We start from the raw sequence: 72,089 nt of genomic DNA on the forward strand, positions 1-72,089 counted from the left end.
ATGTCGTAAGGGGGGGTGGTTATCTCTTTCACCAAAAAACGGCCATTTTTGATTGAACAATAAAGGCCTCCAAATGTTATTTTATTCACTTCCCGTGGAGGAGAAACACTTTTTAAGGCCGCAGAGAGAGTAAATTGGCCATTTTCATTCACGTTTACCCATTTCTCAAATCTTGTGTTTAGGGCCCCTGGAAGCTTGAAAATCACTTTAAACATCTCATTTTATCTCTAAAAGTGATTATCCACGTACAATGTTCATTGTAGTTCAAAGAGGCAAAATTTGAAAACGGACCATTTTTTTAGTTTCTGAAGCATGTCGTAAGGGGGTGGTTATCTCTTTCGTCAAAAATCGGGCGTTTTGCTTGAACAATAAATGCCTACAAATTTTATTTTATTCACTTCCCGTGGAGGAGAAACACTTTTTATGGCCTCAGAGTGAGTAAATTGGCCATTTTCATTCACTTTTACCCATTTCTCAAATCTTGTGTTTAGGGCCCCTGGAAGCTTGAAAATCACTTTAAACATCTAATTTTATCTCTAAAAGTGATTATCCACGTACAAATGTGAATTGTCGTTCAAAGACGCAACATTTGAAAATGGACCATTTTTTTCGTTTCTGAAGCATGTCGTAAGGGGGGGTGCTTATCTCTTTCGTCAAAAATCGGGCGATTTCGCTTGAACAATAAAGGCCTACAAATGTTATTTAATTCACTTCCCGTGGAGGAGAAACACTTTTTAAGGCCGCAGAGTGAGTAAATTGGCCATTTTCATTCACTTTTACCCATTCCTCAAATCTCGTGTTTCAGGCCCCTGGAAGCATGAAAATCACTTTAAACATCTCAATTTATCTTTAAACATGATTTTCCATGTACAAATGTGAATTGTAGTTCAAAGAGGCACCATTTGAAAACGGACCATTTTTTTAGTTTCTGAAGCATGTCGTAAGGGGGGGTGGTTATCTCTTTCGTCAAATATCGGGCGATTTCGCTTGAAAAATAAAGGCCTACAAATGTTATTTAATTCACTTCCCGTGGAGGAGAAACACTTTTTAAGGCCTCAGAGTGAGTAAATTGGCCATTTTCATTCACTTTTACCCATTTCTCAAATCTTGTGTTTAGGGCCCCTGGAAGCTTTAAAATCACTTTAAACATCTAATTTTATCTCTAAAAGTGATTATCCACATACAAATGTGAATTGTCGTTCAAAGACGCGACATTTGAAAATGGACAATTTTTTCGTTTCTGAAGCATGTCGTAAGGGGGGGTGGTTATCTCTTTCACCAAAAAACAGGTGTTTTTGATTGAACAATAAAGGCCTCCAAATGTTATTTAATTCACTTCCCGTGGAGGAGAAACCCTTTTTAAGGCCTCAGAGTGAGTAAATTGGCCATTTTCATTCACTTTTACCCATTTCTCAAATCTTGTGTTTAGGGCCCCTGGAAGCTTGAAAATCACTTTAAACATCTAATTTTATCTCTAAAAGTGATTATCCACGTACAAATGTGAATTGTCGTTTAAAGACGCAACATTTGAAAATGGACCATTTTTTTCGTTTCTGAAGCATGTCGTAAGGGGGGGTGGTTATCTCTTTCACCAAAAAACAGGCGTTTTTGATTGAACAATAAAGGCCTCGAAATATTATTTTATTCACTTCCCGTGGAGGAGAAACACTTTTTAAGGCCTCTGAATGAGTAAATTGGCCATTTTCATTCACTTTTAGCCATTCCTCAAATCTTGTGTTTAAGGCCCCTGGAAGCATGAAAATCACTTTAAACATCTCAATTTATCTTTAAAAGTGATTTTCCACGTACAAATGTGAATTGTAGTTCAAAGAGGCGACATTTGAAAACGGACCATTTTTTTAGTTTCTGAAGCATGTCGTAAGGGGGGGTGGTTATCTCTTTCATCAAAAATCGGGCGTTTTTGATTGAACAATAAAGGCCTACAAATGTTATTTAATTCACTTTCTAGGGTGGAGAAAAACTTTTTAAGGCCTCAGAGTGAATAAATTGGCCATTTTCATTCACATTTACCCATTCCTCAAATCTTGTGTTTAGGGCCCCTGGAAGCTTGAAAATCACTTTAAACATCTAATTTCATCTCTAAAAGTGATTATCCACGTACAAATGTGAATTGTAGTTCAAAGACGCAACATTTGAAAATGGACCATTTTTTTTCGTTTCTGATGCATGTCGTAAGGGGGGGTGGTTATCTCTTTCACCAAAAAACGGGCATTTTTGATTGAACAATAAAGGCCTCCAAATGTTATTTTATTCACTTCCCGTGGAGGAGAAACACTTTTTAAGGCCGCAGAAAGAGTAAATTGGCCAATTTCATTCACGTTTACCCATTTCTCAAATCTTGTGTTTAGGGCCCCTGGAAGCTTGAAAATCACTTTAAACATCTCAATTTATCTTTAAACATGATTTTCCATGTACAAATGTGAATTGTAGTTCAAAGAGGCAACATTTGAAAACGGACCATTTTTTTAGTTTCTCAAGCATGTCGTAAGGGGGGGTGGTTATCTCTTTCGTCAAAAATCGGGCGTTTTCGCTTAAACAATAAAGGACTACAAATGTTATTTAATTCACTTCCCGTGGAGGAGAAACACTTTTTAAGGCCTCAGAGTGAGTAAATTGGCCATTTTCATTCACTTTTACCCATTTCTCAAATCTTGTGTTTAGGGCCCCTGGAAGCTTGAAAATCCCTTTAAACATCTCAATTTATCTTTAAACATGATTTTCCATGTACAAATGTGAATTGTAGTTCAGAGAGGCAACATTTGAAAACGGACCATTTTTTTAGTTTCTGAAGCATGTCGTAAGGGGGGGTGGTTATCTCTTTCGTCAAAAATCGGGCGTTTTCGCTTGAACAATAAAGGCCTACAAATGTTATTTAATTCACTTCCCGTGGAGGAGAAACACTTTTTAAGGCCTCAGAATGAGTAAATTGGCCATTTTCATTCACTTTTAGCCATTCCTCAAATCTCGTGTTTAAGGCCCCTGGAAGCATGAAAATCACTTTAAACATCTCAATTCATCTTTAAAAGTGATTTTCCACGTACAAATGTGAATTGTAGTTCAAAGAGGCGACATTTGAAAACGGACCATTTTTTTTTTGTTTCTGAAGCATGTCGTTAGGGGGGGTGGTTATCTCTTTCATCAAAAATCTGGCGTTTTTGATTGAACAATAAAGGCCTACAAATGTTATTTAATTCACTTTCTGGGGTGGAGAAAAACTTTTTAAGGCCTCAGAGTGAATAAATTGGCCATTTTCATTCACATTTACCCATTCCTCAAATCTTGTGTTTAGGGCCCCTGGAAGCTTGAAAATCACTTTAAACATCTAATTTCATCTCTAAAAGTGATTATCCACATACAAATGTGAATTGTAGTTCAAAGACGAAACATTTGAAAATGGACCATTTTTTTCGTTTCTGACGCATGTCGTAAGGGGGGGTGGTTATCTCTTTCACCAAAAAACGGGCATTTTTGATTGAACAATAAAGGCCTCCAAATGTTATTTTATTCACTTCCCGTGGAGGAGAAACACTTTTTAAGGCCGCAGAGAGAGTAAATTGGCCATTTTCATTCACGTTTACCCATTTCTCAAATCTTGTGTTTAGGGCCGCTGGAAGCTTGAAAATCACTTTAAACATCTCATTTTATCTCTAAAAGTGATTATCCACGTACAATGTTAATTGTAGTTCAAAGAGGCAACATTTGAAAACGGACCATTTTTTTAGTTTCTGAAGCATGTCGTAAGGGGGGGTGGTTATCTCTTTCGTCAAAAATCGGGCGATTTCGCTTGAACAATAAAGGCCTACAAATGTTATTTAATTCACTTCACGTGGAGGAGAAACACTTTTTAAGGCCTCAGAGTGAGTAAATTGGCCATTTTCATTCACTTTTACCCATTTCTCAAATCTTGTGTTTAGGGCCCCTGGAAGCTTGAAAATCACTTTAAACATCTAATTTCATCTCTAAAAGTGATTATCCACGTACAAATGTGAATTGTAGTTCAAAGACGAAACATTTGAAAATGGACCATTTTTTTCGTTTCTGACGCATGTCGTAAGGGGGGGTGGTTATCTCTTTCACCAAAAAACAGGCGTTTTTGATTGAACAATAAAGGCCTCGAAATATTATTTTATTCACTTCCCGTGGAGGAGAAACACTTTTTAAGGCCTCTGAATGAGTAAATTGGCCATTTTCATTCACTTTTAGCCATTCCTCAAATCTTGTGTTTAAGGCCCCTGGAAGCATGAAAATCACTTTAAACATCTCAATTTATCTTTAAAAGTGATTTTCCACGTACAAATGTGAATTGTAGTTCAAAGAGGCGACATTTGAAAACGGACCATTTTTTTAGTTTCTGAAGCATGTCGTAAGGGGGGGTGGTTATCTCTTTCATCAAAAATCGGGCGTTTTTGATTGAACAATAAAGGCCTACAAATGTTATTTAATTCACTTTCTAGGGTGGAGAAAAACTTTTTAAGGCCTCAGAGTGAATAAATTGGCCATTTTCATTCACATTTACCCATTCCTCAAATCTTGTGTTTAGGGCCCCTGGAAGCTTGAAAATCACTTTAAACATCTAATTTCATCTCTAAAAGTGATTATCCACGTACAAATGTGAATTCTAGTTCAAAGACGCAACATTTGAAAATGGACCATTTTTTTTCGTTTCTGACGCATGTCGTAAGGGGGGGTGGTTATCTCTTTCACCAAAAAACTGGCATTTTTGATTGAACAATAAAGGCCTCGAAATATTATTTTATTCACTTCCCGTGGAGGAGAAACACTTTTTATGGCCTCAGAGTGAGTAAATTGGCCATTTTCATTCACTTTTACCCATTTCTCAAATCTTGTGTTTAGGGCCCCTGGAAGCTTGAAAATCACTTTAAACATCTAATGTTATCTCTAAAAGTGATTATCCACGTACAAATGTGAATTGTCGTTCAAAGACGCAACATTTGAAAATGGACCATTTTTTTCGTTTCTGAAGCATGTCGTAAGGGGGGGTGCTTATCTCTTTCACAAAAAAACAGGCGTTTTTGATTGAACAATAAAGGCCTGGAAATAATATTTTATTCACTTCCCGTGGAGGAGAAACACTTTTTAAGGCCGCAGAGTGAGTAAATTGGCCATTTTCATTCACTTTTACCCATTCCTCAAATCTCGTGTTTCAGGCCCCTGGAAGCATGAAAATCACTTTAAACATCTCAATTTATCTTTAAACATGATTTTCCATGTACAAATGTGAATTGTAGTTCAAAGAGGCAACATTTGAAACCGGACCATTTTTTTAGTTTCTGAAGCATGTCGTAAGGGGGGGTGGTTATCTCTTTCGTCAAAAATCGGGCGTTTTCGCTTGAACAATAAATGCCTACAAATGTTATTTAATTCACTTCCCATGGAGGAGAAACACTTTTTAAGGCCTCAGAGTGAGTAAATTGGCCATTTTCATTCACTTTTACCCATTTCTCAAATCTTGTGTTTAGGGCCCCTGGAAGCTTGAAAATCACTTTAAACATCTCAATTTATCTTTAAACATGATTTTCCATGTACAAATGTGAATTGTAGTTCAAAGAGGCAACATTTGAAAACGGACCATTTTTTTAGTTTCTGAAGCATGTCGTAAGGGGGGGTGGTTATCTCTTTCGTCAAAAATCGGGCGATTTCGCTTGAACAATAAAGGCCTACAAATGTTATTTAATTCACTTCCCGTGGAGGAGAAACACTTTTTAAGGCCTCAGAGTGAGTAAATTGGCCATTTTCATTCACTTTTACCCATTTCTCAAATCTTGTGTTTAGGGCCCCTGGAAGCTTGAAAATCACTTTAAACATCTAATTTCATCTCTAAAAGTGATTATCCACATACAAATGTGAATTGTCGTTCAAAGACGCGACATTTGAAAATGGACAATTTTTTTCGTTTCTGAAGCATGTCGTAAGGGGGGGTGGTTATCTCTTTCACCAAAAAACAGGTGTTTTTGATTGAACAATAAAGGCCTCCAAATGTTATTTAATTCACTTCCCGTGGAGGAGAAACACTTTTTAAGGCCTCAGAGTGAGTAAATTGGCCATTTTCATTCACTTTTACCCATTTCTCAAATCTTGTGTTTAGGGCCCCTGGAAGCTTGAAAATCACTTTAAACATCTAATTTTATCTCTAAAAGTGATTATCCACGTACAAATGTGAATTGTCGTTTAAAGACGCAACATTTGAAAATGGACAATTTTTTTCGTTTCTGAAGCATGTCGTAAGGGAGGGTGGTTATCTCTTTCACCAAAAAACAGGTGTTTTTGATTGAACAATAAAGGCCTCCAAATGTTATTTAATTCACTTCCCGTGGAGGAGAAACACTTTTTAAGGCCTCAGAGTGAGTAAATTGGCCATTTTCATTCACTTTTACCCATTTCTCAAATCTTGTGTTTAGGGCCCCTGGAAGCTTGAAAATCACTTTAAACATCTCATTTTATCTCTAAAAGTGATTATCCACGTACAATGTTAATTGTAGTTCAAAGAGGCAAAATTTGAAAACGGACCATTTTTTTAGTTTCTGAAGCATGTCGTAAGGGGGGTGGTTATCTCTTTCGTCAAAAATCGGGCGTTTTGCTTGAACAATAAATGCCTACAAATTTTATTTTATTCACTTCCCGTGGAGGAGAAACACTTTTTATGGCCTCAGAGTGAGTAAATTGGCCATTTTCATTCACTTTTACCCATTTCTCAAATCTTGTGTTTTGGGCCCCTGGAAGCTTGAAAATCACTTTAAACATCTAATTTTATCTCTAAAAGTGATTATCCACGTACAAATGTGAATTGTCGTTCAAAGACGCAACATTTGAAAACGGACCATTTTTTTCGTTTCTGAAGCATGTCGTAAGGGGGGGTGGTTATCTCTTTCGTCAAAAATCGGGCGTTTTCGCTTGAACAATAAATGCCTACAAATGTTATTTAATTCACTTCCCATGGAGGAGAAACACTTTTTAATGCCTCAGAGTGAGTAAATTGGCCATTTTCATTCACTTTTACCCATTTCTCAAATCTTGTGTTTAGGGCCCCTGGAAGCTTGAAAATCACTTTAAACATCTCAATTTATCTTTAAACATGATTTTCCATGTACAAATGTGAATTGTAGTTCAAAGAGGCAACATTTCAAAACGGACCATTTTTTTAGTTTCTGAAGCATGTCGTAAGGGGGGGTGGTTATCTCTTTCGTCAAAAATCGGGCGATTTTGCTTGAACAATAAAGGCCTACAAATGTTATTTAATTCACTTCCCGTGGAGGAGAAACACTTTTTAAGGCCTCAGAGTGAGTAAATTGGCCATTTTCATTCACTTTTACCCATTTCTCAAATCTTGTGTTTAGGGCCCCTGGAAGCTTGAAAATCACTTTAAACATCTAATTTTATCTCTAAAAGTGATTATCCACGTACAAATGTGAATTGTCGTTTAAAGACGCAACATTTGAAAATGGACCATTTTTTTCGTTTCTGAAGCATGTCGTAAGGGGGGGTGGTTATCTCTTTCACCAAAAAACAGGCGTTTTTGATTGAACAATAAAGGCCTCGAAATATTATTTTATTCACTTCCCGTGGAGGAGAAACACTTTTTAAGGCCTCAGAATGAGTAAATTGGCCATTTTCATTCACTTTTAGCCATTCCTCAAATCTCGTGTTTAAGGCCCCTGGAAGCATGAAAATCACTTTAAACATCTCAATTTATCTTTAAAAGTGATTTTCCACGTACAAATGTGAATTGTAGTTCAAAGAGGCGACATTTGAAAACGGACCATTTTTTTAGTTTCTGAAGCATGTCGTAAGGGGGGGTGGTTATCTCTTTCATCAAAAATCCGGCATTTTTGGTTGAACAATAAAGGCCTACAAATGTTATTTAATTCACTTTCTAGGGTGGAGAAAAACTTTTTAAGGCCTCAGAGTGAATAAATTGGCCATTTTCATTCACATTTACCCATTCCTCAAATCTTGTGTTTAGGGCCCCTGGAAGCTTGAAAATCACTTTAAACATCTAATTTCATCTCTAAAAGTGATTATCCACGTACAAATGTGAATTGTAGTTCAAAGACGCAACATTTAAAAATGGACCATTTTTTTTCGTGTCTGACGCATGTCATAAGGGGGGGTGGTTATCTCTTTCACCAAAAAACGGGCATTTTTGATTGAACAATAAAGGCCTCCAAATGTTATTTTATTCACTTCCGGTGGAGGAGAAACACTTTTTAAGGCCGCAGAAAGAGTAAATTGGCCAATTTCATTCACGTTTACCCATTTCTCAAATCTTGTGTTTAGGGCCCCTGGAAGCTTGAAAAGCACTTTAAACATCTCAATTTATCTTTAAACATGATTTTCCATGTACAAATGTGAATTGTAGTTCAAAGAGGCAACATTTGAAAACGGACCATTTTTTTAGTTTCTCAAGCATGTCGTAAGGGGGGGTGGTTATCTCTTTCGTCAAAAATCGGGCGTTTTCGCTTAAACAATAAAGGACTACAAATGTTATTTAATTCACTTCCCGTGGAGGAGAAACACTTTTTAAGGCCTCAGAGTGAGTAAATTGGCCATTTTCATTCACTTTTACCCATTTCTCAAATCTTGTGTTTAGGGCCCCTGGAAGCTTGAAAATCACTTTAAACATCTCAATTTATCTTTAAACATGATTTTCCATGTACAAATGTGAATTGTAGTTCAGAGAGGCAACATTTGAAAACGGACCATTTTTTTAGTTTCTGAAGCATGTCGTAAGGGGGGCTGGTTATCTCTTTCGTCAAAAATCGGGCGTTTTCGCTTGAACAATAAAGGCCTACAAATGTTATTTAATTCACTTCCCGTGGAGGAGAAACACTTTTTAAGGCCTCAGAATGAGTAAATTGGCCATTTTCATTCACTTTTAGCCATTCCTCAAATCTCGTGTTTAAGGCCCCTGGAAGCATGAAAATCACTTTAAACATCTCAATTCATCTTTAAAAGTGATTTTCCACGTACAAATGTGAATTGTAGTTCAAAGAGGCGACATTTGAAAACGGACCATTTTTTGTTGTTTCTGAAGCATGTCGTAAGGGGGGGTGGTTATCTCTTTCATCAAAAATCGGGCGTTTTTGGTTGAACAATAAAGGCCTACAAATGTTATTTAATTCACTTTCTAGGGTGGAGAAAAACTTTTTAAGGCCTCAGAGTGAATAAATTGGCCATTTTCATTCACATTTACCCATTCCTCAAATCTTGTGTTTAGGGCCCCTGGAAGCTTGAAAATCACTTTAAACATCTAATTTCATCTCTAAAAGTGATTATCCATGTACAAATGTGAATTGTAGTTCAAAGACGAAACATTTGAAAATGGACCATTTTTTTCGTTTCTGACGCATGTCGTAAGGGGGGGTGGTTATCTCTTTCACCAAAAAACGGGCATTTTTGATTGAACAATAAAGGCCTCCAAATGTTATTTTATTCACTTCCCGTGGAGGAGAAACACTTTTTAAGGCCGCAGAGAGAGTAAATTGGCCATTTTCATTCACGTTTACCCATTTCTCAAATCTTGTGTTTAGGGCCCCTGGAAGCTTGAAAATCACTTTAAACATCTCATTTTATCTCTAAAAGTGATTATCCACTCACAATGTTAATTGTAGTTCAAAGAGGCAAAATTTGAAAACGGACCATTTTTTTAGTTTCTGAAGCATGTCGTAAGGGGGGTGGTTATCTCTTTCGTCAAAAATCGGGCGTTTTGCTTGAACAATAAATGCCTACAAATTTTATTTTATTCACTTCCCGTGGAGGAGAAACACTTTTTATGGCCTCAGAGTGAATAAATTGGCCATTTTCATTCACTTTTACCCATTTCTCAAATCTTGTGTTTAGGGCCCCTGGAAGCTTGAAAATCACTTTAAACATCTAATTTTATCTCTAAAAGTGATTATCCACGTACAAATGTGAATTGTCGTTCAAAGACGCAACATTTGAAAATGGACCATTTTTTTCGTTTCTGAAGCATGTCGTAAGGGGGGGTGCTTATCTCTTTCACAAAAAAACAGGCGTTTTTGATTGAACAATAAAGGCCTGGAAATATTATTTTATTCACTTCCCGTGGAGGAGAAACACTTTTTAAGGCCGCAGAGTGAGTAAATTGGCCATTTTCATTCACTTTTACCCATTCCTCAAATCTCGTGTTTCAGGCCCCTGGAAGCATGAAAATCACTTTAAACATCTCAATTTATCTTTAAACATGATTTTCCATGTACAAATGTGAATTGTAGTTCAAAGAGGCAACATTTGAAAACGGACCATTTTTTTAGTTTCTGAAGCATGTCGTAAGGGGGGGTGGTTATCTCTTTCGTCAAAAATCGGGCATTTTTTTCGCTTGAACAATAAATGCCTACAAATGTTATTTAATTCACTTCCCATGGAGGAGAAACACTTTTTAAGGCCTCAGAGTGAGTAAATTGGCCATTTTCATTCACTTTTACCCATTTCTCAAATCTTGTGTTTAGGGCCCCTGGAAGCTTGAAAATCACTTTAAACATCTCAATTTATCTTTAAACATGATTTTCCATGTACAAATGTGAATTGTAGTTCAAAGAGGCAACATTTGAAAACGGACCATTTTTTTAGTTTCTGAAGCATGTCGTAAGGGGGGGTGGTTATCTCTTTCGTCAAAAATCGGGCGATTTCGCTTAAACAATAAAGGCCTACAAATGTTATTTAATTCACTTCCCGTGGAGGAGAAACACTTTTTAAGGCCTCAGAGTGAGTAAATTGGCCATTTTCATTCACTTTTACCCATTTCTCAAATCTTGTGTTTAGGGCCCCTGGAAGCTTGAAAATCACTTTAAACATCTAATTTTATCTCTAAAAGTGATTATCCACATACAAATGTGTATTGTCGTTCAAAGACGCGACATTTGAAAATGGACAATTTTTTTCGTTTCTGAAGCATGTCGTAAGGGGGGGTGGTTATCTCTTTCACCAAAAAACAGGCGTTTTTGATTGAACAATAAAGGCCTCGAAATATTATTTTATTCACTTCCCATGGAGGAGAAGCACTTTTTAAGGCCGCAGAGTGAATAATTGGCCATTTTCATTCACTTTTAGCCATTCCTCAAATCTCGTGTTTAAGGCCCCTGGAAGCATGAAAATCACTTTAAACATCTCAATTTATCTTTAAAAGTGATTTTCCACGTACAAATGTGAATTGTAGTTCAAAGAGGCGACATTTGAAAACGGACCATTTTTTTAGTTTCTGAAGCATGTCGTAAGGGGGGGTGGTTATCTCTTTCATCAAAAATCGGGCGTTTTTGATTGAACAATAAAGGCCTACAAATGTTATTTAATTCACTTTCTAGGGTGGAGAAAAACTTTTTAAGGCCTCAGAGTGAATAAATTGGCCATTTTCATTCACATTTACCCATTCCTCAAATCTTGTGTTTAGGGGCCCTGGAAGCTTGAAAATCACTTTAAACATCTAATTTCATCTCTAAAAGTGATTATCCACGTACAAATGTGAATTGTAGTTCAAAGACGCAACATTTGAAAATGGACCATTTTTTTTCGTTTCTGAAGCATGTCGTAAGGGGGGGTGGTTATCTCTTTCATCAAAAATCGGGCGTTTTTGGTTGAACAATAAAGGCCTCCAAATGTTATTTTATTCACTTCCCGTGGAGGAGAAACACTTTTTAAGGCCGCAGAGAGAGTAAATTGGCCATTTTCATTCACGTTTACCCATTTCTCAAATCTTGTGTTTAGGGCCCCTGGAAGCTTGAAAATCACTTTAAACATCTCATTTTATCTCTAAAAGTGATTATCCACTCACAATGTTAATTGTAGTTCAAAGAGGCAAAATTTGAAAACGGACCATTTTTTTAGTTTCTGAAGCATGTCGTAAGGGGGGTGGTTATCTCTTTCGTCAAAAATCGGGCGTTTTGCTTGAACAATAAATGCCTACAAATTTTATTTTATTCACTTCCCGTGGAGGAGAAACACTTTTTATGGCCTCAGAGTGAATAAATTGGCCATTTTCATTCACTTTTACCCATTTCTCAAATCTTGTGTTTAGGGCCCCTGGAAGCTTGAAAATCACTTTAAACATCTAATTTTATCTCTAAAAGTGATTATCCACGTACAAATAAGAATTGTCGTTCAAAGACGCAACATTTGAAAATGGACCATTTTTTTCGTTTCTCAAGTATGTCGTAAGGGGGGGTGCTTATCTCTTTCACAAAAAAACAGGCGTTTTTGATTGAACAATAAAGGCCTGGAAATATTATTTTATTCACTTCCCGTGGAGGAGAAACACTTTTTAAGGCCGCAGAGTGAGTAAATTGGCCATTTTCATTCACTTTTACCCATTCCTCAAATCTCGTGTTTCAGGCCCCTGGAAGCATGAAAATCACTTTAAACATCTCAATTTATCTTTAAACATGATTTTCCATGTACAAATGTGAATTGTAGTTCAAAGAGGCAACATTTGAAAACGGACCATTTTTTTAGTTTCTGAAGCATGTCGTAAGGGGGGGGTGGTTATCTCTTTCGTCAAAAATCGGGCGTTTTTTTCGCTTGAACAATAAATGCCTACAAATGTTATTTAATTCACTTCCCATGGAGGAGAAACACTTTTTAAGGCCTCAGAGTGAGTAAATTGGCCATTTTCATTCACTTTTACCCATTTCTCAAATCTTGTGTTTAGGGCCCCTGGAAGCTTGAAAATCACTTTAAACATCTCAATTTATCTTTAAACATGATTTTCCATGTACAAATGTGAATTGTAGTTCAAAGAGGCAACATTTGAAAACGGACCATTTTTTTAGTTTCTGAAGCATGTCGTAAGGGGGGGTGGTTATCTCTTTCGTCAAAAATCGGGCGATTTCGCTTAAACAATAAAGGCCTACAAATGTTATTTAATTCACTTCCCGTGGAGGAGAAACACTTTTTAAGGCCTCAGAGTGATTAAATTGGCCATTTTCATTCACTTTTACCCATTTCTCAAATCTTGTGTTTAGGGCCCCTGGAAGCTTGAAAATCACTTTAAACATCTAATTTTATCTCTAAAAGTGATTATCCACATACAAATGTGTATTGTCATTCAAAGACGCGACATTTGAAAATGGACAATTTTTTTCGTTTCTGAAGCATGTCGTAAGGGGGGGTGGTTATCTCTTTCACCAAAAAACAGGCGTTTTTGATTGAACAATAAAGGCCTCGAAATATTATTTTATTCACTTCCCGTGGAGGAGAAGCACTTTTTAAGGCCGCAGAGTGAGTAAATTGGCCATTTTCATTCACTTTTAGCCATTCCTCAAATCTCGTGTTTAAGGCCCCTGGAAGCATGAAAATCACTTTAAACATCTCAATTTATCTTTAAAAGTGATTTTCCACGTGCAAATGTGAATTGTAGTTCAAAGAGGCGACATTTGAAAACGGACCATTTTTTTAGTTTCTAAAGCATGTCGTAAGGGGGGGGTGGTTATCTCTTTCATCAAAAATCGGGCGTTTTTGATTGAACAATAAAGGCCTACAAATGTTATTTAATTCACTTTCTAGGGTGGAGAAAAACTTTTTAAGGCCTCAGAGTGAATAAATTGGCCATTTTCATTCACATTTACCCATTCCTCAAATCTTGTGTTTAGGGCCCCTGGAAGCTTGAAAATCACTTTAAACATCTAATTTCATCTCTAAAAGTGATTATCCACGTACAAATGTGAATTCTAGTTCAAAGACGCAACATTTGAAAATGGACCATTTTTTTTCGTTTCTGACGCATGTCGTAAGGGGGGGTGGTTATCTCTTTCACCAAAAAACTGGCATTTTTGATTGAACAATAAAGGCCTCGAAATATTATTTTATTCACTTCCCGTGGAGGAGAAACACTTTTTATGGCCTCAGAGTGAGTAAATTGGCCATTTTCATTCACTTTTACCCATTTCTCAAATCTTGTGTTTAGGGCCCCTGGAAGCTTGAAAATCACTTTAAACATCTAATGTTATCTCTAAAAGTGATTATCCACGTACAAATGTGAATTGTCGTTCAAAGACGCAACATTTGAAAATGGACCATTTTTTTCGTTTCTGAAGCATGTCGTAAGGGGGGGTGCTTATCTCTTTCACAAAAAAACAGGCGTTTTTGATTGAACAATAAAGGCCTGGAAATAATATTTTATTCACTTCCCGTGGAGGAGAAACACTTTTTAAGGCCGCAGAGTGAGTAAATTGGCCATTTTCATTCACTTTTACCCATTCCTCAAATCTCGTGTTTCAGGCCCCTGGAAGCATGAAAATCACTTTAAACATCTCAATTTATCTTTAAACATGATTTTCCATGTACAAATGTGAATTGTAGTTCAAAGAGGCAACATTTGAAACCGGACCATTTTTTTAGTTTCTGAAGCATGTCGTAAGGGGGGGTGGTTATCTCTTTCGTCAAAAATCGGGCGTTTTCGCTTGAACAATAAATGCCTACAAATGTTATTTAATTCACTTCCCATGGAGGAGAAACACTTTTTAAGGCCTCAGAGTGAGTAAATTGGCCATTTTCATTCACTTTTACCCATTTCTCAAATCTTGTGTTTAGGGCCCCTGGAAGCTTGAAAATCACTTTAAACATCTAATTTTATCTCTAAAAGTGATTATCCACATACAAATGTGAATTGTCGTTCAAAGACGCGACATTTGAAAATGGACAATTTTTTTCGTTTCTGAAGCATGTCGTAAGGGGGGGTGGTTATCTCTTTCACCAAAAAACAGGTGTTTTTGATTGAACAATAAAGGCCTCCAAATGTTATTTAATTCACTTCCCGTGGAGGAGAAACACTTTTTAAGGCCTCAGAGTGAGTAAATTGGCCATTTTCATTCACTTTTACCCATTTCTCAAATCTTGTGTTTAGGGCCCCTGGAAGCTTGAAAATCACTTTAAACATCTAATTTTATCTCTAAAAGTGATTATCCACGTACAAATGTGAATTGTCGTTTAAAGACGCAACATTTGAAAATGGACAATTTTTTTCGTTTCTGAAGCATGTCGTAAGGGAGGGTGGTTATCTCTTTCACCAAAAAACAGGTGTTTTTGATTGAACAATAAAGGCCTCCAAATGTTATTTAATTCACTTCCCGTGGAGGAGAAACACTTTTTAAGGCCTCAGAGTGAGTAAATTGGCCATTTTCATTCACTTTTACCCATTTCTCAAATCTTGTGTTTAGGGCCCCTGGAAGCTTGAAAATCACTTTAAACATCTCATTTTATCTCTAAAAGTGATTATCCACGTACAATGTTAATTGTAGTTCAAAGAGGCAAAATTTGAAAACGGACCATTTTTTTAGTTTCTGAAGCATGTCGTAAGGGGGGTGGTTATCTCTTTCGTCAAAAATCGGGCGTTTTGCTTGAACAATAAATGCCTACAAATTTTATTTTATTCACTTCCCGTGGAGGAGAAACACTTTTTATGGCCTCAGAGTGAGTAAATTGGCCATTTTCATTCACTTTTACCCATTTCTCAAATCTTGTGTTTTGGGCCCCTGGAAGCTTGAAAATCACTTTAAACATCTAATTTTATCTCTAAAAGTGATTATCCACGTACAAATGTGAATTGTCGTTCAAAGACGCAACATTTGAAAATGGACCATTTTTTTCGTTTCTGAAGCATGTCGTAAGGGGGGGTGCTTATCTCTTTCACAAAAAAACAGGCGTTTTTGATTGAACAATAAAGGCCTGGAAATATTATTTTATTCACTTCCCGTGGAGGAGAAACACTTTTTAAGGCCGCAGAGTGAGTAAATTGGCCATTTTCATTCACTTTTACCCTTTCCTCAAATCTCGTGTTTCAGGCCCCTGGAAGCATGAAAATCACTTTAAACATCTCAATTTATCTTTAAACATGATTTTCCATGTACAAATGTGAATTGTAGTTCAAAGAGGCAACATTTGAAAACGGACCATTTTTTTAGTTTCTGAAGCATGTCGTAAGGGGGGGTGGTTATCTCTTTCGTCAAAAATCGGGCGATTTCGCTTGAACAATAAAGGCCTACAAATGTTATTTAATTCACTTCACGTGGAGGAGAAACCCTTTTTAAGGCCTCAGAGTGAGTAAATTGGCCATTTTCATTCACTTTTACCCATTTCTCAAATCTTGTGTTTAGGGCCCCTGGAAGCTTGAAAATCACTTTAAACATCTAATTTCATCTCTAAAAGTGATTATCCACGTACAAATGTGAATTGTAGTTCAAAGACGAAACATTTGAAAATGGACCATTTTTTTCGTTTCTGACGCATGTCGTAAGGGGGGGTGGTTATCTCTTTCACCAAAAAACAGGCGTTTTTGATTGAACAATAAAGGCCTCGAAATATTATTTTATTCACTTCCCGTGGAGGAGAAACACTTTTTAAGGCCTCTGAATGAGTAAATTGGCCATTTTCATTCACTTTTAGCCATTCCTCAAATCTTGTGTTTAAGGCCCCTGGAAGCATGAAAATCACTTTAAACATCTCAATTTATCTTTAAAAGTGATTTTCCACGTACAAATGTGAATTGTAGTTCAAAGAGGCGACATTTGAAAACGGACCATTTTTTTAGTTTCTGAAGCATGTCGTAAGGGGGGGTGGTTATCTCTTTCATCAAAAATCGGGCGTTTTTGATTGAACAATAAAGGCCTACAAATGTTATTTAATTCACTTTCTAGGGTGGAGAAAAACTTTTTAAGGCCTCAGAGTGAATAAATTGGCCATTTTCATTCACATTTACCCATTCCTCAAATCTTGTGTTTAGGGCCCCTGGAAGCTTGAAAATCACTTTAAACATCTAATTTCATCTCTAAAAGTGATTATCCACGTACAAATGTGAATTCTAGTTCAAAGACGCAACATTTGAAAATGGACCATTTTTTTTCGTTTCTGACGCATGTCGTAAGGGGGGGTGGTTATCTCTTTCACCAAAAAACTGGCATTTTTGATTGAACAATAAAGGCCTCGAAATATTATTTTATTCACTTCCCGTGGAGGAGAAACACTTTTTATGGCCTCAGAGTGAGTAAATTGGCCATTTTCATTCACTTTTACCCATTTCTCAAATCTTGTGTTTAGGGCCCCTGGAAGCTTGAAAATCACTTTAAACATCTAATGTTATCTCTAAAAGTGATTATCCACGTACAAATGTGAATTGTCGTTCAAAGACGCAACATTTGAAAATGGACCATTTTTTTCGTTTCTGAAGCATGTCGTAAGGGGGGGTGCTTATCTCTTTCACAAAAAAACAGGCGTTTTTGATTGAACAATAAAGGCCTGGAAATAATATTTTATTCACTTCCCGTGGAGGAGAAACACTTTTTAAGGCCGCAGAGTGAGTAAATTGGCCATTTTCATTCACTTTTACCCATTCCTCAAATCTCGTGTTTCAGGCCCCTGGAAGCATGAAAATCACTTTAAACATCTCAATTTATCTTTAAACATGATTTTCCATGTACAAATGTGAATTGTAGTTCAAAGAGGCAACATTTGAAACCGGACCATTTTTTTAGTTTCTGAAGCATGTCGTAAGGGGGGGTGGTTATCTCTTTCGTCAAAAATCGGGCGTTTTCGCTTGAACAATAAATGCCTACAAATGTTATTTAATTCACTTCCCATGGAGGAGAAACACTTTTTAAGGCCTCAGAGTGAGTAAATTGGCCATTTTCATTCACTTTTACCCATTTCTCAAATCTTGTGTTTAGGGCCCCTGGAAGCTTGAAAATCACTTTAAACATCTCAATTTATCTTTAAACATGATTTTCCATGTACAAATGTGAATTGTAGTTCAAAGAGGCAACATTTGAAAACGGACCATTTTTTTAGTTTCTGAAGCATGTCGTAAGGGGGGGTGGTTATCTCTTTCGTCAAAAATCGGGCGATTTCGCTTGAACAATAAAGGCCTACAAATGTTATTTAATTCACTTCCCGTGGAGGAGAAACACTTTTTAAGGCCTCAGAGTGAGTAAATTGGCCATTTTCATTCACTTTTACCCATTTCTCAAATCTTGTGTTTAGGGCCCCTGGAAGCTTGAAAATCACTTTAAACATCTAATTTTATCTCTAAAAGTGATTATCCACATACAAATGTGAATTGTCGTTCAAAGACGCGACATTTGAAAATGGACAATTTTTTTCGTTTCTGAAGCATGTCGTAAGGGGGGGTGGTTATCTCTTTCACCAAAAAACAGGTGTTTTTGATTGAACAATAAAGGCCTCCAAATGTTATTTAATTCACTTCCCGTGGAGGAGAAACACTTTTTAAGGCCTCAGAGTGAGTAAATTGGCCATTTTCATTCACTTTTACCCATTTCTCAAATCTTGTGTTTAGGGCCCCTGGAAGCTTGAAAATCACTTTAAACATCTAATTTTATCTCTAAAAGTGATTATCCACGTACAAATGTGAATTGTCGTTTAAAGACGCAACATTTGAAAATGGACAATTTTTTTCGTTTCTGAAGCATGTCGTAAGGGAGGGTGGTTATCTCTTTCACCAAAAAACAGGTGTTTTTGATTGAACAATAAAGGCCTCCAAATGTTATTTAATTCACTTCCCGTGGAGGAGAAACACTTTTTAAGGCCTCAGAGTGAGTAAATTGGCCATTTTCATTCACTTTTACCCATTTCTCAAATCTTGTGTTTAGGGCCCCTGGAAGCTTGAAAATCACTTTAAACATCTCATTTTATCTCTAAAAGTGATTATCCACGTACAATGTTAATTGTAGTTCAAAGAGGCAAAATTTGAAAACGGACCATTTTTTTAGTTTCTGAAGCATGTCGTAAGGGGGGTGGTTATCTCTTTCGTCAAAAATCGGGCGTTTTGCTTGAACAATAAATGCCTACAAATTTTATTTTATTCACTTCCCGTGGAGGAGAAACACTTTTTATGGCCTCAGAGTGAGTAAATTGGCCATTTTCATTCACTTTTACCCATTTCTCAAATCTTGTGTTTTGGGCCCCTGGAAGCTTGAAAATCACTTTAAACATCTAATTTTATCTCTAAAAGTGATTATCCACGTACAAATGTGAATTGTCGTTCAAAGACGCAACATTTGAAAACGGACCATTTTTTTCGTTTCTGAAGCATGTCGTAAGGGGGGGTGGTTATCTCTTTCGTCAAAAATCGGGCGTTTTCGCTTGAACAATAAATGCCTACAAATGTTATTTAATTCACTTCCCATGGAGGAGAAACACTTTTTAATGCCTCAGAGTGAGTAAATTGGCCATTTTCATTCACTTTTACCCATTTCTCAAATCTTGTGTTTAGGGCCCCTGGAAGCTTGAAAATCACTTTAAACATCTCAATTTATCTTTAAACATGATTTTCCATGTACAAATGTGAATTGTAGTTCAAAGAGGCAACATTTCAAAACGGACCATTTTTTTAGTTTCTGAAGCATGTCGTAAGGGGGGGTGGTTATCTCTTTCGTCAAAAATCGGGCGATTTTGCTTGAACAATAAAGGCCTACAAATGTTATTTAATTCACTTCCCGTGGAGGAGAAACACTTTTTAAGGCCTCAGAGTGAGTAAATTGGCCATTTTCATTCACTTTTACCCATTTCTCAAATCTTGTGTTTAGGGCCCCTGGAAGCTTGAAAATCACTTTAAACATCTAATTTTATCTCTAAAAGTGATTATCCACGTACAAATGTGAATTGTCGTTTAAAGACGCAACATTTGAAAATGGACCATTTTTTTCGTTTCTGAAGCATGTCGTAAGGGGGGGTGGTTATCTCTTTCACCAAAAAACAGGCGTTTTTGATTGAACAATAAAGGCCTCGAAATATTATTTTATTCACTTCCCGTGGAGGAGAAACACTTTTTAAGGCCTCAGAATGAGTAAATTGGCCATTTTCATTCACTTTTAGCCATTCCTCAAATCTCGTGTTTAAGGCCCCTGGAAGCATGAAAATCACTTTAAACATCTCAATTTATCTTTAAAAGTGATTTTCCACGTACAAATGTGAATTGTAGTTCAAAGAGGCGACATTTGAAAACGGACCATTTTTTTAGTTTCTGAAGCATGTCGTAAGGGGGGGTGGTTATCTCTTTCATCAAAAATCCGGCGTTTTTGGTTGAACAATAAAGGCCTACAAATGTTATTTAATTCACTTTCTAGGGTGGAGAAAAACTTTTTAAGGCCTCAGAGTGAATAAATTGGCCATTTTCATTCACATTTACCCATTCCTCAAATCTTGTGTTTAGGGCCCCTGGAAGCTTGAAAATCACTTTAAACATCTAATTTCATCTCTAAAAGTGATTATCCACGTACAAATGTGAATTGTAGTTCAAAGACGCAACATTTAAAAATGGACCATTTTTTTTCGTGTCTGACGCATGTCATAAGGGGGGGTGGTTATCTCTTTCACCAAAAAACGGGCATTTTTGATTGAACAATAAAGGCCTCCAAATGTTATTTTATTCACTTCCGGTGGAGGAGAAACACTTTTTAAGGCCGCAGAAAGAGTAAATTGGCCAATTTCATTCACGTTTACCCATTTCTCAAATCTTGTGTTTAGGGCCCCTGGAAGCTTGAAAAGCACTTTAAACATCTCAATTTATCTTTAAACATGATTTTCCATGTACAAATGTGAATTGTAGTTCAAAGAGGCAACATTTGAAAACGGACCATTTTTTTAGTTTCTCAAGCATGTCGTAAGGGGGGGTGGTTATCTCTTTCGTCAAAAATCGGGCGTTTTCGCTTAAACAATAAAGGACTACAAATGTTATTTAATTCACTTCCCGTGGAGGAGAAACACTTTTTAAGGCCTCAGAGTGAGTAAATTGGCCATTTTCATTCACTTTTACCCATTTCTCAAATCTTGTGTTTAGGGCCCCTGGAAGCTTGAAAATCACTTTAAACATCTCAATTTATCTTTAAACATGATTTTCCATGTACAAATGTGAATTGTAGTTCAGAGAGGCAACATTTGAAAACGGACCATTTTTTTAGTTTCTGAAGCATGTCGTAAGGGGGGCTGGTTATCTCTTTCGTCAAAAATCGGGCGTTTTCGCTTGAACAATAAAGGCCTACAAATGTTATTTAATTCACTTCCCGTGGAGGAGAAACACTTTTTAAGGCCTCAGAATGAGTAAATTGGCCATTTTCATTCACTTTTAGCCATTCCTCAAATCTCGTGTTTAAGGCCCCTGGAAGCATGAAAATCACTTTAAACATCTCAATTCATCTTTAAAAGTGATTTTCCACGTACAAATGTGAATTGTAGTTCAAAGAGGCGACATTTGAAAACGGACCATTTTTTTTTGTTTCTGAAGCATGTCGTAAGGGGGGGTGGTTATCTCTTTCATCAAAAATCGGGCGTTTTTGGTTGAACAATAAAGGCCTACAAATGTTATTTAATTCACTTTCTAGGGTGGAGAAAAACTTTTTAAGGCCTCAGAGTGAATAAATTGGCCATTTTCATTCACATTTACCCATTCCTCAAATCTTGTGTTTAGGGCCCCTGGAAGCTTGAAAATCACTTTAAACATCTAATTTCATCTCTAAAAGTGATTATCCATGTACAAATGTGAATTGTAGTTCAAAGACGAAACATTTGAAAATGGACCATTTTTTTCGTTTCTGACGCATGTCGTAAGGGGGGGTGGTTATCTCTTTCACCAAAAAACGGGCATTTTTGATTGAACAATAAAGGCCTCCAAATGTTATTTTATTCACTTCCCGTGGAGGAGAAACACTTTTTAAGGCCGCAGAGAGAGTAAATTGGCCATTTTCATTCACGTTTACCCATTTCTCAAATCTTGTGTTTAGGGCCCCTGGAAGCTTGAAAATCACTTTAAACATCTCATTTTATCTCTAAAAGTGATTATCCACTCACAATGTTAATTGTAGTTCAAAGAGGCAAAATTTGAAAACGGACCATTTTTTTAGTTTCTGAAGCATGTCGTAAGGGGGGTGGTTATCTCTTTCGTCAAAAATCGGGCGTTTTGCTTGAACAATAAATGCCTACAAATTTTATTTTATTCACTTCCCGTGGAGGAGAAACACTTTTTATGGCCTCAGAGTGAATAAATTGGCCATTTTCATTCACTTTTACCCATTTCTCAAATCTTGTGTTTAGGGCCCCTGGAAGCTTGAAAATCACTTTAAACATCTAATTTTATCTCTAAAAGTGATTATCCACGTACAAATGTGAATTGTCGTTCAAAGACGCAACATTTGAAAATGGACCATTTTTTTCGTTTCTGAAGCATGTCGTAAGGGGGGGTGCTTATCTCTTTCACAAAAAAACAGGCGTTTTTGATTGAACAATAAAGGCCTGGAAATATTATTTTATTCACTTCCCGTGGAGGAGAAACACTTTTTAAGGCCGCAGAGTGAGTAAATTGGCCATTTTCATTCACTTTTACCCATTCCTCAAATCTCGTGTTTCAGGCCCCTGGAAGCATGAAAATCACTTTAAACATCTCAATTTATCTTTAAACATGATTTTCCATGTACAAATGTGAATTGTAGTTCAAAGAGGCAACATTTGAAAACGGACCATTTTTTTAGTTTCTGAAGCATGTCGTAAGGGGGGGTGGTTATCTCTTTCGTCAAAAATCGGGCATTTTTTTCGCTTGAACAATAAATGCCTACAAATGTTATTTAATTCACTTCCCATGGAGGAGAAACACTTTTTAAGGCCTCAGAGTGAGTAAATTGGCCATTTTCATTCACTTTTACCCATTTCTCAAATCTTGTGTTTAGGGCCCCTGGAAGCTTGAAAATCACTTTAAACATCTCAATTTATCTTTAAACATGATTTTCCATGTACAAATGTGAATTGTAGTTCAAAGAGGCAACATTTGAAAACGGACCATTTTTTTAGTTTCTGAAGCATGTCGTAAGGGGGGGTGGTTATCTCTTTCGTCAAAAATCGGGCGATTTCGCTTAAACAATAAAGGCCTACAAATGTTATTTAATTCACTTCCCGTGGAGGAGAAACACTTTTTAAGGCCTCAGAGTGAGTAAATTGGCCATTTTCATTCACTTTTACCCATTTCTCAAATCTTGTGTTTAGGGCCCCTGGAAGCTTGAAAATCACTTTAAACATCTAATTTTATCTCTAAAAGTGATTATCCACATACAAATGTGTATTGTCGTTCAAAGACGCGACATTTGAAAATGGACAATTTTTTTCGTTTCTGAAGCATGTCGTAAGGGGGGGTGGTTATCTCTTTCACCAAAAAACAGGCGTTTTTGATTGAACAATAAAGGCCTCGAAATATTATTTTATTCACTTCCCATGGAGGAGAAGCACTTTTTAAGGCCGCAGAGTGAGTAAATTGGCCATTTTCATTCACTTTTAGCCATTCCTCAAATCTCGTGTTTAAGGCCCCTGGAAGCATGAAAATCACTTTAAACATCTCAATTTATCTTTAAAAGTGATTTTCCACGTACAAATGTGAATTGTAGTTCAAAGAGGCGACATTTGAAAACGGACCATTTTTTTAGTTTCTGAAGCATGTCGTAAGGGGGGGTGGTTATCTCTTTCATCAAAAATCGGGCGTTTTTGATTGAACAATAAAGGCCTACAAATGTTATTTAATTCACTTTCTAGGGTGGAGAAAAACTTTTTAAGGCCTCAGAGTGAATAAATTGGCCATTTTCATTCACATTTACCCATTCCTCAAATCTTGTGTTTAGGGGCCCTGGAAGCTTGAAAATCACTTTAAACATCTAATTTCATCTCTAAAAGTGATTATCCACGTACAAATGTGAATTGTAGTTCAAAGACGCAACATTTGAAAATGGACCATTTTTTTTCGTTTCTGAAGCATGTCGTAAGGGGGGGTGGTTATCTCTTTCATCAAAAATCGGGCGTTTTTGGTTGAACAATAAAGGCCTCCAAATGTTATTTTATTCACTTCCCGTGGAGGAGAAACACTTTTTAAGGCCGCAGAGAGAGTAAATTGGCCATTTTCATTCACGTTTACCCATTTCTCAAATCTTGTGTTTAGGGCCCCTGGAAGCTTGAAAATCACTTTAAACATCTCATTTTATCTCTAAAAGTGATTATCCACTCACAATGTTAATTGTAGTTCAAAGAGGCAAAATTTGAAAACGGACCATTTTTTTAGTTTCTGAAGCATGTCGTAAGGGGGGTGGTTATCTCTTTCGTCAAAAATCGGGCGTTTTGCTTGAACAATAAATGCCTACAAATTTTATTTTATTCACTTCCCGTGGAGGAGAAACACTTTTTATGGCCTCAGAGTGAATAAATTGGCCATTTTCATTCACTTTTACCCATTTCTCAAATCTTGTGTTTAGGGCCCCTGGAAGCTTGAAAATCACTTTAAACATCTAATTTTATCTCTAAAAGTGATTATCCACGTACAAATAAGAATTGTCGTTCAAAGACGCAACATTTGAAAATGGACCATTTTTTTCGTTTCTCAAGTATGTCGTAAGGGGGGGTGCTTATCTCTTTCACAAAAAAACAGGCGTTTTTGATTGAACAATAAAGGCCTGGAAATATTATTTTATTCACTTCCCGTGGAGGAGAAACACTTTTTAAGGCCGCAGAGTGAGTAAATTGGCCATTTTCATTCACTTTTACCCATTCCTCAAATCTCGTGTTTCAGGCCCCTGGAAGCATGAAAATCACTTTAAACATCTCAATTTATCTTTAAACATGATTTTCCATGTACAAATGTGAATTGTAGTTCAAAGAGGCAACATTTGAAAACGGACCATTTTTTTAGTTTCTGAAGCATGTCGTAAGGGGGGGGTGGTTATCTCTTTCGTCAAAAATCGGGCGTTTTTTTCGCTTGAACAATAAATGCCTACAAATGTTATTTAATTCACTTCCCATGGAGGAGAAACACTTTTTAAGGCCTCAGAGTGAGTAAATTGGCCATTTTCATTCACTTTTACCCATTTCTCAAATCTTGTGTTTAGGGCCCCTGGAAGCTTGAAAATCACTTTAAACATCTCAATTTATCTTTAAACATGATTTTCCATGTACAAATGTGAATTGTAGTTCAAAGAGGCAACATTTGAAAACGGACCATTTTTTTAGTTTCTGAAGCATGTCGTAAGGGGGGGTGGTTATCTCTTTCGTCAAAAATCGGGCGATTTCGCTTAAACAATAAAGGCCTACAAATGTTATTTAATTCACTTCCCGTGGAGGAGAAACACTTTTTAAGGCCTCAGAGTGATTAAATTGGCCATTTTCATTCACTTTTACCCATTTCTCAAATCTTGTGTTTAGGGCCCCTGGAAGCTTGAAAATCACTTTAAACATCTAATTTTATCTCTAAAAGTGATTATCCACATACAAATGTGTATTGTCGTTCAAAGACGCGACATTTGAAAATGGACAATTTTTTTCGTTTCTGAAGCATGTCGTAAGGGGGGGTGGTTATCTCTTTCACCAAAAAACAGGCGTTTTTGATTGAACAATAAAGGCCTCGAAATATTATTTTATTCACTTCCCGTGGAGGAGAAGCACTTTTTAAGGCCGCAGAGTGAGTAAATTGGCCATTTTCATTCACTTTTAGCCATTCCTCAAATCTCGTGTTTAAGGCCCCTGGAAGCATGAAAATCACTTTAAACATCTCAATTTATCTTTAAAAGTGATTTTCCACGTGCAAATGTGAATTGTAGTTCAAAGAGGCGACATTTGAAAACGGACCATTTTTTTAGTTTCTAAAGCATGTCGTAAGGGGGGGGTGGTTATCTCTTTCATCAAAAATCGGGCGTTTTTGATTGAACAATAAAGGCCTACAAATGTTATTTAATTCACTTTCTAGGGTGGAGAAAAACTTTTTAAGGCCTCAGAGTGAATAAATTGGCCATTTTCATTCACATTTACCCATTCCTCAAATCTTGTGTTTAGGGCCCCTGGAAGCTTGAAAATCACTTTAAACATCTAATTTCATCTCTAAAAGTGATTATCCACGTACAAATGTGAATTCTAGTTCAAAGACGCAACATTTGAAAATGGACCATTTTTTTTCGTTTCTGACGCATGTCGTAAGGGGGGGTGGTTATCTCTTTCACCAAAAAACTGGCATTTTTGATTGAACAATAAAGGCCTCGAAATATTATTTTATTCACTTCCCGTGGAGGAGAAACACTTTTTATGGCCTCAGAGTGAGTAAATTGGCCATTTTCATTCACTTTTACCCATTTCTCAAATCTTGTGTTTAGGGCCCCTGGAAGCTTGAAAATCACTTTAAACATCTAATGTTATCTCTAAAAGTGATTATCCACGTACAAATGTGAATTGTCGTTCAAAGACGCAACATTTGAAAATGGACCATTTTTTTCGTTTCTGAAGCATGTCGTAAGGGGGGGTGCTTATCTCTTTCACAAAAAAACAGGCGTTTTTGATTGAACAATAAAGGCCTGGAAATAATATTTTATTCACTTCCCGTGGAGGAGAAACACTTTTTAAGGCCGCAGAGTGAGTAAATTGGCCATTTTCATTCACTTTTACCCATTCCTCAAATCTCGTGTTTCAGGCCCCTGGAAGCATGAAAATCACTTTAAACATCTCAATTTATCTTTAAACATGATTTTCCATGTACAAATGTGAATTGTAGTTCAAAGAGGCAACATTTGAAACCGGACCATTTTTTTAGTTTCTGAAGCATGTCGTAAGGGGGGGTGGTTATCTCTTTCGTCAAAAATCGGGCGTTTTCGCTTGAACAATAAATGCCTACAAATGTTATTTAATTCACTTCCCATGGAGGAGAAACACTTTTTAAGGCCTCAGAGTGAGTAAATTGGCCATTTTCATTCACTTTTACCCATTTCTCAAATCTTGTGTTTAGGGCCCCTGGAAGCTTGAAAATCACTTTAAACATCTCAATTTATCTTTAAACATGATTTTCCATGTACAAATGTGAATTGTAGTTCAAAGAGGCAACATTTGAAAACGGACCATTTTTTTAGTTTCTGAAGCATGTCGTAAGGGGGGGTGGTTATCTCTTTCGTCAAAAATCGGGCGATTTCGCTTGAACAATAAAGGCCTACAAATGTTATTTAATTCACTTCCCGTGGAGGAGAAACACTTTTTAAGGCCTCAGAGTGAGTAAATTGGCCATTTTCATTCACTTTTACCCATTTCTCAAATCTTGTGTTTAGGGCCCCTGGAAGCTTGAAAATCACTTTAAACATCTAATTTTATCTCTAAAAGTGATTATCCACATACAAATGTGAATTGTCGTTCAAAGACGCGACATTTGAAAATGGACAATTTTTTTCGTTTCTGAAGCATGTCGTAAGGGGTGGTTATCTCTTTCACCAAAAAACAGGTGTTTTTGATTGAACAATAAAGGCCTCCAAATGTTATTTAATTCACTTCCCGTGGAGGAGAAACACTTTTTAAGGCCTCAGAGTGAGTAAATTGGCCATTTTCATTCACTTTTACCCATTTCTCAAATCTTGTGTTTAGGGCCCCTGGAAGCTTGAAAATCACTTTAAACATCTAATTTTATCTCTAAAAGTGATTATCCACGTACAAATGTGAATTGTCGTTTAAAGACGCAACATTTGAAAATGGACAATTTTTTTCGTTTCTGAAGCATGTCGTAAGGGAGGGTGGTTATCTCTTTCACCAAAAAACAGGTGTTTTTGATTGAACAATAAAGGCCTCCAAATGTTATTTAATTCACTTCCCGTGGAGGAGAAACACTTTTTAAGGCCTCAGAGTGAGTAAATTGGCCATTTTCATTCACTTTTACCCATTTCTCAAATCTTGTGTTTAGGGCCCCTGGAAGCTTGAAAATCACTTTAAACATCTCATTTTATCTCTAAAAGTGATTATCCACGTACAATGTTAATTGTAGTTCAAAGAGGCAAAATTTGAAAACGGACCATTTTTTTAGTTTCTGAAGCATGTCGTAAGGGGGGTGGTTATCTCTTTCGTCAAAAATCGGGCGTTTTGCTTGAACAATAAATGCCTACAAATTTTATTTTATTCACTTCCCGTGGAGGAGAAACACTTTTTATGGCCTCAGAGTGAGTAAATTGGCCATTTTCATTCACTTTTACCCATTTCTCAAATCTTGTGTTTTGGGCCCCTGGAAGCTTGAAAATCACTTTAAACATCTAATTTTATCTCTAAAAGTGATTATCCACGTACAAATGTGAATTGTCGTTCAAAGACGCAACATTTGAAAATGGACCATTTTTTTCGTTTCTGAAGCATGTCGTAAGGGGGGGTGCTTATCTCTTTCACAAAAAAACAGGCGTTTTTGATTGAACAATAAAGGCCTGGAAATATTATTTTATTCACTTCCCGTGGAGGAGAAACACTTTTTAAGGCCGCAGAGTGAGTAAATTGGCCATTTTCATTCACTTTTACCCTTTCCTCAAATCTCGTGTTTCAGGCCCCTGGAAGCATGAAAATCACTTTAAACATCTCAATTTATCTTTAAACATGATTTTCCATGTACAAATGTGAATTGTAGTTCAAAGAGGCAACATTTGAAAACGGACCATTTTTTTAGTTTCTGAAGCATGTCGTAAGGGGGGGTGGTTATCTCTTTCGTCAAAAATCGGGCGTTTTCGCTTGAACAATAAATGCCTACAAATGTTATTTAATTCACTTCCCATGGAGGAGAAACACTTTTTAATGCCTCAGAGTGAGTAAATTGGCCATTTTCATTCACTTTTACCCATTTCTCAAATCTTGTGTTTAGGGCCCCTGGAAGCTTGAAAATCACTTTAAACATCTCAATTTATCTTTAAACATGATTTTCCATGTACAAATGTGAATTGTAGTTCAAAGAGGCAACATTTCAAAACGGACCATTTTTTTAGTTTCTGAAGCATGTCGTAAGGGGGGGTGGTTATCTCTTTCGTCAAAAATCGGGCGATTTTGCTTGAACAATAAAGGCCTACAAATGTTATTTAATTCACTTCCCGTGGAGGAGAAACACTTTTTAAGGCCTCAGAGTGAGTAAATTGGCCATTTTCATTCACTTTTACCCATTTCTCAAATCTTGTGTTTAGGGCCCCTGGAAGCTTGAAAATCACTTTAAACATCTAATTTTATCTCTAAAAGTGATTATCCACGTACAAATGTGAATTGTCGTTTAAAGACGCAACATTTGAAAATGGACCATTTTTTTCGTTTCTGAAGCATGTCGTAAGGGGGGGTGGTTATCTCTTTCACCAAAAAACAGGCGTTTTTGATTGAACAATAAAGGCCTCGAAATATTATTTTATTCACTTCCCGTGGAGGAGAAACACTTTTTAAGGCCTCAGAATGAGTAAATTGGCCATTTTCATTCACTTTTAGCCATTCCTCAAATCTCGTGTTTAAGGCCCCTGGAAGCATGAAAATCACTTTAAACATCTCAATTTATCTTTAAAAGTGATTTTCCACGTACAAATGTGAATTGTAGTTCAAAGAGGCGACATTTGAAAACGGACCATTTTTTTAGTTTCTGAAGCATGTCGTAAGGGGGGTGGTTATCTCTTTCATCAAAAATCGGGCGTTTTTGGTTGAACAATAAAGGCCTACAAATGTTATTTAATTCACTTTCTAGGGTGGAGAAAAACTTTTTAAGGCCTCAGAGTGAATAAATTGGCCATTTTCATTCACATTTACCCATTCCTCAAATCTTGTGTTTAGGGCCCCTGGAAGCTTGAAAATCACTTTAAACATCTAATTTCATCTCTAAAAGTGATTATCCACGTACAAATGTGAATTGTAGTTCAAAGACGCAACATTTAAAAATGGACCATTTTTTTTCGTGTCTGACGCATGTCATAAGGGGGGGTGGTTATCTCTTTCACCAAAAAACGGGCATTTTTGATTGAACAATAAAGGCCTCCAAATGTTATTTTATTCACTTCCGGTGGAGGAGAAACACTTTTTAAGGCCGCAGAAAGAGTAAATTGGCCAATTTCATTCACGTTTACCCATTTCTCAAATCTTGTGTTTAGGGCCCCTGGAAGCTTGAAAAGCACTTTAAACATCTCAATTTATCTTTAAACATGATTTTCCATGTACAAATGTGAATTGTAGTTCAAAGAGGCAACATTTGAAAACGGACCATTTTTTTAGTTTCTCAAGCATGTCGTAAGGGGGGGTGGTTATCTCTTTCGTCAAAAATCGGGCGTTTTCGCTTAAACAATAAAGGACTACAAATGTTATTTAATTCACTTCCCGTGGAGGAGAAACACTTTTTAAGGCCTCAGAGTGAGTAAATTGGCCATTTTCATTCACTTTTACCCATTTCTCAAATCTTGTGTTTAGGGCCCCTGGAAGCTTGAAAATCACTTTAAACATCTCAATTTATCTTTAAACATGATTTTCCATGTACAAATGTGAATTGTAGTTCAGAGAGGCAACATTTGAAAACGGACCATTTTTTTAGTTTCTGAAGCATGTCGTAAGGGGGGCTGGTTATCTCTTTCGTCAAAAATCGGGCGTTTTCGCTTGAACAATAAAGGCCTACAAATGTTATTTAATTCACTTCCCGTGGAGGAGAAACACTTTTTAAGGCCTCAGAATGAGTAAATTGGCCATTTTCATTCACTTTTAGCCATTCCTCAAATCTCGTGTTTAAGGCCCCTGGAAGCATGAAAATCACTTTAAACATCTCAATTCATCTTTAAAAGTGATTTTCCACGTACAAATGTGAATTGTAGTTCAAAGAGGCGACATTTGAAAACGGACCATTTTTTTTTGTTTCTGAAGCATGTCGTAAGGGGGGGTGGTTATCTCTTTCATCAAAAATCGGGCGTTTTTGGTTGAACAATAAAGGCCTACAAATGTTATTTAATTCACTTTCTAGGGTGGAGAAAAACTTTTTAAGGCCTCAGAGTGAATAAATTGGCCATTTTCATTCACATTTACCCATTCCTCAAATCTTGTGTTTAGGGCCCCTGGAAGCTTGAAAATCACTTTAAACATCTAATTTCATCTCTAAAAGTGATTATCCATGTACAAATGTGAATTGTAGTTCAAAGACGAAACATTTGAAAATGGACCATTTTTTTCGTTTCTGACGCATGTCGTAAGGGGGGGTGGTTATCTCTTTCACCAAAAAACGGGCATTTTTGATTGAACAATAAAGGCCTCCAAATGTTATTTTATTCACTTCCCGTGGAGGAGAAACACTTTTTAAGGCCGCAGAGAGAGTAAATTGGCCATTTTCATTCACGTTTACCCATTTCTCAAATCTTGTGTTTAGGGCCCCTGGAAGCTTGAAAATCACTTTAAACATCTCATTTTATCTCTAAAAGTGATTATCCACTCACAATGTTAATTGTAGTTCAAAGAGGCAAAATTTGAAAACGGACCATTTTTTTAGTTTCTGAAGCATGTCGTAAGGGGGGTGGTTATCTCTTTCGTCAAAAATCGGGCGTTTTGCTTGAACAATAAATGCCTACAAATTTTATTTTATTCACTTCCCGTGGAGGAGAAACACTTTTTATGGCCTCAGAGTGAATAAATTGGCCATTTTCATTCACTTTTACCCATTTCTCAAATCTTGTGTTTAGGGCCCCTGGAAGCTTGAAAATCACTTTAAACATCTAATTTTATCTCTAAAAGTGATTATCCACGTACAAATGTGAATTGTCGTTCAAAGACGCAACATTTGAAAATGGACCATTTTTTTCGTTTCTGAAGCATGTCGTAAGGGGGGGTGCTTATCTCTTTCACAAAAAAACAGGCGTTTTTGATTGAACAATAAAGGCCTGGAAATATTATTTTATTCACTTCCCGTGGAGGAGAAACACTTTTTAAGGCCGCAGAGTGAGTAAATTGGCCATTTTCATTCACTTTTACCCATTCCTCAAATCTCGTGTTTCAGGCCCCTGGAAGCATGAAAATCACTTTAAACATCTCAATTTATCTTTAAACATGATTTTCCATGTACAAATGTGAATTGTAGTTCAAAGAGGCAACATTTGAAAACGGACCATTTTTTTAGTTTCTGAAGCATGTCGTAAGGGGGGGTGGTTATCTCTTTCGTCAAAAATCGGGCATTTTTTTCGCTTGAACAATAAATGCCTACAAATGTTATTTAATTCACTTCCCATGGAGGAGAAACACTTTTTAAGGCCTCAGAGTGAGTAAATTGGCCATTTTCATTCACTTTTACCCATTTCTCAAATCTTGTGTTTAGGGCCCCTGGAAGCTTGAAAATCACTTTAAACATCTCAATTTATCTTTAAACATGATTTTCCATGTACAAATGTGAATTGTAGTTCAAAGAGGCAACATTTGAAAACGGACCATTTTTTTAGTTTCTGAAGCATGTCGTAAGGGGGGGTGGTTATCTCTTTCGTCAAAAATCGGGCGATTTCGCTTAAACAATAAAGGCCTACAAATGTTATTTAATTCACTTCCCGTGGAGGAGAAACACTTTTTAAGGCCTCAGAGTGAGTAAATTGGCCATTTTCATTCACTTTTACCCATTTCTCAAATCTTGTGTTTAGGGCCCCTGGAAGCTTGAAAATCACTTTAAACATCTAATTTTATCTCTAAAAGTGATTATCCACATACAAATGTGTATTGTCGTTCAAAGACGCGACATTTGAAAATGGACAATTTTTTTCGTTTCTGAAGCATGTCGTAAGGGGGGGTGGTTATCTCTTTCACCAAAAAACAGGCGTTTTTGATTGAACAATAAAGGCCTCGAAATATTATTTTATTCACTTCCCATGGAGGAGAAGCACTTTTTAAGGCCGCAGAGTGAGTAAATTGGCCATTTTCATTCACTTTTAGCCATTCCTCAAATCTCGTGTTTAAGGCCCCTGGAAGCATGAAAATCACTTTAAACATCTCAATTTATCTTTAAAAGTGATTTTCCACGTACAAATGTGAATTGTAGTTCAAAGAGGCGACATTTGAAAACGGACCATTTTTTTAGTTTCTGAAGCATGTCGTAAGGGGGGGTGGTTATCTCTTTCATCAAAAATCGGGCGTTTTTGATTGAACAATAAAGGCCTACAAATGTTATTTAATTCACTTTCTAGGGTGGAGAAAAACTTTTTAAGGCCTCAGAGTGAATAAATTGGCCATTTTCATTCACATTTACCCATTCCTCAAATCTTGTGTTTAGGGGCCCTGGAAGCTTGAAAATCACTTTAAACATCTAATTTCATCTCTAAAAGTGATTATCCACGTACAAATGTGAATTGTAGTTCAAAGACGCAACATTTGAAAATGGACCATTTTTTTTCGTTTCTGAAGCATGTCGTAAGGGGGGGTGGTTATCTCTTTCATCAAAAATCGGGCGTTTTTGGTTGAACAATAAAGGCCTCCAAATGTTATTTTATTCACTTCCCGTGGAGGAGAAACACTTTTTAAGGCCGCAGAGAGAGTAAATTGGCCATTTTCATTCACGTTTACCCATTTCTCAAATCTTGTGTTTAGGGCCCCTGGAAGCTTGAAAATCACTTTAAACATCTCATTTTATCTCTAAAAGTGATTATCCACTCACAATGTTAATTGTAGTTCAAAGAGGCAAAATTTGAAAACGGACCATTTTTTTAGTTTCTGAAGCATGTCGTAAGGGGGGTGGTTATCTCTTTCGTCAAAAATCGGGCGTTTTGCTTGAACAATAAATGCCTACAAATTTTATTTTATTCACTTCCCGTGGAGGAGAAACACTTTTTATGGCCTCAGAGTGAATAAATTGGCCATTTTCATTCACTTTTACCCATTTCTCAAATCTTGTGTTTAGGGCCCCTGGAAGCTTGAAAATCACTTTAAACATCTAATTTTATCTCTAAAAGTGATTATCCACGTACAAATAAGAATTGTCGTTCAAAGACGCAACATTTGAAAATGGACCATTTTTTTCGTTTCTCAAGTATGTCGTAAGGGGGGGTGCTTATCTCTTTCACAAAAAAACAGGCGTTTTTGATTGAACAATAAAGGCCTGGAAATATTATTTTATTCACTTCCCGTGGAGGAGAAACACTTTTTAAGGCCGCAGAGTGAGTAAATTGGCCATTTTCATTCACTTTTACCCATTCCTCAAATCTCGTGTTTCAGGCCCCTGGAAGCATGAAAATCACTTTAAACATCTCAATTTATCTTTAAACATGATTTTCCATGTACAAATGTGAATTGTAGTTCAAAGAGGCAACATTTGAAAACGGACCATTTTTTTAGTTTCTGAAGCATGTCGTAAGGGGGGGGTGGTTATCTCTTTCGTCAAAAATCGGGCGTTTTTTTCGCTTGAACAATAAATGCCTACAAATGTTATTTAATTCACTTCCCATGGAGGAGAAACACTTTTTAAGGCCTCAGAGTGAGTAAATTGGCCATTTTCATTCACTTTTACCCATTTCTCAAATCTTGTGTTTAGGGCCCCTGGAAGCTTGAAAATCACTTTAAACATCTCAATTTATCTTTAAACATGATTTTCCATGTACAAATGTGAATTGTAGTTCAAAGAGGCAACATTTGAAAACGGACCATTTTTTTAGTTTCTGAAGCATGTCGTAAGGGGGGGTGGTTATCTCTTTCGTCAAAAATCGGGCGATTTCGCTTAAACAATAAAGGCCTACAAATGTTATTTAATTCACTTCCCGTGGAGGAGAAACACTTTTTAAGGCCTCAGAGTGAGTAAATTGGCCATTTTCATTCACTTTTACCCATTTCTCAAATCTTGTGTTTAGGGCCCCTGGAAGCTTGAAAATCACTTTAAACATCTAATTTTATCTCTAAAAGTGATTATCCACATACAAATGTGTATTGTCGTTCAAAGACGCGACATTTGAAAATGGACAATTTTTTTCGTTTCTGAAGCATGTCGTAAGGGGGGGGTGGTTATCTCTTTCACCAAAAAACAGGCGTTTTTGATTGAACAATAAAGGCCTCGAAATATTATTTTATTCACTTCCCGTGGAGGAGAAGCACTTTTTAAGGCCGCAGAGTGAGTAAATTGGCCATTTTCATTCACTTTTAGCCATTCCTCAAATCTCGTGTTTAAGGCCCCTGGAAGCATGAAAATCACTTTAAACATCTCAATTTATCTTTAAAAGTGATTTTCCACGTGCAAATGTGAATTGTAGTTCAAAGAGGCGACATTTGAAAACGGACCATTTTTTTAGTTTCTAAAGCATGTCGTAAGGGGGGGGTGGTTATCTCTTTCATCAAAAATCGGGCGTTTTTGATTGAACAATAAAGGCCTACAAATGTTATTTAATTCACTTTCTAGGGTGGAGAAAAACTTTTTAAGGCCTCAGAGTGAATAAATTGGCCATTTTCATTCACATTTACCCATTCCTCAAATCTTGTGTTTAGGGGCCCTGGAAGCTTGAAAATCACTTTAAACATCTAATTTCATCTCTAAAAGTGATTATCCACGTACAAATGTGAATTGTAGTTCAAAGACGCAACATTTGAAAATGGACCATTTTTTTTCGTTTCTGAAGCATGTCGTAAGGGGGGGTGGTTATCTCTTTCATCAAAAATCGGGCGTTTTTGGTTGAACAATAAAGGCCTCCAAATGTTATTTTATTCACTTCCCGTGGAGGAGAAACACTTTTTAAGGCCGCAGAGAGAGTAAATTGGCCATTTTCATTCACGTTTACCCATTTCTCAAATCTTGTGTTTAGGGCCCCTGGAAGCTTGAAAATCACTTTAAACATCTCATTTTATCTCTAAAAGTGATTATCCACTCACAATGTTAATTGTAGTTCAAAGAGGCAAAATTTGAAAACGGACCATTTTTTTAGTTTCTGAAGCATGTCGTAAGGGGGGTGGTTATCTCTTTCGTCAAAAATCGGGCGTTTTGCTTGAACAATAAATGCCTACAAATTTTATTTTATTCACTTCCCGTGGAGGAGAAACACTTTTTATGGCCTCAGAGTGAATAAATTTGCCATTTTCATTCACTTTTACCCATTTCTCAAATCTTGTGTTTAGGGCCCCTGGAAGCTTGAAAATCACTTTAAACATCTAATTTTATCTCTAAAAGTGATTATCCACGTACAAATAAGAATTGTCGTTCAAAGACGCAACATTTGAAAATGGACCATTTTTTTCGTTTCTCAAGCATGTCGTAAGGGGGGGTGCTTATCTCTTTCACAAAAAAACAGGCGTTTTTGATTGAACAATAAAGGCCTGGAAATATTATTTTATTCACTTCCCGTGGAGGAGAAACACTTTTTAAGGCCGCAGAGTGAGTAAATTGGCCATTTTCATTCACTTTTACCCATTCCTCAAATCTCGTGTTTCAGGCCCCTGGAAGCATGAAAATCACTTTAAACATCTCAATTTATCTTTAAACATGATTTTCCATGTACAAATGTGAATTGTAGTTCAAAGAGGCAACATTTGAAAACGGACCATTTTTTTAGTTTCTGAAGCATGTCGTAAGGGGGGGGTGGTTATCTCTTTCGTCAAAAATCGGGCGTTTTCGCTTGAACAATAAATGCCTACAAATGTTATTTAATTCACTTCCCATGGAGGAGAAACACTTTTTAAGGCCTCAGAGTGAGTAAATTGGCCATTTTCATTCACTTTTACCCATTTCTCAAATCTTGTGTTTAGGGCCCCTGGAAGCTTGAAAATCACTTTAAACATCTCAATTTATCTTTAAACATGATTTTCCATGTACAAATGTGAATTGTAGTTCAAAGAGGCAACATTTGAAAACGGACCATTTTTTTAGTTTCTGAAGCATGTCGTAAGGGGGGGTGGTTATCTCTTTTGTCAAAAATCGGGCGATTTCGCTTAAACAATAAAGGCCTACAAATGTTATTTAATTCACTTCCCGTGGAGGAGAAACACTTTTTAAGGCCTCAGAGTGAGTAAATTGGCCATTTTCATTCACTTTTACCCATTTCTCAAATCTTGTGTTTAGGGCCCCTGGAAGCTTGAAAATCACTTTAAACATCTAATTTTATCTCTAAAAGTGATTATCCACATACAAATGTGTATTGTCGTTCAAAGACGCGACATTTGAAAATGGACAATTTTTTTCGTTTCTGAAGCATGTCGTAAGGGGGGGTGGTTATCTCTTTCACCAAAAAACAGGTGTTTTTGATTGAACAATAAAGGCCTCCAAATGTTATTTAATTCACTTCCCGTGGAGGAGAAACACTTTTTAAGGCCTCAGAGTGAGTAAATTGGCCATTTTCATTCACTTTTACCCATTTCTCAAATCTTGTGTTTAGGGCCCCTGGAAGCTTGAAAATCACTTTAAACATCTAATTTTATCTCTAAAAGTGATTATCCACGTACAAATGTGAATTGTCGTTTAAAGACGCAACATTTGAAAATGGACCATTTTTTTCGTTTCTGAAGCATGTCGTAAGGGGGGGTGGTTATCTCTTTCACCAAAAAACAGGCGTTTTTGATTGAACAATAAAGGCCTCGAAATATTATTTTATTCACTTCCCGTGGAGGAGAAACACTTTTTAAGGCCGCAGAAAGAGTAAATTGGCCAATTTCATTCACGTTTACCCATTTCTCAAATCTTGTGTTTAGGGCCCCTGGAAGCTTGAAAATCACTTTAAACATCTCAATTTATCTTTAAACATGATTTTCCATGTACAAATGTGAATTGTAGTTCAAAGAGGCAACATTTGAAAACGGACCATTTTTTTAGTTTCTGAAGCATGTCGTAAGGGGGGGTGGTTATCTCTTTCGTCAAAAATCGGGCGTTTTCGCTTAAACAATAAAGGACTACAAATGTTATTTAATTCACTTCCCGTGGAGGAGAAACACTTTTTAAGGCCTCAGAGTGAGTAAATTAACCATTTTCATTCACTTTTACCCATTTCTCAAATCTTGTGTTTAGGGCCCCTGGAAGCTTGAAAATCACTTTAAACATCTCAATTTATCTTTAAACATGATTTTCCATGTACAAATGTGAATTGTAGTTCAGAGAGGCAACATTTGAAAATGGACTATTTTTTTCGTTTCTGAAGCATGTCGTAAGGGGGGGTGGTTATCTCTTTCACGAAAAAACAGGCGTTTTTGATTGAACAATAAAGGCCTCGAAACATTATTTTATTCACTTCCCGTGGAGGAGAAACACTTTTTAAGGCCTCAGAATGAGTAAATTGGCCATTTTCATTCACTTTTAGCCATTCCTCAAATCTCGTGTTTAAGGCCCCTGGAAGCATGAAAATCACTTTAAACATCTCAAATCATCTTTAAAAGTGATTTTCCACGTACAAATGTGAATTGTAGTTCAAAGAGGCGACATTTGAAAACGGACCATTTTTTTTTGTTTCTGAAGCATGTCGTAAGGGGGGGGGTGGTTATCTCTTTCACCAAAAAACAGGCGTTTTTGATTGAACAATAAAGGCCTCGAAACATTATTTTATACTTCCCGTGGAGGAGAAACACTTTTTAAGGCCTCAGAATGAGTAAATTGGCCATTTTCATTCACTTTTAGCCATTCCTCAAATCTCGTGTTTAAGGCCCCTGGAAGCATGAAAATCACTTTAAACATCTCAATTCATCTTTAAAAGTGATTTTCCACTTACAAATGTGAATTGTCGTTCAAAGACGCAACATTTGAAAATGGACCATTTTTTTCGTTTCTGAAGCATGTCGTAACGGGGGGTGGTTATCTCTTTCACCAAAAAACAGGCATTTTTGATTGAACAATAAAGGCCTCGAAATATTATTTTATTCACTTCCCGTGGAGGAGAAACACTTTTTAAGGCCTCAGAATGAATAAATTGGCCATTTTCATTCACTTTTAGCCATTCCTCAAATCTCGTGTTTAAGGCCCCTGGAAGCATGAAAATCACTTTAAACATCTCAATTCATCTTTAAAAGTGATTTTCCACGTACAAATGTGAATTGTAGTTCAAAGAGGCGACATTTGAAAACGGACCATTTTTTTTTGTTTCTGAAGCATGCCGTAAGGGGGGGTGGTTATCTCTTTCATCAAAAATCAGGCGTTTTTGATTGAACAATAAAGGCCTACAAATGTTATTTAATTCACTTTCTGGGGTGGAGAAAAACTTTTTAAGGCCTCAGAGTGAATAAATTGGCCATTTTCATTCACATTTACCCATTCCTCAAATCTTGTGTTTAGGGCCCCTGGAAGCTTGAAAATCACTTTAACCCCTTCCCCGCTCATGACGGAACCGTTCCGTCATGAGCACAGGTCAACCGTGGCTCATGACGGAGCGGCTCCGTCATGAGCACAGGCCCGCCGCGCTGCCCCCCTGCCCCCCCCAGCGCTGCAGCGGAATGTCCGCAGCAGCGAAGGGGTTAAACATCTAATTTCATCTCTAAAAGTGATTATCCACGTACAAATGTGAATTGTAGTTCAAAGACGAAACATTTGAAAATTGACCATTTTTTTCGTTTCTGACGCATGTCGTAAGGGGGGGTGGTTATCTCTTTCACCAAAAAACGGCCATTTTTGATTGAACAATAAAGGCCTCCAAATGTTATTTTATTCACTTCCCGTGGAGGAGAAACACTTTTTAAGGCCGCAGAGAGAGTAAATTGGCCATTTTCATTCACGTTTACCCATTTCTCAAATCTTGTGTTTAGGGCCCCTGGAAGCTTGAAAATCACTTTAAACATCTCATTTTATCTCTAAAAGTGATTATCCACGTACAATGTTAATTGTAGTTCAAAGAGGCAAAATTTGAAAACGGACCATTTTTTTAGTTTCTGAAGCATGTCGTAAGGGGGGTGGTTATCTCTTTCGTCAAAAATCGTGCGTTTTGCTTGAACAATAAATGCCTACAAATTTTATTTTGTTCACTTCCCGTGGAGGAGAAACACTTTTTATGGCCTCAGAGTGAGTAAATTGGCCATTTTCATTCACTTTTACCCATTTCTCAAATCTTGTGTTTAGGGCCCCTGGAAGCTTGAAAATCACTTTAAACATCTAATTTTATCTCTAAAAGTGATTATCCACGTACAAATGTGAATTGTAGTTCAAAGACGAAACATTTGAAAATTGACCATTTTTTTCGTTTCTGACGCATGTCGTAAGGGGGGTGGTTATCTCTTTCACCAAAAAACTGGCATTTTTGATTGAACAATAAAGGCCTCCAAATGTTATTTTATTCACTTCCCGTGGAGGAGAAACACTTTTTAAGGCCGCAGAAAGAGTAAATTGGCCAATTTCATTCACGTTTACCCATTTCTCAAATCTTGTGTTTAGGGCCCCTGGAAGCTTGAAAATAACTTTAAACATCTCAATTTATCTTTAAACATGATTTTCCATGTACAAATGTGAATTGTAGTTCAAAGAGGCAACATTTGAAAACGGACCATTTTTTTAGTTTCTGAAGCATGTCGTAAGGGGGGGTGGTTATCTCTTTCGTCAAAAATCGGGCGTTTTCGCTTAACAAATAAAGGACTACAAATGTTATTTAATTCACTTCCCGTGGAGGAGAAACACTTTTTAAGGCCTCAGAGTGAGTAAATTGGCCATTTTCATTCACTTTTACCCATTTCTCAAATCTTGTGTTTAGGGCCCCTGGAAGCTTGAAAATCACTTTAAACATCTCAATTTATCTTTAAACATGATTTTCCATGTACAAATGTGAATTGTAGTTCAGAGAGGCAACATTTGAAAACGGACCATTTTTTTAGTTTCTGAAGCATGTCGTAAGGGGGGGTGGTTATCTCTTTCGTCAAAAATCGGGCGTTTTCGCTTGAACAATAAAGGCCTACAAATGTTATTTAATTCACTTCCCGTGGAGGAGAAACACTTTTTAAGGCCTCAGAATGAGTAAATTGGCCATTTTCATTCACTTTTAGCCATTCCTCAAATCTCGTGTTTAAGGCCCCTGGAAGCATGAAAATCACTTTAAACATCTCAATTCATCTTTAAAAGTGATTTTCCACGTACAAATGTTAATTGTAGTTCAAAGAGGCGACATTTGAAAACGGACCATTTTTTTTTGTTTCTGAAGCATGTCGTTAGGGGGGGTGGTTATCTCTTTCATCAAAAATCAGGCGTTTTTGATTGAACAATAAAGGCCTACAAATGTTATTTAATTCACTTTCTGGGGTGGAGAAAAACTTTTTAAGGCCTCAGAGTGAATAAATTGGCCATTTTCATTCACATTTACCCATTCCTCAAATCTTGTGTTTAGGGCCCCTGGAAGCTTGAAAATCACTTTACACATCTAATTTTATCTCTAAAAGTGATTATCCACGTACAAATGTGAATTGTCGTTCAAAGACGCAACATTTGAAAATGGACCATTTTTTTCGTTTCTGAAGCATGTCGTAAGGGGGGGTGCTTATCTCTTTCACAAAAAAACAGGCGTTTTTGATTGAACAATAAAGGCCTGGAAATATTATTTTATTCACTTCCCGTGGAGGAGAAACACTTTTTAAGGCCGCAGAGTGAGTAAATTGGCCATTTTCATTCACTTTTACCCATTCCTCAAATCTCGTGTTTCAGGCCCCTGGAAGCATGAAAATCACTTTAAACATCTCAATTTATCTTTAAACATGATTTTCCATGTACAAATGTGAATTGTAGTTCAAAGAGGCAACATTTGAAAACGGACCATTTTTTTAGTTTCTGAAGCATGTCGTAAGGGGGGGTGGTTATCTCTTTCGTCAAAAATCGGGCATTTTTTTCGCTTGAACAATAAATGCCTACAAATGTTATTTAATTCACTTCCCATGGAGGAGAAACACTTTTTAAGGCCTCAGAGTGAGTAAATTGGCCATTTTCATTCACTTTTACCCATTTCTCAAATCTTGTGTTTAGGGCCCCTGGAAGCTTGAAAATCACTTTAAACATCTCAATTTATCTTTAAACATGATTTTCCATGTACAAATGTGAATTGTAGTTCAAAGAGGCAACATTTGAAAACGGACCATTTTTTTAGTTTCTGAAGCATGTCGTAAGGGGGGGTGGTTATCTCTTTCGTCAAAAATCGGGCGATTTCGCTTAAACAATAAAGGCCTACAAATGTTATTTAATTCACTTCCCGTGGAGGAGAAACACTTTTTAAGGCCTCAGAGTGAGTAAATTGGCCATTTTCATTCACTTTTACCCATTTCTCAAATCTTGTGTTTAGGGCCCCTGGAAGCTTGAAAATCACTTTAAACATCTAATTTTATCTCTAAAAGTGATTATCCACATACAAATGTGTATTGTCGTTCAAAGACGCGACATTTGAAAATGGACAATTTTTTTCGTTTCTGAAGCATGTCGTAAGGGGGGGTGGTTATCTCTTTCACCAAAAAACAGGCGTTTTTGATTGAACAATAAAGGCCTCGAAATATTATTTTATTCACTTCCCATGGAGGAGAAGCACTTTTTAAGGCCGCAGAGTGAGTAAATTGGCCATTTTCATTCACTTTTAGCCATTCCTCAAATCTCGTGTTTAAGGCCCCTGGAAGCATGAAAATCACTTTAAACATCTCAATTTATCTTTAAAAGTGATTTTCCACGTACAAATGTGAATTGTAGTTCAAAGAGGCGACATTTGAAAACGGACCATTTTTTTAGTTTCTGAAGCATGTCGTAAGGGGGGGTGGTTATCTCTTTCATCAAAAATCGGGCGTTTTTGATTGAACAATAAAGGCCTACAAATGTTATTTAATTCACTTTCTAGGGTGGAGAAAAACTTTTTAAGGCCTCAGAGTGAATAAATTGGCCATTTTCATTCACATTTACCCATTCCTCAAATCTTGTGTTTAGGGGCCCTGGAAGCTTGAAAATCACTTTAAACATCTAATTTCATCTCTAAAAGTGATTATCCACGTACAAATGTGAATTGTAGTTCAAAGACGCAACATTTGAAAATGGACCATTTTTTTTCGTTTCTGAAGCATGTCGTAAGGGGGGGTGGTTATCTCTTTCATCAAAAATCGGGCGTTTTTGGTTGAACAATAAAGGCCTCCAAATGTTATTTTATTCACTTCCCGTGGAGGAGAAACACTTTTTAAGGCCGCAGAGAGAGTAAATTGGCCATTTTCATTCACGTTTACCCATTTCTCAAATCTTGTGTTTAGGGCCCCTGGAAGCTTGAAAATCACTTTAAACATCTCATTTTATCTCTAAAAGTGATTATCCACTCACAATGTTAATTGTAGTTCAAAGAGGCAAAATTTGAAAACGGACCATTTTTTTAGTTTCTGAAGCATGTCGTAAGGGGGGTGGTTATCTCTTTCGTCAAAAATCGGGCGTTTTGCTTGAACAATAAATGCCTACAAATTTTATTTTATTCACTTCCCGTGGAGGAGAAACACTTTTTATGGCCTCAGAGTGAATAAATTTGCCATTTTCATTCACTTTTACCCATTTCTCAAATCTTGTGTTTAGGGCCCCTGGAAGCTTGAAAATCACTTTAAACATCTAATTTTATCTCTAAAAGTGATTATCCACGTACAAATAAGAATTGTCGTTCAAAGACGCAACATTTGAAAATGGACCATTTTTTTCGTTTCTCAAGTATGTCGTAAGGGGGGGTGCTTATCTCTTTCACAAAAAAACAGGCGTTTTTGATTGAACAATAAAGGCCTGGAAATATTATTTTATTCACTTCCCGTGGAGGAGAAACACTTTTTAAGGCCGCAGAGTGAGTAAATTGGCCATTTTCATTCACTTTTACCCATTCCTCAAATCTCGTGTTTCAGGCCCCTGGAAGCATGAAAATCACTTTAAACATCTCAATTTATCTTTAAACATGATTTTCCATGTACAAATGTGAATTGTAGTTCAAAGAGGCAACATTTGAAAACGGACCATTTTTTTAGTTTCTGAAGCATGTCGTAAGGGGGGGGTGGTTATCTCTTTCGTCAAAAATCGGGCGTTTTTTTCGCTTGAACAATAAATGCCTACAAATGTTATTTAATTCACTTCCCATGGAGGAGAAACACTTTTTAAGGCCTCAGAGTGAGTAAATTGGCCATTTTCATTCACTTTTACCCATTTCTCAAATCTTGTGTTTAGGGCCCCTGGAAGCTTGAAAATCACTTTAAACATCTCAATTTATCTTTAAACATGATTTTCCATGTACAAATGTGAATTGTAGTTCAAAGAGGCAACATTTGAAAACGGACCATTTTTTTAGTTTCTGAAGCATGTCGTAAGGGGGGGTGGTTATCTCTTTCGTCAAAAATCGGGCGATTTCGCTTAAACAATAAAGGCCTACAAATGTTATTTAATTCACTTCCCGTGGAGGAGAAACACTTTTTAAGGCCTCAGAGTGAGTAAATTGGCCATTTTCATTCACTTTTACCCATTTCTCAAATCTTGTGTTTAGGGCCCCTGGAAGCTTGAAAATCACTTTAAACATCTAATTTTATCTCTAAAAGTGATTATCCACATACAAATGTGTATTGTCGTTCAAAGACGCGACATTTGAAAATGGACAATTTTTTTCGTTTCTGAAGCATGTCGTAAGGGGGGGTGGTTATCTCTTTCACCAAAAAACAGGCGTTTTTGATTGAACAATAAAGGCCTCGAAATATTATTTTATTCACTTCCCGTGGAGGAGAAGCACTTTTTAAGGCCGCAGAGTGAGTAAATTGGCCATTTTCATTCACTTTTAGCCATTCCTCAAATCTCGTGTTTAAGGCCCCTGGAAGCATGAAAATCACTTTAAACATCTCAATTTATCTTTAAAAGTGATTTTCCACGTGCAAATGTGAATTGTAGTTCAAAGAGGCGACATTTGAAAACGGACCATTTTTTTAGTTTCTAAAGCATGTCGTAAGGGGGGGTGGTTATCTCTTTCATCAAAAATCGGGCGTTTTTGATTGAACAATAAAGGCCTACAAATGTTATTTAATTCACTTTCTAGGGTGGAGAAAAACTTTTTAAGGCCTCAGAGTGAATAAATTGGCCATTTTCATTCACATTTACCCATTCCTCAAATCTTGTGTTTAGGGGCCCTGGAAGCTTGAAAATCACTTTAAACATCTAATTTCATCTCTAAAAGTGATTATCCACGTACAAATGTGAATTGTAGTTCAAAGACGCAACATTTGAAAATGGACCATTTTTTTTCGTTTCTGAAGCATGTCGTAAGGGGGGTGGTTATCTCTTTCATCAAAAATCGGGCGTTTTTGGTTGAACAATAAAGGCCTCCAAATGTTATTTTATTCACTTCCCGTGGAGGAGAAACACTTTTTAAGGCCGCAGAGAGAGTAAATTGGCCATTTTCATTCACGTTTACCCATTTCTCAAATCTTGTGTTTAGGGCCCCTGGAAGCTTGAAAATCACTTTAAACATCTCATTTTATCTCTAAAAGTGATTATCCACTCACAATGTTAATTGTAGTTCAAAGAGGCAAAATTTGAAAACGGACCATTTTTTTAGTTTCTGAAGCATGTCGTAAGGGGGGTGGTTATCTCTTTCGTCAAAAATCGGGCGTTTTGCTTGAACAATAAATGCCTACAAATTTTATTTTATTCACTTCCCGTGGAGGAGAAACACTTTTTATGGCCTCAGAGTGAATAAATTTGCCATTTTCATTCACTTTTACCCATTTCTCAAATCTTGTGTTTAGGGCCCCTGGAAGCTTGAAAATCACTTTAAACATCTAATTTTATCTCTAAAAGTGATTATCCACGTACAAATAAGAATTGTCGTTCAAAGACGCAACATTTGAAAATGGACCATTTTTTTCGTTTCTCAAGCATGTCGTAAGGGGGGGTGCTTATCTCTTTCACAAAAAAACAGGCGTTTTTGATTGAACAATAAAGGCCTGGAAATATTATTTTATTCACTTCCCGTGGAGGAGAAACACTTTTTAAGGCCGCAGAGTGAGTAAATTGGCCATTTTCATTCACTTTTACCCATTCCTCAAATCTCGTGTTTCAGGCCCCTGGAAGCATGAAAATCACTTTAAACATCTCAATTTATCTTTAAACATGATTTTCCATGTACAAATGTGAATTGTAGTTCAAAGAGGCAACATTTGAAAACGGACCATTTTTTTAGTTTCTGAAGCATGTCGTAAGGGGGGGGTGGTTATCTCTTTCGTCAAAAATCGGGCGTTTTCGCTTGAACAATAAATGCCTACAAATGTTATTTAATTCACTTCCCATGGAGGAGAAACACTTTTTAAGGCCTCAGAGTGAGTAAATTGGCCATTTTCATTCACTTTTACCCATTTCTCAAATCTTGTGTTTAGGGCCCCTGGAAGCTTGAAAATCACTTTAAACATCTCAATTTATCTTTAAACATGATTTTCCATGTACAAATGTGAATTGTAGTTCAAAGAGGCAACATTTGAAAACGGACCATTTTTTTAGTTTCTGAAGCATGTCGTAAGGGGGGGTGGTTATCTCTTTCGTCAAAAATCGGGCGATTTCGCTTAAACAATAAAGGCCTACAAATGTTATTTAATTCACTTCCCGTGGAGGAGAAACACTTTTTAAGGCCTCAGAGTGAGTAAATTGGCCATTTTCATTCACTTTTACCCATTTCTCAAATCTTGTGTTTAGGGCCCCTGGAAGCTTGAAAATCACTTTAAACATCTAATTTTATCTCTAAAAGTGATTATCCACGTACAAATGTGAATTGTCGTTTAAAGACGCAACATTTGAAAATGGACCATTTTTTTCGTTTCTGAAGCATGTCGTAAGGGGGGGTGGTTATCTCTTTCACCAAAAAACAGGCGTTTTTGATTGAACAATAAAGGCCTCGAAATATTATTTTATTCACTTCCCGTGGAGGAGAAACACTTTTTAAGGCCGCAGAAAGAGTAAATTGGCCAATTTCATTCACGTTTACCCATTTCTCAAATCTTGTGTTTAGGGCCCCTGGAAGCTTGAAAATCACTTTAAACATCTCAATTTATCTTTAAACATGATTTTCCATGTACAAATGTGAATTGTAGTTCAAAGAGGCAACATTTGAAAACGGACCATTTTTTTAGTTTCTGAAGCATGTCGTAAGGGGGGGTGGTTATCTCTTTCGTCAAAAATCGGGCGTTTTCGCTTAAACAATAAAGGACTACAAATGTTATTTAATTCACTTCCCGTGGAGGAGAAACACTTTTTAAGGCCTCAGAGTGAGTAAATTAACCATTTTCATTCACTTTTACCCATTTCTCAAATCTTGTGTTTAGGGCCCCTGGAAGCTTGAAAATCACTTTAAACATCTCAATTTATCTTTAAACATGATTTTCCATGTACAAATGTGAATTGTAGTTCAGAGAGGCAACATTTGAAAATGGACTATTTTTTTCGTTTCTGAAGCATGTCGTAAGGGGGGGTGGTTATCTCTTTCACGAAAAAACAGGCGTTTTTGATTGAACAATAAAGGCCTCGAAACATTATTTTATTCACTTCCCGTGGAGGAGAAACACTTTTTAAGGCCTCAGAATGAGTAAATTGGCCATTTTCATTCACTTTTAGCCATTCCTCAAATCTCGTGTTTAAGGCCCCTGGAAGCATGAAAATCACTTTAAACATCTCAAATCATCTTTAAAAGTGATTTTCCACGTACAAATGTGAATTGTAGTTCAAAGAGGCGACATTTGAAAACGGACCATTTTTTTTTGTTTCTGAAGCATGCCGTAAGGGGGGGTGGTTATCTCTTTCATCAAAAATCAGGCGTTTTTGATTGAACAATAAAGGCCTACAAATGTTATTTAATTCACTTTCTGGGGTGGAGAAAAACTTTTTAAGGCCTCAGAGTGAATAAATTGGCCATTTTCATTCACATTTACCCATTCCTCAAATCTTGTGTTTAGGGCCCCTGGAAGCTTGAAAATCACTTTAACCCCTTCCCCGCTCATGACGGAACCGTTCCGTCATGAGCACAGGTCAACCGTGGCTCATGACGGAGCGGCTCCGTCATGAGCACAGGCCCGCCGCGCTGCCCCCCTGCCCCCCCCAGCGCTGCAGCGGAATGTCCGCAGCAGCGAAGGGGTTAAACATCTAATTTCATCTCTAAAAGTGATTATCCACGTACAAATGTGAATTGTAGTTCAAAGACGAAACATTTGAAAATTGACCATTTTTTTCGTTTCTGACGCATGTCGTAAGGGGGGGTGGTTATCTCTTTCACCAAAAAACGGCCATTTTTGATTGAACAATAAAGGCCTCCAAATGTTATTTTATTCACTTCCCGTGGAGGAGAAACACTTTTTAAGGCCGCAGAGAGAGTAAATTGGCCATTTTCATTCACGTTTACCCATTTCTCAAATCTTGTGTTTAGGGCCCCTGGAAGCTTGAAAATCACTTTAAACATCTCATTTTATCTCTAAAAGTGATTATCCACGTACAATGTTAATTGTAGTTCAAAGAGGCAAAATTTGAAAACGGACCATTTTTTTAGTTTCTGAAGCATGTCGTAAGGGGGGTGGTTATCTCTTTCGTCAAAAATCGTGCGTTTTGCTTGAACAATAAATGCCTACAAATTTTATTTTGTTCACTTCCCGTGGAGGAGAAACACTTTTTATGGCCTCAGAGTGAGTAAATTGGCCATTTTCATTCACTTTTACCCATTTCTCAAATCTTGTGTTTAGGGCCCCTGGAAGCTTGAAAATCACTTTAAACATCTAATTTTATCTCTAAAAGTGATTATCCACGTACAAATGTGAATTGTAGTTCAAAGACGAAACATTTGAAAATTGACCATTTTTTTTGTTTCTGACGCATGTCGTAAGGGGGGGTGGTTATCTCTTTCACCAAAAAACTGGCATTTTTGATTGAACAATAAAGGCCTCCAAATGTTATTTTATTCACTTCCCGTGGAGGAGAAACACTTTTTAAGGCCGCAGAAAGAGTAAATTGGCCAATTTCATTCACGTTTACCCATTTCTCAAATCTTGTGTTTAGGGCCCCTGGAAGCTTGAAAATAACTTTAAACATCTCAATTTATCTTTAAACATGATTTTCCATGTACAAATGTGAATTGTAGTTCAAAGAGGCAACATTTGAAAACGGACCATTTTTTTAGTTTCTGAAGCATGTCGTAAGGGGGGGTGGTTATCTCTTTCGTCAAAAATCGGGCGTTTTCGCTTAAACAATAAAGGACTACAAATGTTATTTAATTCACTTCCCGTGGAGGAGAAACACTTTTTAAGGCCTCAGAGTGAGTAAATTGGCCATTTTCATTCACTTTTACCCATTTCTCAAATCTTGTGTTTAGGGCCCCTGGAAGCTTGAAAATCACTTTAAACATCTCAATTTATCTTTAAACATGATTTTCCATGTACAAATGTGAATTGTAGTTCAGAGAGGCAACATTTGAAAACGGACCATTTTTTTAGTTTCTGAAGCATGTCGTAAGGGGGGGTGGTTATCTCTTTCGTCAAAAATCGGGCGTTTTCGCTTGAACAATAAAGGCCTACAAATGTTATTTAATTCACTTCCCGTGGAGGAGAAACACTTTTTAAGGCCTCAGAATGAGTAAATTGGCCATTTTCATTCACTTTTAGCCATTCCTCAAATCTCGTGTTTAAGGCCCCTGGAAGCATGAAAATCACTTTAAACATCTCAATTCATCTTTAAAAGTGATTTTCCACGTACAAATGTTAATTGTAGTTCAAAGAGGCGACATTTGAAAACGGACCATTTTTTTTTGTTTCTGAAGCATGTCGTTAGGGGGGGTGGTTATCTCTTTCATCAAAAATCAGGCGTTTTTGATTGAACAATAAAGGCCTACAAATGTTATTTAATTCACTTTCTGGGGTGGAGAAAAACTTTTTAAGGCCTCAGAGTGAATAAATTGGCCATTTTCATTCACATTTACCCATTCCTCAAATCTTGTGTTTAGGGCCCCTGGAAGCTTGAAAATCACTTTACACATCTAATTTCATCTCTAAAAGTGATTATCCACGTACAAATGTGAATTGTAGTTCAAAGACGAAACATTTGAAAATGGACCATTTTTTTCGTTTCTGACGCATGTCGTAAGGGGGGGTGGTTATCTCTTTCACCAAAAAACGGGCATTTTTGATTGAACAATAAAGGCCTCCAAATGTTATTTTATTCACTTCCCGTGGAGGAGAAACACTTTTTAAGGCCACAGATAGAGTAAATTGGCCAATTTCATTCACGTTTACCCATTTCTCAAATCTTGTGTTTAGGGCCCCTGGAAGCTTGAAAATCACTTTAAACATCTAATTTTATCTCTAAAAGTGATTATCCACGTACAAATGTGAATTGTCGTTTAAAGACGCAACATTTGAAAATGGACCATTTTTTTCGTTTCTGAAGCATGTCGTAAGGGGGGGTGGTTATCTCTTTCACCAAAAAACAGGCGTTTTTGATTGAACAATAAAGGCCTCGAAATATTATTTTATTCACTTCCCGTGGAGGAGAAACACTTTTTAAGGCCGCAGAAAGAGTAAATTGGCCAATTTCATTCACGTTTACCCATTTCTCAAATCTTGTGTTTAGGGCCCCTGGAAGCTTGAAAATCACTTTAAACATCTCAATTTATCTTTAAACATGATTTTCCATGTACAAATGTGAATTGTAGTTCAAAGAGGCAACATTTGAAAACGGACCATTTTTTTAGTTTCTGAAGCATGTCGTAAGGGGGGGGTGGTTATCTCTTTCGTCAAAAATCGGGCGTTTTCGCTTAAACAATAAAGGACTACAAATGTTATTTAATTCCCTTCCCGTGGAGGAGAAACACTTTTTAAGGCCTCAGAGTGAGTAAATTGGCCATTTTCATTCACTTTTACCCATTTCTCAAATCTTGTGTTTAGGGCCCCTGGAAGCTTGAAAATCACTTTAAACATCTCAATTTATCTTTAAACATGATTTTCCATGTACAAATGTGAATTGTAGTTCAGAGAGGCAACATTTGAAAACGGACCATTTTTTTAGTTTCTGAAGCATGTCGTAAGGGGGGGTGGTTATCTCTTTCGTCAAAAATCGGGCGTTTTCGCTTGAACAATAAAGGCCTACAAATGTTATTTAATTCACTTCCCGTGGAGGAGAAACACTTTTTAAGGCCTCAGAATGAGTAAATTGGCCATTTTCATTCACTTTTAGCCATTCCTCAAATCTCGTGTTTAAGGCCCCTGGAAGCATGAAAATCACTTTAAACATCTAAATTCATCTTTAAAAGTGATTTTCCACGTACAAATGTGAATTGTAGTTCAAAGAGGCGACATTTGAAAACGGACCATTTTTTTTTGTTTCTGAAGCATGTCGTTAGGGGGGGTGGTTATCTCTTTCATCAAAAATCGGGCGTTTTTGATTGAACAATAAAGGCCTACAAATGTTATTTAATTCACTTTCTGGGGTGGAGAAAAACTTTTTAAGGCCTCAGAGTGAATAAATTGGCCATTTTCATTCACATTTACCCATTCCTCAAATCTTGTGTTTAGGGCCCCTGGAAGCTTGAAAATCACTTTAAACATCTAATTTCATCTCTAAAAGTGATTATCCACGTACAAATGTGAATTGTAGTTCAAAGACGAAACATTTGAAAATGGACCATTTTTTTCGTTTCTGACGCATGTCGTAAGGGGGGGTGGTTATCTCTTTCACCAAAAAACGGGCATTTTTGATTGAACAATAAAGGCCTCCAAATGTTATTTTATTCACTTCCCGTGGAGGAGAAACACTTTTTAAGGCCGCAGAGAGAGTAAATTGGCCATTTTCATTCACGTTTACCCATTTCTCAAATCTTGTGTTTAGGGCCCCTGGAAGCTTGAAAATCACTTTAAACATCTCATTTTATCTCTAAAAGTGATTATCCACGTACAATGTTAATTGTAGTTCAAAGAGGCAAAATTTGAAAACGGACCATTTTTTTAGTTTCTGAAGCATGTCGTAAGGGGGGTGGTTATCTCTTTCGTCAAAAATCGGGCGTTTTGCTTGAACAATAAATGCCTACAAATTTTATTTTATTCACTTCCCGTGGAGGAGAAACACTTTTTATGGCCTTAGAGTGAGTAAATTGGCCATTTTCATTCACTTTTACCCATTTAACAAATCTTGTGTTTAGGGCCCCTGGAAGCTTGAAAATCACTTTAAACATCTAATTTTATCTCTAAAAGTGATTATCCACGTACAAATGCGAATTGTCGTTCAAAGACGCAACATTTGAAAATAGACCATTTTTTTCGTTTCTGAAGCATGTCGTAAGGGGGGGTGCTTATCTCTTTCACAAAAAAACAGGCGTTTTTGATTGAACAATAAAGGCCTCGAAATATTATTTTATTCACTTCCCGTGGAGGAGAAACACTTTTTAAGGCCGCAGAGTGAGTAAATTGGCCATTTTCATTCACTTTTACCCATTCCTCAAATCTCGTGTTTCAGGCCCCTGGAAGCATGAAAATCACTTTAAACATCTCAATTTATCTTTAAACATGATTTTCCATGTACAAATGTGAATTGTAGTTCAAAGAGGCAACATTTGAAAACGGACCATTTTTTTAGTTTCTGAAGCATGTCGTAAGGGGGGGTGGTTATCTCTTTCGTCAAAAATCGGGCGTTTTCCCTTGAACAATAAAGGCCTACAAATGTTATTTAATTCACTTCCCGTGGAGGAGAAACACTTTTTAAGGCCTCAGAGTGAGTAAATTGGCCATTTTCATTCACTTTTACCCTTTTCTCAAATCTTGTGTTTAGGGCCCCTGGAAGCTTGAAAATCACTTTAAACATCTAATTTTATCTCTAAAAGTGATTATCCACGTACAAATGTGAATTGTCGTTCAAAGACGCAACATTTGAAAGTGGACCATTTTGTTCGTTTCTGAAGCATGTCGTAAGGGGGGGTGGTTATCTCTTTCACAAAAAAACAGGCGTTTTTGATTGAACAATAAAGGCCTCGAAACATTATTTTATTCACTTCCCGTGGAGGAGAAACACTTTTTAAGGCCTCAGAATGAGTAAATTGGCCATTTTCATTCACTTTTAGCCATTCCTCAAATCTCGTGTTTAAGGCCCCTGGAAGCATGAAAATCACTTTAAACATCTCAAATCATCTTTAAAAGTGATTTTCCACGTACAAATGTGAATTGTAGTTCAAAGAGGCGACATTTGAAAACGGACCATTTTTTTTTGTTTCTGAAGCATGTCGTAAGGGGGGGTGGTTATCTCTTTCATCAAAAATCAGGCGTTTTTGATTGAACAATAAAGGCCTACAAATGTTATTTAATTCACTTTCTGGGGTGGAGAAAAACTTTTTAAGGCCTCAGAGTGAATAAATTGGCCATTTTCATTCACATTTACCCATTCCTCAAATCTTGTGTTTAGGGCCCCTGGAAGCTTGAAAATCACTTTAACCCCTTCCCCGCTCATGACGGAACCGTTCCGTCATGAGCACAGGTCAACCGTGGCTCATGACGGAGCGGCTCCGTCATGAGCACAGGCCCGCCGCGCTGCCCCCCTGCCCCCCCCAGCGCTGCAGCGGAATGTCCGCAGCAGCGAAGGGGTTAAACATCTAATTTCATCTCTAAAAGTGATTATCCACGTACAAATGTGAATTGTAGTTCAAAGACGAAACATTTGAAAATTGACCATTTTTTTTCGTTTCTGACGCATGTCGTAAGGGGGGGTGGTTATCTCTTTCACCAAAAAACGGCCATTTTTGATTGAACAATAAAGGCCTCCAAATGTTATTTTATTCACTTCCCGTGGAGGAGAAACACTTTTTAAGGCCGCAGAGAGAGTAAATTGGCCATTTTCATTCACGTTTACCCATTTCTCAAATCTTGTGTTTAGGGCCCCTGGAAGCTTGAAAATCACTTTAAACATCTCATTTTATCTCTAAAAGTGATTATCCACGTACAATGTTAATTGTAGTTCAAAGAGGCAAAATTTGAAAACGGACCATTTTTTTAGTTTCTGAAGCATGTCGTAAGGGGGGTGGTTATCTCTTTCGTCAAAAATCGGGCATTTTGCTTGAACAATAAATGCCTACAAATTTTATTTTATTCACTTCCCGTGGAGGAGAAACACTTTTTATGGCCTCAGAGTGAGTAAATTGGCCATTTTCATTCACTTTTACCCATTTCTCAAATCTCGTGTTTAAGGCCCCTGGAAGCATGAAAATCACTTTAAACATCTCAATTCATCTTTAAAAGTGATTTTCCACGTACAAATGTGAATTGTAGTTCAAAGAGGCGACATTTGAAAACGGACCATTTTTTTTTTTCTGAAGCATGTCGTAAGGGGGAGTGGTTATCTCTTTCATCAAAAATCAGGCGTTTTTGATTGAACAATAAAGGCCTACAAATGTTATTTAATTCACTTTCTGGGGTGGAGAAAAACTTTTTAAGGCCTCAGAGTGAATAAATTGGCCATTTTCATTCACATTTACCCATTCCTCAAATCTTGTGTTTAGGGCCCCTGGAAGCTTGAAAATCACTTTAAACAGCTAATTTCATCTCTAAAAGTGATTATCCACGTACAATGTTAATTGTAGTTCAAAGAGGCAAAATTTGAAAACGGACCATTTTTTTAGTTTCTGAAGCATGTCGTAAGGGGGGTGGTTATCTCTTTCGTCAAAAATCGGGCGTTTTCCCTTGAACAATAAAGGCCTACAAATGTTATTTAATTCACTTCCCGTGGAGGAGAAACACTTTTTAAGGCCTCAGAGTGAGTAAATTGGCCATTTTCATTCACTTTTACCCTTTTCTCAAATCTTGTGTTTAGGGCCCCTGGAAGCTTGAAAATCACTTTAAACATCTAATTTTATCTCTAAAAGTGATTATCCACGTACAAATGTGAATTGTCGTTCAAAGACGCAACATTTGAAAGTGGACCATTTTGTTCGTTTCTGAAGCATGTCGTAAGGGGGGGTGGTTATCTCTTTCACAAAAAAACAGGCGTTTTTGATTGAACAATAAAGGCCTCGAAACATTATTTTATTCACTTCCCGTGGAGGAGAAACACTTTTTAAGGCCTCAGAATGAGTAAATTGGCCATTTTCATTCACTTTTAGCCATTCCTCAAATCTCGTGTTTAAGGCCCCTGGAAGCATGAAAATCACTTTAAACATCTCAAATCATCTTTAAAAGTGATTTTCCACGTACAAATGTGAATTGTAGTTCAAAGAGGCGACATTTGAAAACGGACCATTTTTTTTTGTTTCTGAAGCATGTCGTAAGGGGGGGTGGTTATCTCTTTCATCAAAAATCAGGCGTTTTTGATTGAACAATAAAGGCCTACAAATGTTATTTAATTCACTTTCTGGGGTGGAGAAAAACTTTTTAAGGCCTCAGAGTGAATAAATTGGCCATTTTCATTCACATTTACCCATTCCTCAAATCTTGTGTTTAGGGCCCCTGGAAGCTTGAAAATCACTTTAACCCCTTCCCCGCTCATGACGGAACCGTTCCGTCATGAGCACAGGTCAACCGTGGCTCATGACGGAGCGGCTCCGTCATGAGCACAGGCCCGCCGCGCTGCCCCCCTGCCCCCCCCAGCGCTGCAGCGGAATGTCCGCAGCAGCGAAGGGGTTAAACATCTAATTTCATCTCTAAAAGTGATTATCCACGTACAAATGTGAATTGTAGTTCAAAGACGAAACATTTGAAAATTGACCATTTTTTTTCGTTTCTGACGCATGTCGTAAGGGGGGGTGGTTATCTCTTTCACCAAAAAACGGCCATTTTTGATTGAACAATAAAGGCCTCCAAATGTTATTTTATTCACTTCCCGTGGAGGAGAAACACTTTTTAAGGCCGCAGAGAGAGTAAATTGGCCATTTTCATTCACGTTTACCCATTTCTCAAATCTTGTGTTTAGGGCCCCTGGAAGCTTGAAAATCACTTTAAACATCTCATTTTATCTCTAAAAGTGATTATCCACGTACAATGTTAATTGTAGTTCAAAGAGGCAAAATTTGAAAACGGACCATTTTTTTAGTTTCTGAAGCATGTCGTAAGGGGGGTGGTTATCTCTTTCGTCAAAAATCGGGCGTTTTGCTTGAACAATAAATGCCTACAAATTTTATTTTATTCACTTCCCGTGGAGGAGAAACACTTTTTATGGCCTCAGAGGGAGTAAATTGGCCATTTTCATTCACTTTTACCCATTTCTCAAATCTCGTGTTTAAGGCCCCTGGAAGCATGAAAATCACTTTAAACATCTCAATTCATCTTTAAAAGTGATTTTCCACGTACAAATGTGAATTGTAGTTCAAAGAGGCGACATTTGAAAACGGACCATTTTTTTTTTTCTGAAGCATGTCGTAAGGGGGAGTGGTTATCTCTTTCATCAAAAATCAGGCGTTTTTGATTGAACAATAAAGGCCTACAAATGTTATTTAATTCACTTTCTGGGGTGGAGAAAAACTTTTTAAGGCCTCAGAGTGAATAAATTGGCCATTTTCATTCACATTTACCCATTCCTCAAATCTTGTGTTTAGGGCCCCTGGAAGCTTGAAAATCACTTTAAACAGCTAATTTCATCTCTAAAAGTGATTATCCACGTACAATGTTAATTGTAGTTCAAAGAGGCAAAATTTGAAAACGGACCATTTTTTTAGTTTCTGAAGCATGTCGTAAGGGGGGTGGTTATCTCTTTCGTCAAAAATCGGGCGTTTTGCTTGAACAATAAATGCCTACAAATTTTATTTTATTCACTTCCCGTGGAGGAGAAACACTTTTTATGGCCTCAGAGTGAGTAAATTGGCCATTTTCATTCACTTTTACCCATTTCTCAAATCTTGTGTTTAGGGCCCCTGGAAGCTTGAAAATCACTTTAAACATCTAATTTTATCTCTAAAAGTGATTATCCACGTACAAATGTGAATTGTAGTTCAAAGACGAAACATTTGAAAATTGACCATTTTTTTCGTTTCTGAAGCATGTCGTAAGGGGGGGTGCTTATCTCTTTCGCAAAAAAACTGGCGTTTTTGATTGAACAATAAAGGCCTCGAAATATTATTTTATTCACTTCCCGTGGAGGAGAAACACTTTTTAAGGCCGCAGAGTGAGTAAATTGGCCATTTTCATTCACTTTTACCCATTCCTCAAATCTCGTGTTTCAGGCCCCTGGAAGCATGAAAATCACTTTAAACATCTCAATTTATCTTTAAACATGATTTTCCATGTACAAATGTGAATTGTAGTTCAAAGAGGCAACATTTGAAAACGGACCATTTTTTTAGTTTCTGAAGCATGTCGTAAGGGGGGGTGGTTATCTCTTTCGTCAAAAATCAGGCGTTTTCGCTTGAAAAATAAATGCCTACAAATGTTATTTAATTCACTTCCCATGGAGGAGAAACACTTTTTAAGGCCTCAGAGTGAGTAAATTGGCCATTTTCATTCACTTTTACCCATTTCTCAAATCTTGTGTTTAGGGCCCCTGGAAGCTTGAAAATCACTTTAAACATCTCAATTTATCTTTAAACATGATTTTCCATGTACAAATGTGAATTGTAGTTCAAAGAGGCAACATTTGAAAACGGACCATTTTTTTAGTTTCTGAAGCATGTCGTAAGGGGGGGTGGTTATCTCTTTCGTCAAAAATCGGGCGATTTCGCTTGAACAATAAAGGCCTACAAATGTTATTTAATTCACTTCCCGTGGAGGAGAAACACTTTTTAAGGCCTCAGAGTGAGTAAATTGGCCATTTTCATTCACTTTTACCCATTTCTCAAATCTTGTGTTTAGGGCCCCTGGAAGCTTGAAAATCACTTTAAACATCTAATTTTATCTCTAAAAGTGATTATCCACGTACAAATGTGAATTGTCGTTCAAAGACGCAACATTTGAAAGTGGACCATTTTGTTCGTTTCTGAAGCATGTCGTAAGGGGGGGTGGTTATCTCTTTCACAAAAAAACAGGCGTTTTTGATTGAACAATAAAGGCCTCGAAATATTATTTTATTCACTTCCCGTGGAGGAGAAACACTTTTTAAGGCCGCAGAGTGAGTAAATTGGCCATTTTCATTCACTTTTACCCATCCCTCAAATCTCGTGTTTCAGGCCCCTGGAAGCATGAAAATCACTTTAAACATCTGAATTTATCTTTAAACATGATTTTCCATGTACAAATGTGAATTGTAGTTCAAAGAGGCAACATTTGAAAACGGACCATTTTTTTAGTTTCTGAAGCATGTCGTAAGGGGGGGTGGTTATCTCTTTCGTCAAAAATCGGGCGTTTTCACTTGAACAATAAAGGCCTACAAATGTTATTTAATTCACTTCCCGTGGAGGAGAAACACTTTTTAAGGCCTTAGAGTGAGTAAATTGGCCATTTTCATTCACTTTTACCATTTTCTCAAATCTTGTGTTTAGGGCCCCTGGAAGCTTGAAAATCACTTTAAACATCTAATTTTATCTCTAAAAGTGATTATCCACGTACAAATGTGAATTGTCGTTCAAAGACGCAACATTTGAAAATGGACTATTTTTTTCGTTTCTGAAGCATGTCGTAAGGGGGGGGTGGTTATCTCTTTCACCAAAAAACAGGCGTTTTTGATTGAACAATAAAGGCCTCCAAATGTTATTTTATTCACTTCCCGTGGAGGAGAAACACTTTTTAAGGCCGCAGAGAGAGTAAATTGGCCAATTTCATTCACGTTTACCCATTTCTCAAATCTTGTGTTTAGGGCCCCTGGAAGCTTGAAAATCACTTTAAACATCTCAATTTATCTTTAAACATGATTTTCCATGTACAAATGTCAATTGTAGTTCAAAGAGGCGACATTTGAAAACGGACCATTTTTTTTTGTTTCTGAAGCATGTCGTAAGGGGGGGTGGTTATCTCTTTCATCAAAAATCAGGCGATTTGATTGAACAATAAAGGCCTACAAATGTTATTTAATTCACTTTCTGGGGTGGAGAAAAACTTTTTAAGGCCTCAGAGTGAATAAATTGGCCATTTTCATTCACATTTACCCATTCCTCAAATCTTGTGTTTAGGGCCCCTGGAAGCTTGAAAATCACTTTAAACATCTCAATTCATCTTTAAAAGTGATTTTCCACGTACAAATGTGAATTGTAGTTCAAAGAGGCGACATTTGAAAACGGACCATTTTTTTTTGTTTCTGAAGCATGTCGTAAGGGGGGGTGGTTATCTCTTTCATCAAAAATCAGGCGATTTGATTGAACAATAAAGGCCTACAAATGTTATTTAATTCACTTTCTGGGGTGGAGAAAAACTTTTTAAGGCCTCAGAGTGAATAAATTGGCCATTTTCATTCACATTTACCCATTCCTCAAATCTTGTGTTTAGGGCCCCTGGAAGCTTGAAAATCACTTTAAACATCTAATTTCATCTCTAAAATTGATTATCCACGTACAAATGTGAATTGTAGTTCAAAGACGAAACATTTGAAAATGGACCATTTTTTTCGTTTCTGACGCATGTCGTAAGGGGGGGTGGTTATCTCTTTCACCAAAAAACGGGCATTTTTGATTGAACAATAAAGGCCTCCAAATGTTATTTTATTCACTTCCCGTGGAGGAGAAACACTTTTTAAGGCCGCAGAGAGAGTAAATTGGCCATTTTCATTCACGTTTACCCATTTCTCAAATCTTGTGTTTAGGGCCCCTGGAAGCTTGAAAATCATTTTAAACATCTCATTTTATCTCTAAAAGTGATTATCCACGTACAATGTTAATTGTAGTTCAAAGAGGCAAAATTTGAAAACGGACCATTTTTTTAGTTTCTGAAGCATGTCGTAAGGGGGGGTGCTTATCTCTTTCACAAAAAAACAGGCGTTTTTGATTGAACAATAAAGGCCTCGAAATATTATTTTATTCACTTCCCGTGGAGGAGAAACCCTTTTTAAGGCCGCAGAGTGAGTAAATTGGCCATTTTCATTCACTTTTACCCATTCCTCAAATCTCGTGTTTCAGGCCCCTGGAAGCATGAAAATCACTTTAAACATCTCAATTTATCTTTAAACATGATTTTCCATGTACAAATGTGAATTGTAGTTCAAAGAGGCAACATTTGAAAACGGACCATTTTTTTAGTTTCTGAAGCATGTCGTAAGGGGGGGTGGTTATCTCTTTCGTCAAAAATCAGGCGTTTTCGCTTGAACAATAAAGGCCTACAAATGTTATTTAATTCACTTCCCGTGGAGGAGAAACACTTTTTAAAGCCTCAGAGTGAGTAAATTGGCCATTTTCATTCACTTTTACCCTTTTCTCAAATCTTGTGTTTAGGGCCCCTGGAAGCTTGAAAATCACTTTAAACATCTCAATTTATCTTTAAACATGATTTTCCATGTACAAATGTGAATTGTAGTTCAAAGAGGCAACATTTGAAAACGGACCATTTTTTTAGTTTCTGAAGCATGTCGTAAGGGGGGGTGGTTATCTCTTTCATCAAAAATCCGGCGTTTTCGCTTGAACAATAAAGGCATACAAATGTTATTTAATTCACTTCCCGTGGAGGAGAAACACTTTTTAAGGCCTCAGAGTGAGTAAATTGGCCATTTTCATTCACTTTTACCCTTTTCTCAAATCTTGTGTTTAGGGCCCCTGGAAGCTTGAAAATTACTTTAAACATCTAATTTTATCTCTAAAAGTGATTACCCACGTACAAATGTGAATTGTAGTTCAAAGACGCAACATTTGAAAATGGACCATTTTTTTTCGTTTCTGACGCATGTCGTAAGGGGGGGTGGTTATCTCTTTCACCAAAAAACGGGCATTTTTGATTGAACAATAAAGGCCTCCAAATGTTATTTTATTCACTTCCCGTGGAGGAGAAACACTTTTTAAGGCTGCAGAGAGAGTAAATTGGCCAATTTCATTCACGTTTACCCATTTCTCAAATCTTGTGTTTAGGGCCCCTGGAAGCTTGAAAATCACTTTAAACATCTCAATTTATCTTTAAACATGATTTTCCATGTACAAATGTGAATTGTAGTTCAAAGAGGCAACATTTGAAAACGGACAATTTTTTTAGTTTCTGAAGCATGTCGTAACTGGGGGGTGGTTATCTCTTTCGTCAAAAATCGGGCGTTTTCGCTTAAACAATAAAGGACTACAAATGTTATTTAATTCACTTCCCATGGAGGAGAAACACTTTTTAAGGCCTCAGAGTGAGTAAATTGGCCATTTTCATTCACTTTTACCCATTTCTCAAATCTTGTGTTTAGGGCCCCTGGAAGCTTGAAAATCACTTTAAACATCTCAATTTATCTTTAAACATGATTTTCCATGTACAAATGTGAATTGTAGTTCAGAGAGGCAACATTTGAAAACGGACCATTTTTTTAGTTTCTGAAGCATGTCGTAAGGGGGGTGGTTATCTCTTTCGTCAAAAATCGGGCGTTTTCGCTTGAACAATAAAGGCCTACAAATGGTATTTAATTCACTTCCCGTGGAGGAGAAACACTTTTTAAGGCCTCAGAGTGAGTAAATTGGCCATTTTCATTCACTTTTACCCATTTCTCAAATCTTGTGTTTAGGGCCCCTGGAAGCTTGAAAATCACTTTAAACATCTAATTTTATCTCTAAAAGTGATTATCCACGTACAAATGTGAATTGTCGTTCAAAGACGCAACATTTGAAAGTGGAACATTTTTTTCGTTTCTGAAGCATGTCGTAAGGGGGGGTGGTTATCTCTTTCACAAAAAACAGGCGTTTTTGATTGAACAATAAAGGCCTCGAAATATTATTGTATTCACTTCCCGTGGAGGAGAAACACTTTTTAAGGCCGCAGAGTGAGTAAATTGGCCATTTTCATTCACTTTTACCCATTCCTCAAATCTCGTGTTTCAGGCCCCTGGAAGCATGAAAATCACTTTAAACATCTCAATTTATCTTTAAACATGATTTTCCATGTACAAATGTGAATTGTAGTTCAAAGAGGCAACATTTGAAAACGGACCATTTTTTTAGTTTCTGAAGCATGTCGTGAGGGGGGGTGGTTATCTCTTTCGTCAAAAATCGGGCGTTTTCGCTTGAACAATAAAGGCCTACAAATGTTATTTAATTCACTTCCCGTGGAGGAGAAACACTTTTTAAAGCCTCAGAGTGAGTAAATTGGCCATTTTCATTCACTTTTACCCTTTTCTCAAATCTTGTGTTTAGGGCCCCTGGAAGCTTGAAAATCACTTCAAACATCTCAATTTATCTTTAAACATGATTTTCCATGTACAAATGTGAATTGTAGTTCAAAGAGGCAACATTTGAAAACGGACCATTTTTTTAGTTTCTGAAGCATGTCGTAAGGGGGGGTGGTTATCTCTTTCATCAAAAATCCGGCGTTTTCGCTTGAACAATAAAGGCCTACAAATGTTATTTAATTCACTTCCCGTGGAGGAGAAACACTTTTTAAGGCCTCAGAGTGAGTAAATTGGCCATTTTCATTCACTTTTACCCTTTTCTCAAATCTTGTGTTTAGGGCCCCTGGAAGCTTGAAAATCACTTTAAACATCTAATTTTATCTCTAAAAGTGATTATCCACGTACAAATGTGAATTGTCGTTCAAAGACGCAACATTTGAAAATGGACTATTTTTTTCGTTTCTGAAGCATGTCGTAAGGGGGGGTGGTTATCTCTTTCACCAAAAAACAGGCGTTTTTGATTGAACAATAAAGGCCTCGAAACATTATTTTATTCACTTCCCGTGGAGGAGAAACACTTTTTAAGGCCTCAGAATGAGTAAATTGGCCATTTTCATTCACTTTTAGCCATTCCTCAAATCTCGTGTTTAAGGCCCCTGGAAGCATGAAAATCACTTTAAACATCTCAATTCATCTTTAAAAGTGATTTTCCACGTACAAATGTGAATTGTAGTTCAAAGAGGCGACATTTGAAAACGGACCATTTTTTTTTGTTTCTGAAGCATGTCGTAAGGGGGGTGGTTATCTCTTTCATCAAAAATCGGGCGTTTTTGATTGAACAATAAAGGCCTACAAATGTTATTTAATTCACTTTGTGGGGTTAAGAAAAACTTTTTAAGGCCTCAGAGTGAATAAATTGGCCATTTTCATTCACATTTACCCATTCCTCAAATCTTGTGTTTAGGGCCCCTGGAAGCTTGAAAATCACTTTAAACATCTAATTTCATCTCTAAAAGTGATTATCCACGTACAAATGTGAATTGTAGTTCAAAGACGAAACATTTGAAAATGGACCATTTTTTTCGTTTCTGACGCATGTCGTAAGGGGGGGTGGTTATCTCTTTCACCAAAAAACGGGCATTTTTAATTGAACAATAAAGGCCTCCAAATGTTATTTTATTCACTTCCCGTGGAGGAGAAACACTTTTTAAGGCCACAGAGAGAGTAAATTGGCCATTTTCATTCACGTTTACCCATTTCTCAAATCTTGTGTTTAGGGCCCCTGGAAGCTTGAAAATCACTTTAAACATCTCATTTTATCTCTAAAAGTGATTATCCACGTACAATGTTAATTGCAGTTCAAAGAGGCAAAATTTGAAAACGGACCATTTTTTTAGTTTCTGAAGCATGTCGTAAGGGGGGTGGTTATCTCTTTCGTCAAAAATCGGGCGTTTTGCTTGAACAATAAATGCCTACAAATTTTATTTTATTCACTTCCCGTGGAGGAGAAACACTTTTTATGGCCTCAGAGTGAGTAAATTGGCCATTTTCATTCACTTTTACCCATTTCTCAAATCTTGTGTTTAGGGCCCCTGGAAGCTTGAAAATCACTTTAAACATCTAATTTTATCTCTAAAAGTGATTATCCACGTACAAATATGAATTGTCGTTCAAAGACGCAACATTTGAAAATGGACCATTTTTTTCGTTTCTGAAGCATGTCGTAAGGGGGGGTGCTTATCTCTTTCACCAAAAAACAGGCGTTTTTGATTGAACAATAAAGGCCTCGAAATATTATTTTATTCACTTCCCGTGGAGGAGAAACACTTTTTAAGGCCGCAGAGTGAGTAAATTGGCCATTTTCATTCACTTTTACCCATTCCTCAAATCTCGTGTTTCAGGCCCCTAGAAGCATGAAAATCACTTTAAACATCTCAATTTATCTTTAAACATGATTTTCCATGTACAAATGTGAATTGTAGTTCAAAGAGGCAACATTTGAAAACGGACCATTTTTTTAGTTTCTGAAGCATGTCGTAAGGGGGGGGTTATCTCTTTCGTCAAAAATCGGGCGATTTCGCTTGAACAATAAAGGCCTACAAATGTTATTTAATTCACTTCCCATGGAGGAGAAACACTTTTTAAGGCCTCAGAGTGAGTAAATTGGCCATTTTCATTCACTTTTACCCATTTCTCAAATCTTGTGTTTAGGGCCCCTGGAAGCTTGAAAATCACTTTAAACATCTCAATTTATCTTTAAACATGATTTTCCATGTACAAATGTGAATTGTAGTTCAAAGAGGCAACATTTGAAAACGGATCATTTTTTTAGTTTCTGAAGCATGTCGTAAGGGGGGGTGGTTATCTCTTTCATCAAAAATCGGGCGATTTCGCTTGAACAATAAAGGCCTACAAATGTTATTTGATTCACTTCCCGTGGAGGAGAAACACTTTTTAAGGCCTCAGAGTGAGTAAATTGGCCATTTTCATTCACTTTTACCCATTTCTCAAATCTTGTGTTTAGGGCCCCTGGAAGCTTGAAAATCACTTTAAACATCTAATTTTATCTCTAAAAGTGATTATCCACATACAAATGTGAATTGTCGTTCAAAGACGCGACATTTGAAAATGGACTATTTTTTTCGTTTCTGAAGCATGTCGTAGGGGGGGTGGTTATCTCTTTCACCAAAATCAGGCGTTTTTGATTGAACAATAAAGGCCTCCAAATGTTATTTAATTCACTTCCCGTGGAGGAGAAACACTTTTTAAGGCCTCAGAGTGAGTAAATTGGCCGTTTTCATTCACTTTTACCCATTTCTCAAATCTTGTGTTTAGGGCCCCTGGAAGCTTGAAAATCACTTTAAACATCTAATTTTATCTCTAAAAGTGATTATCCACGTACAAATGTGAATTGTCGTTCAAAGACGCAACATTTGAAAATGGACCATTTTTTTCGTTTCTGAAGCATGTCGTAAGGGGGGGTGGTTATCTCTTTCACCAAAAAACAGGCTTTTTGATTGAACAATAAAGGCCTCGAAATATTATTTTATTCACTTCCCGTGGAGGAGAAACACTTTTTAAGGCCTCAGAATGAGTAAATTGGCCATTTTCATTCACTTTTAGCCATTCCTCAAATCTCGTGTTTAAGGCCCCTGGAAGCATGAAAATCACTTTAAACATCTCAATTTATCTTTAAAAGTGATTTTCCACGTACAAATGTGAATTGTAGTTCAAAGAGGCGACATTTGAAAACGGACCATTTTTTTAGTTTCTGAAGCATGTCGTAAGGGGGGGTGGTTATCTCTTTCATCAAAAATCTGGCGTTTTTGATTGAACAATAAAGGCCTACAAATGTTATTTAATTCACTTTCTAGGGTGGAGAAAAACTTTTTAAGGCCTCAGAGTGAATAAATTGGCCATTTTCATTCACATTTACCCATTCCTCAAATCTTGTGTTTAGGGCCCCTGGAAGCTTGAAAATCACTTTAAACATCTAATTTCATCTCTAAAAGTGATTACCCACGTACAAATGTGAATTGTAGTTCAAAGACGCAACATTTGAAAATGGACCATTTTTTTCCGTTTCTGACGCATGTCGTAAGGGGGGGTGGTTATCTCTTTCACCAAAAAACGGGCATTTTTGATTGAACAATAAAGGCCTCCAAATGTTATTTTATTCACTTCCCGTGGAGGAGAAACACTTTTTAAGGCCGCAGAAAGAGTAAATTGGCCAATTTCATTCACGTTTACCCATTTCTCAAATCTTGTGTTTAGGGCCCCTGGAAGCTTGAAAATCACTTTAAACATCTCAATTTATCTTTAAACATGATTTTCCATGTACAAATGTGAATTGTAGTTCAAAGAGGCAACATTTGAAAACGGACCATTTTTTTGGTTTCTGAAGCATGTCGTAAGGGGGGGTGGTTATCTCTTTCGTCAAAAATCGGGCGTTTTCGCTTAAACAATAAAGGACTACAAATGTTATTTAATTCACTTCCCGTGGAGGAGAAACACTTTTTAAGGCCTCAGAATGAGTAAATTGGCCATTTTCATTCACTTTTAGCCATTCCTCAAATCTCGTGTTTAAGGCCCCTGGAAGCATGAAAATCACTTTAAACATCTCAATTCATCTTTAAAAGTGATTTTCCACGTACAAATGTGAATTGTAGTTCAAAGAGGCGACATTTGAAAACGGACCATTTTTTGTTTGTTTCTGAAGCATGTCGTAAGGGGGGGTGGTTATCTCTTTCATCAAAAATCAGGCGTTTTTGATTGAACAATAAAGGCCTACAAATGTTATTTAATTCACTTTCTGGGGTGGAGAAAAACTTTTTAAGGCCTCAGAGTGAATAAATTGGCCATTTTCATTCACATTTACACATTCCTCAAATCTTGTGTTTAGGGCCCCTGGAAGCTTGAAAATCACTTTAAACATCTAATTTCATCTCTAAAAGTGATTATCCACGTACAAATGTGAATTGTAGTTCAAAGACGAAACATTTGAAAATGGACCATTTTTTTCGTTTCTGACGCATGTCGTAAGGGGGGGTGGTTATCTCTTTCACCAAAAAACGGGCATTTTTGATTGAACAATAAAGGCCTCCAAATGTTATTTTATTCACTTCCCGTGGAGGAGAAACACTTTTTAAGGCCGCAGAGAGAGTAAATTGGCCATTTTCATTCACGTTTACCCATTTCTCAAATCTTGTGTTTAGGGCCCCTGGAAGCTTGAAAATCACTTTAAACATCTCATTTTATCTCTAAAAGTGATTTTCCATGTACAAATGTGAATTGTAGTTCAAAGAGGCAACATTTGAAAACGGACCATTTTTTTAGTTTCTGAAGCATGTCGTAAGGGGGGGGGTTATCTCTTTCGTCAAAAATCGGGCGATTTCGCTTGAACAATAAAGGCCTACAAATGTTATTTAATTCACTTCCCATGGAGGAGAAACACTTTTTAAGGCCGCAGAGTGAGTAAATTGGCCATTTTCATTCACTTTTACCCATTTCTCAAATCTTGTGTTTAGGGCCCCTGGAAGCTTGAAAATCACTTTAAACATCTCAATTTATCTTTAAACATGATTTTCCATGTACAAATGTGAATTGTAGTTCAAAGAGGCAACATTTGAAAACGGACCATTTTTTTAGTTTCTGAAGCATGTCGTAAGGGGGGGTGGTTATCTCTTTCGTCAAAAATCGGGCGATTTCGCTTGAACAATAAAGGCCTACAAATGTTATTTAATTCACTTCCCGTGGAGGAGAAACACTTTTTAAGGCCTCAGAGTGAGTAAATTGGCCATTTTCATTCACTTTTACCCATTTCTCAAATCTTGTGTTTAGGGCCCCTGGAAGCTTGAAAATCACTTTAAACATCTAATTTTATCTCTAAAAGTGATTATCCACATACAAATGTGAATTGTCGTTCAAAGACGCGACATTTGAAAATGGACTATTTTTTTCCGTTTCTGAAGCATGTCGTAGGGGGGGTGGTTATCTCTTTCACCAAAAAACAGGCGTTTTTGATTGAACAATAAAGGCCTCCAAATGTTATTTAATTCACTTCCCGTGGAGGAGAAACACTTTTTAAGGCCTCAGAGTGAGTAAATTGGCCATTTTCATTCACTTTTACCCATTTCTCAAATCTTGTGTTTAGGGCCCCTGGAAGCTTGAAAATCACTTTAAACATCTAATTTTATCTCTAAAAGTGATTATCCACGTATAAATGTGAATTGTCGTTCAAAGACGCAACATTTGAAAATGGACCATTTTTTTCGTTTCTGAAGCATGTCGTAAGGGGGGGTGGTTATCTCTTTCACCAAAAAACAGGCTTTTTGATTGAACAATAAAGGCCTCGAAATATTATTTTATTCACTTCCCGTGGAGGAGAAACACTTTTTAAGGCCTCAGAATGAATAAATTGGCCATTTTCATTCACTTTTAGCCATTCCTCAAATCTCGTGTTTAAGGCCCCTGGAAGCATGAAAATCACTTTAAACATCTCAATTTATCTTTAAAAGTGATTTTCCACGTACAAATGTGAATTGTAGTTCAAAGAGGCGACATTTGAAAACGGACCATTTTTTTAGTTTCTGAAGCATGTCGTAAGGGGGGGTGGTTATCTCTTTCATCAAAAATCTGGCGTTTTTGATTGAACAATAAAGGCCTACAAATGTTATTTAATTCACTTTCTAGGGTGGAGAAAAACTTTTTAAGGCCTCAGAGTGAATAAATTGGCCATTTTCATTCACATTTACCCATTCCTCAAATCTTGTGTTTAGGGCCCCTGGAAGCTTGAAAATCACTTTAAACATCTAATTTCATCTCTAAAAGTGATTACCCACGTACAAATGTGAATTGTAGTTCAAAGACGCAACATTTGAAAATGGACCATTTTTTTCCGTTTCTGACGCATGTCGTAAGGGGGGGTGGTATTCTCTTTCACCAAAAAACGGGCATTTTTGATTGAACAATAAAGGCCTCCAAATGTTATTTTATTCACTTCCCGTGGAGGAGAAACCCTTTTTAAGGCCGCAGAAAGAGTAAATTGGCCAATTTCATTCACGTTTACCCATTTCTCAAATCTTGTGTTTAGGGCCCCTGGAAGCTTGAAAATCACTTTAAACATCTCAATTTATCTTTAAACATGATTTTCCATGTACAAATGTGAATTGTAGTTCAAAGAGGCAACATTTGAAAACGGACCATTTTTTTTAGTTTCTGAAGCATGTCGTAAGGGGGGGTGGTTATCTCTTTCACCAAAAAACGGGCATTTTTGATTGAACAATAAAGGCCTCCAAATGTTATTTTATTCACTTCCCGTGGAGGAGAAACACTTTTTAAGGCCGCAGAAAGAGTAAATTGGCCAATTTCATTCACGTTTACCCATTTCTCAAATCTTGTGTTTAGGGCCCCCGGAAGCTTGAAAATCACTTTAAACATCTCAATTTATCTTTAAACATGATTTTCCATGTACAAATGTGAATTGTAGTTCAAAGAGGCAACATTTGAAAACGGACCATTTTTTTAGTTTCTGAAGCATGTCGTAAGGGGGTGTGGTTATCTCTTTCGTCAAAAATCGGGCGTTTTCGCTTAAACAATAAAGGACTACAAATGTTATTTAATTCACTTCCCGTGGAGGAGAAACACTTTTTAAGGCCTCAGAGTGAGTAAATTGGCCATTTTCATTCACTTTTACCCATTTCTCAAATCTTGTGTTTAGGGCCCCTGGAAGCTTGAAAATCACTTTAAACATCTCAATTTATCTTTAAACATGATTTTCCATGTACAAATGTGAATTGTAGTTCAGAGAGGCAACATTTGAAAACGGACCATTTTTTTAGTTTCTGAAGCATGTCGTAAGGGGGGGTGGTTATCTCTTTCGTCAAAAATCGGGCGTTTTCGCTTGAACAATAAAGGCCTACAAATGTTATTTAATTCACTTCCCGTGGAGGAGAAACACTTTTTAAGGCCTCAGAATGAGTAAATTGGCCATTTTCATTCACTTTTAGCCATTCCTCAAATCTCGTGTTTAAGGCCCCTGGAAGCATGAAAATCACTTTAAACATCTCAATTCATCTTTAAAAGTGATTTTCCACGTACAAATGTGAATTGTAGTTCAAAGAGGCGACATTTGAAAACGGACCATTTTTTTTTGTTTCTGAAGCATGTCGTAAGGGGGGGTGGTTATCTCTTTCATCAAAAATCAGGCGTTTTTGATTGAACAATAAAGGCCTACAAATGTTATTTAATTCACTTTCTGGGGTGGAGAAAAACTTTTTAAGGCCTCAGAGTGAATAAATTGGCCATTTTCATTCACATTTACCCATTCCTCAAATCTTGTGTTTAGGGCCCCTGGAAGCTTGAAAATCACTTTAAACATCTAATTTCATCTCTAAAAGTGATTATCCACGTACAAATGTGAATTGTAGTTCAAAGACGAATCATTTGAAAATTGACCATTTTTTTCGTTTCTGACGCATGTCGTAAGGGGGGGTGGTTATCTCTTTCACCAAAAAACGGGCATTTTTGATTGAACAATAAAGGCCTCCAAATGTTATTTTATTCACTTCCCGTGGAGGAGAAACACTTTTTAAGGCCGCAGAGAGAGTAAATTGGCCATTTTCATTCACGTTTACCCATTTCTCAAATCTTGTGTTTAGGGCCCCTGGAAGCTTGAAAATCACTTTAAACATCTCATTTTATCTCTAAAAGTGATTATCCACGTACAATGTTAATTGTAGTTCAAAGAGGCAACATTTGAAAACGGACCATTTTTTTAGTTTCTGAAGCATGTCGTAACGGGGGGTGGTTATCTCTTTCGTCAAAAATCGGGCGTTTTCGCTTGAACAATAAATGCCTACAAATGTTATTTAATTCACTTCCCATGGAGGAGAAACACTTTTTAAGGCCTCAGAGTGAGTAAATTGGCCATTTTCATTCACTTTTACCCATTTCTCAAATCTTGTGTTTAGGGCCCCTGGAAGCTTGAAAATCACTTTAAACATCTCAATTTATCTTTAAACATGATTTTCCATGTACAAATGTGAATTGTAGTTCAAAGAGGCAACATTTGAAAACGGACCATTTTTTTAGTTTCTGAAGCATGTCGTAAGGGGGGGTGGTTATCTCTTTCGTCAAAAATCGGGCAATTTCGCTTGAACAATAAAGGCCTCCAAATGTTATTTAATTCACTTCCCGTGGAGGAGAAACACTTTTTAAGGCCTCAGAGTGAGTAAATTGGCCATTTTCATTCACTTTTACCCATTTCTCAAATCTTGTGTTTAGGGCCCCTGGAAGCTTGAAAATCACTTTAAACATCTAATTTTATCTCTAAAAGTGATTATCCACGTACAAATGTGAATTGTCGTTTAAAGATGCAACATTTGAAAATGGACCATTTTTTTCGTTTCTGAAGCATGTCGTAAGGGGGGGTGGTTATCACTTTCACCAAAAAACAGGCGTTTTTAATTGAACAATAAAGGCCTCGAAATATTATTTTATTCACTTCCCGTGGAGGAGAAACACTTTTTAAGGCCTCAGAATGAGTAAATTGGCCATTTTCATTCACTTTTAGCCATTCCTCAAATCTCGTGTTTAAGGCCCCTGGAAGCATGAAAATCACTTTAAACATCTCAATTTATCTTTAAAAGTGAATTTCCACGTACAAATGTGAATTGTAGTTCAAAGAGGCGACATTTGAAAACGGACCATTTTTTTAGTTTCTGAAGCATGTCGTAAGGGGGGGTGGTTATCTCTTTCATCAAAAATCGGGCGTTTTTGATTGAACAATAAAGGCCTACAAATGTTATTTAATTCACTTTCTAGGGTGGAGAAAAACTTTTTAAGGCCTCAGAGTGAATAAATTGGCCATTTTCATTCACATTTACCCATTCCTCAAATCTTGTGTTTAGGGCCCCTGGAAGCTTGAAAATCACTTTAAACATCTAATTTCATCTCTAAAAGTGATTATCCACGTACAAATGTGAATTGTAGTTCAAAGACGCAACATTTGAAAATGGACCATTTTTTTTCGTTTCTGACGCATGTCGTAAGGGGGGGTGGTTATCTCTTTCACCAAAAAACGGGCATTTTTGATTGAACAATAAAGGCCTCCAAATGTTATTTTATTCACTTCCCGTGGAGGAGAAACCCTTTTTAAGGCCGCAGAAAGAGTAAATTGGCCAATTTCATTCACGTTTACCCATTTCTCAAATCTTGTGTTTAGGGCCCCTGGAAGCTTGAAAATCACTTTAAACATCTCAATTTATCTTTAAACATGATTTTCCATGTACAAATGTGAATTGTAGTTCAAAGAGGCAACATTTGAAAACGGACCATTTTTTTTAGTTTCTGAAGCATGTCGTAAGGGGGGGTGGTTATCTCTTTCACCAAAAAACGGGCATTTTTGATTGAACAATAAAGGCCTCCAAATGTTATTTTATTCACTTCCCGTGGAGGAGAAACACTTTTTAAGGCCGCAGAAAGAGTAAATTGGCCAATTTCATTCACGTTTACCCATTTCTCAAATCTTGTGTTTAGGGCCCCCGGAAGCTTGAAAATCACCTTAAACATCTCAATTTATCTTTAAACATGATTTTCCATGTACAAATGTGAACTGTAGTTCAAAGAGGCAACATTTGAAAACGGACCATTTTTTTAGTTTCTGAAGCATGTCGTAAGGGGGTGTGGTTATCTCTTTCGTCAAAAATCGGGCGTTTTCGCTTAAACAATAAAGGACTACAAATGTTATTTAATTCACTTCCCGTGGAGGAGAAACACTTTTTAAGGCCTC

Source organism: Triturus cristatus, chromosome 12, assembly GCF_964204655.1.
Source record: "Triturus cristatus chromosome 12, aTriCri1.1, whole genome shotgun sequence".
NCBI lineage: Eukaryota > Metazoa > Chordata > Amphibia > Caudata > Salamandridae > Triturus > Triturus cristatus.